The following is a 70,767-nucleotide window of genomic DNA, read 5'->3' on the forward strand; positions in this document are numbered from 1 at the left end:
TTGTGGATGTTTTCAATCATGTATGCGTGCATGTGCATTTGTGGCTGTTTTGCACACACGTATGTAAACATTTTTTCTCTGCAGAAGCCGTGACACTGGTAAATCCAGGGTTCATGGCAGAATACAGTATATTGTTGCTAGTGTTGTTGTCTGATAATGCTTTGTTCAGCGCCTTGTTTACTGTGCAGTGGCTGCTTTTTTTTTATCAGACAGGAAGCACAATACCTCAGCTCACACAGCCTCCATTGACTTTGGCCATGAAATGCTTATATTGCAGTCATGTCTGCCTGTAAGCTCTGTAGTATCACAAAAAGTCCTGTGTTTTATTTTTTGGGACAGGATAGAAACAATTGTACTGTGACTACAAAAAAATATGTTTCTGATTGCCTGGTAGGCGTCTTTTAAAATTGTATAATAGAACACCTCAGACATACTTCATCAGCCAAGACAGGTAACCATAGCAACAATATTTCTGCTTTGTACTACATCACCATTTAACTCTTATTGGTGAAACAGACCTAAATATGAGTTAATTGGACTATTAATTTTTTTTTTAAAAGGTCACAACGTGGCAAAGCACAAAAACACAATAATCTGTTTTTTATGTTGTATAGGAGACCTCATTGTTGCTGTATTATCGCTCACTGTACTGTACATAAACTGTCTCTATTTACTGCTCTTTATATTAGCCCCCAGCCAATCTCTTTATAAAAGCAGTCATGGCCAGGGTTATTCAATAGAAACTAATTTGACTCTAATTAAACTCACATCAATGGGATGAGTTTATCACAGTGCTTCACATTAGTGTGATGACTGTCTTAGAAATCTACAGGCTGGATGGTTGTGCTTTTCAACCGCTTTTCATCTGTGTGAATAAAACAAGGGAAATTGGCACGCAGTCAAGGGAAGCTGAGCAGGTGAATATAATAAGTGGAAGTGGTGAAGGGAAGAAGAATGGAGGCTGTCCCTAAAAGAAGAAAAAAAATCACGGCTGTTTATAATGAAGGATTTCACATGCAAATACAGAGACTATGTTGTATATTTTATCATATTATTTATGGTTGTTGAAATGTTTTGGTGCCATATGTTCGTTTGGCTTCGAAATAAAACGGTGTGATCATAAACTAGACGTTTCTGCTGCCTGTTGTCATTCAAACACACACTGCCATCTAGAAGCTGTTGCTAAAATCTATTTAAATGATAGAGACTGCTAAATATAAATGCAAGCAGCAGGCTTCATCTACAGTATAACCACACTGACAGGCAGACAACATCAGCAAGAGGCTGATAGTTTGATGACAAGTGCAGCTTGATACTCGTCTTTACACATACAGCATCTGGGTTGATCCACTATTAGACCTGAAAACTCAGATGCACATTCTCACAGGTGATATACATAGAATATGATGTAAGCATATGTCTTTTGCTCACATGTTAACAATCTTGTCATGTCTTGCTATATTAGGTGATTTATATGCTTGCCAAATCAACTCAACGTTATTTATATAGCAATTTACACACAATACAGCCAATTCAAGTAAAGTACTGTCAGCAGTCGAGTTGCATAATGTAGGCGCCAACTTTTGCCAAGAAGAATGTCTGCAATAAACAAGATAATGTCTTTAATTTTAACTGAATACATTTTTCTACTCTTTTCCATCGTGAGTCTGACTACATCTCACAGAAACTGCTATATCAGCAGTACAACCTGAAGCATCACACTGGGACACTGAGATGGGTGTGAACATCTGGTGTTCACACCCGATGAAAATCACAGGGATTCAACACTGCAAATCATTCACACGACTCAAAAATATGTTTTTCTTCTTGTTACCTTGTTGTTTCAATGTTTGAGCTTCACTGTGCAGAATGATGTATGTGCAGAGTTTGGCAAGGGCAGACTGTTTTTACATGAATCTGCTGAAAGGGGGAAAGTTTATCTGTGCTCAGATTAAAGTTTAAGTTTTGTATCCACAAGCATGAGTTGTGACATTACAGTTTGGAGCTAATCCTGGTCAAATATTAAATTTACACGAGTGTGATATGGAAACTTGAAGCCTACAGTACACAAACACTGTGAATGGACTTTACAAGCAAGACAACTTGTGTCCAGCAGTTAAACTTTTGAAATGAAATATATGCATATTTATAGATTCTGGATTGTTGTTGACAGATATTGAACATGATAACTTAAATCTTTTTGTGGAAAAACATGTCAGACACAATTTATTATTCCATGCATTGGGCTTTCATAAGTGTTATGAAATGATCTCTGCTGGTGCACCCTAAAACTAGAGGAAAACTGCAGTGGTGTATGGCATCACAGTTGTTGTGAACACAACATGCACCATTAGCATTCTGAACACCAGAGCAAGACTGATCACAGCATCGACTGAGAAGGGGTTTAAAGCATTGGACCAAGAGTCAGTGGATGGCCAAAGAAAGATCAATATCAGATGTCCGACCCCTTTCCACATGGCATGACCACTGGACATGGTTAAAAGAACTAGGAAAAACTAACAAGTGAGCCATCTCACTTGAGTTCTTGCTCAAGTTTTAGCACTGTGTTGACTGGTATGTTGTATCACCATCTTAACTTCATTAATTCATTATTTCTTTGGGTGAAGGAGAGGGCCGGCAGAAATCACATCAACGTATATGACCATGTCATTATCTGTGTGTGTGTGTGTGTGTGTATGTGTGTGTGTGTGTGTGTGTGTGTGTGTGTGTGTGTGTGTGCGTGTGTGTGCGTGTTTCCTCTTTCCCATACAGGTCTTTGGAGACAGCCCATCCTTATAATAACCGGAGACTGGATGTCAGGTTGACTCTCCTTCTTATGCAGCGTCTCACACACTAACACAGCCACATGTACCCACTCGTAATAGCATAATGTAATTCATTATTGATTAATACATGAAATAATTTATATTTAGTCCTCTGAGACTGACATCACAGATGTGTGTGTGTGTTTGCATGTGTGCACTTTCAGAGCAGAACATAGATTTTTTTTATCTGTGTACATTTCGTTATCTCAAACACACAGCTGTGACAAAAGAAGACGGAGGATTGCAACAATCCTATTCATAAACTTATATATTGTGCAACATTAAGCAGATGTGGAAAACAGCTTATTCAGTGTAAGCACCCCTGCTAAGAAGGTTGTTTCCATCTTGGTTAATTAGTTTGTCTGTCAGCAGTATTTCTCTGAATATCAGCCATAAATTTACATGAAATTTGGTGGACAGAGATGCACCTGGCCAAAGAATGAAGAAGACGGTCCAGCGGGAGAGTTGGACACAGTAAGAAATACTAGTAATTTAATAGTTTTGTTTCAAGGATTTCATTTCTTCTGTGTCAATGTACAGACAGTCTTTTGTTATTTTGTGTTTTATGTTTTGTGAGTTCACATGTGAGTCCAAAGTAACTGAACACTTCAAATAATTAATTAATCAAATATTTAACCTACCCTGCTTCTAACTCTGTTTTGGTCTCCACTGACTCCTGAGCAAAACATGTGGCTCTTTAGCTAAACACTCCGCCATGTTCAGTTAGTTCTTACTTTATCTGTAGGGCTTATCAGAACTTTTTCACCGCTAACAGCCACCTGCTGCAAAAAATGTAGCTGATAAGAACATTGAGACTGAAAATAATATGGTATCATCAGTCACAATGACCACATTTCATTTAGCCATTTGATCCATTGTTAGCAGCTGTGTGCAGCTGTTTTATTCAGCAGTATATTAGAGGTCACATGTGTTACAATGATCCTAAAGTGTATTCCTCTCAAAATGGATTATGCTGGCTCCTGACATTTTAATTTGAGAAGAAAATTTCAATTTGCATTCTAAACTGTCAAATTATCTGTGGTAACAACAAAATCATTAGGTCATTATCATTAAAAAACTATGAACTGGCTGATTTTCAATGAGTACAAAGCCTCTATGCTTGCACAGTCAGCAAACAAAAAAACAACAACAACAATAACAATAAAACAGGAAGTTTTAGTATTGTTTCTTGTTGGCTGAGGTCTGTGCCTTTTGTTTTTCTTCTATGCTGCAATACTGTGATAGTGAAGAAAAAATGTGTGCAACTATAACGCTCTGCTGCTGATTATCAACACAATTAACACTTCAGAAAATATTTTATTTATTCTTTTGTTTTAGAGACTGTTTTTATGTTACTACGCTGCACCCACACAAACCCTGAGAATTTTAATTATATTTTAATACATTAACATCTGAATAAGTAATCTACAAATACTAGCTAATTAACCATACTCATCACCTACATTGTAAATAGCTCAAATAAACTCAGGCTTCATGTCTTAATTGTAAACTGTAAATCAATTCAAACACATTGTTTCATTTTTACAGCTCATCAGTTCAATTAGCCCGTTTCTCCTCTGTAAGATAATAATTGACATAAAAGATGTGACAGTCATATGGCCATCAACGATTGTTACACACTCCCCTGTAGAAAGCTTTCTCTCTGGATGAAGACCTGACGTTAAACACCTGGGGTTTGACTGTCACTCAGCATATCAGTCTACAGACTCACAGGCTGACTGACTGTTCGCTCCACTGAGTGACTGAGATGATGAAAAGAGTCATGATGACAAGAGTTGAAGCCCTATTGATATTATTCACTAGAGGAGAAAGGAAGAAAGCTGAGGGAGAGAATTAATAGATAGAGGGTCAGGAGTGTATAATGTAGAAAATGAATTGCAAATGAAACCTTTTAAGCTTAAGGAGGATAGCATCTTTCAAATATTTGACACTATTCCCAGAGAGCACTAAAGTCAGAAATTTAAATTTATGGTAAATGTTGAGGGTTCAAAAGCTACAGAAATTAAAATTAAATTATTAAAAAAACACTTCTCCTAGCTGCATGCTAATGTCTGTCTTTGTTGAAATTGTACATTTAACTCACTTCACTGTGCACAATAACAGGAGCATAAACATATACTGACAATAAACAATATGTGACGTAATGCTTTATGTTGCCCATAAATGTTGAGATTGAATTCATTAATCTTTATCATTTAAAACTATTTACAAATTTAAAATTGGTTTGTGGTTAGTTCAATGACTATATTTTACACCATTCGAATACATGCTGACAGGTGATACCTAATCAGGGTAGGCAGTGCACTTTTTCCTGTTAGAACTGCCCCTCAAAATGTCTGTGTACATCCCTGCCTACCCTGCTGTTAGTGGACCACCAGCTCTACTATCTGAGCCCCAAAAGAACAGAAAGAAAAAGATCCATGTATAATAAAATAGAGGATTCACATGTGTTATTGTATCAAAAGATATCACAACATATTATTGGTATCTGTCTATTAATAACTTGTCCCAAGGGAACATATTACAAAGTATTACCAGAGTGACCCTTACTATCCACCAGCAGTGATGAAATTTAAGACAAAAAACTAGCAGTGACTACCAGTGGCGCTCTCTAATGCCTTCGGATTTGATGTAATGTTGTAGCTTAACAGTTTGTAAAGCTGCAGACTGCATGCACATACACACACACTGCTGTGTTTGCTCTGTGCAGTGAAGCTCACCAAGCCAATACCATCAAGAAGCTGTACTGTAAGTTCTTGATTCTGATAAAGTCAGAGCAAAAGGACTGCCCTGTTGATGTTTGATGAGTTGTTTTGTAGGCTCAGTCTGCTTGACCTTTAGCTCTGCTTTTTATTAACAAACAAGTTTAGACACCCACACATGCAAGTATAAGCACACTCACAAAGCTGAAAAGGCAGGCCACACACTGAATACCTCCTCAACACATACGCCTCTCCAATACATACATATACTGTATGTATGTTTTTGGTATATACTGTATCAGTGTCAGGCTTTATGAGAAGAGATGTGTGTGAGGATGAATGAGACGTGAACATGTGAAAAGTATAAAAGATGAAAAGACTGGATTTGAGCAGAAAAGTGTGTGTATGAAATATGAATGTATATGAAATATGTTATGTTATGACATCTCTATTTCCATTTCAACAATCTCTCCTAACAATATCCTAAACGTACCTTAACGTAGAAAAAGGACATTCTCATGGAAAATGTAACGCTCCTCCAAGTTTTAATTATTTCAACTTTGTTTCTTAGAAATCAAGTTTTGTCCGTCATTTTGGGGATACTGCAATACAGTCTGAATACTGCAATACCCAGGATCCTCGGCACTGTTGCCATGGAGAGGAGGCTGGTCAGTGGTGGAAATCAGAGAAGTAGTACATCTAAAATTCTTTTTTTGTTTCATATGTGAACAAAACACAGTGCCAGAGCTGCAGTATCCATCCAAATTGAATTAATGTAAGCGGCAGATTGCTTTATTTATTTATTTTTTCTCGTTTTAACACTGTATTCAGTTAGCACCAGTCACATTTCACATCATTTTAAGCTCAGTAATTGGATTACTCTTTCCGAAGTGAACCTCGGAGGTCACAGTTAACTGCAGGCAAAGGCCCTGCTCGAAGTTGTTAACTTTTTATGTTGGAAAGATATCTTGATCACATTTGCTCCTATTTCCCCTCCATATCATAGCTGCACAGCATACTAAGGCTACAGAAACATTTCATTAAAATACAGAGACATTAGCAAAGCAATCTAAATCAGATCGGCAGAACAGCTCTGCTTTTACGAAAATAGAACCTGCATCTCTGGCTCCCCCCCCCCCCCCCATATTTAGAATTGTATGCTGCATTTTTGTATAATGTATGCATAATGAGGAATGTCAGTGTGGATCTGCTGTGGCAGGAAGTTTTGGACAGGAGTATGACAGCCTCTCTTTATCTCCAGTGTGAACTAAATGCTGATGGTTTAGTGCTGTTTTTGTACCAACAACAGCACATGAGAGATTTTCTTCACCTGCAAAACGTCACTGAACAAGACACAATGAGACACAAAATGACTCTCTCTCTTTCAGTGTGATCTCTTACTTCTTTGTGGACAGGTGGTGGCCCTTGAGCATATATGTCCTATATTCACCCATGCTTGTACCTTTGACTTTCCAAAGAACCAGATGTTTTCAAATGATGATTGATTAGCAAACCCTTTATGCTTTTCTCTTTCACCCTTTTCTGTGCTGTTCAACTATTTGCTCAGCCAATGTGTTCCAACAGGGCAGTCTTCCTGCCATTGAAAGAATAATCATGAAAAATTGAAAACACATTGTGTATAGAGAGGGACACAAAGAGACTAAAAGAGAAAGAGAGAGAACAGTTGTCAGAGAGGAAACAAAGAGGTTCAGAATATGTTTGAGTCATCTCCTGTGGCCTCATTTTCTATTTTCATCAGGTTGACAGACAGTGTAAGACAGTACAACACTAAGCATATCATCCTAGATGATGGAGTCCACCTCAATGCCAGTCATTAGCAGGTCCGTCACTTTTTATCTGACCTGTAATGGTAGAGTCCTGGCTGTTGAGCCAATCAGTGTATATTTGAAACCGATTGACTACACTGATGAGCTCTATCATCTCCCCAAGCTTCATCAATGTCCAATCTGTGGTTCCAGAGATACTGATTGGTACTCATGGACAAAAGAAGAAAAACAACAATCAATTATCGACCCCCTAGATCAATCGGAAGTTAGATGCACCTTCATTTCTCAAAGGTTTCATCAAAATGCTCTCACAGATATGATATCACATGTGATGGACAGACAAACCGTGCAGTGCAGTCCTCATTCCCATATACATTTTTTATTAATATTTTGACAATTTGTGTTTTTAAAAAAAAGTACATTTCATGGCAAAGTAAATTCCTTTCAATGGAAATGCCATGACCATGAAATTTATTCAGAGGGATAAATTCAAATCTCTTATAGGAGTAGAAACTGTTCAACAAAACTGGTATGGATTGTAGCTGAGAGATGACTCAATGGTACAAATACGTCCTTTGAATTAACGGTATTACCTTACAGTCATTGTCATAATAGTAACTGTTCACTGCTTGCTTGTAACTCTGACAGTTATCAAACAACTGTCTATCATTTCTTAATTTGTGAGGGTGTGCAGATAATTTCTGCTGTGCCACTTTCTTTTAAAAGAGACAAACAATGTTTTGGATCCTGTACAGTAAGACATTAGAAGAGGATGTGCTGAGTAAAACCGTGAAAGAGGATGGTGACAGCAGGAGAAAGAATGCGGGTCATTTCAGACGAGCCAGCAGAGGGAAATATGCTGCAGCTGATTAAGAGCAGAAGAAAAGACTCCAAAGCGGAGGCAGAATAAGAGAGAGGTAACAGAAACAGAAAAAAAGATAGAAGCTTTGAGATTAAACAATCAGAATTAGTCACACCCAATACTTCAACACAGTGGCTTCTTGTCTGAACTGATTACAGTGATGTTCCTAGTCACCATAGCCATTGTGGCATTTGCACGCCTGTATGATTGGAACAGTCTTTGATGTCTGGAGCAGAAAGAGAGTTGACATGAAACCTCTACAAAAATCCTGTGTGTGTGTGTGTGTGTGTGTGTGTGTGTGTGTGTGTGTGTGTGTGTGTGTGTGTGTGTGTGTGTGTGTGTGTGTGTGTGTGTGTGTGTGTGTGTGTGTGTGTGTGTGTGTGTGTTACTTTATGTGCATGTGACAGTTTGTGGTGAACCGGAATCATGTCTTTGTTTAAAAGCTAGAGACCCCCTGGTGAGATTATGAGCCTTTTGGGCCAGACAATGAGGTCTACTGGGGAAAGAAATGAGGGGCAGGGGTGTTGAAATACGAAAGGCCACGCTGTCGGCGGTCTGCATTTATCACAGCTCCACAGCACCGGTGTCTCTCTCTCTCCCCTGTCTCGTCTTCACACTCCACTCTACTGGTCCTTTCTCATCTCTTTACCACCCTCTCTGCTGTACTCAGCATCAATCTGTTGCTCCTTTCCTACTCTTACCTGACCTCCTTTTTCTGCAAAACCAGGATACCATGTCACCTGACCTCAGTTCAGTTCAGCTGCCTTTATCAGCATGAAATTATACAGATTATTTCCAGTAATGATAATCTCAGTAATAAGAAGTCTATTGGAATATCCTGTAAAAAATATCTAAATTAGATATGAAGTAGCAGAATCTCATGGAGGACAGAAACGTTTTTTCTCTTTTTCCCACACGTTCACATGTTCTCAGGATAGGCTAACTCGGTTCATCTTATTTCAAGCTCATTCAAATGGGACAAGAGGATTTCCAGATAAATGTATGCACAACAGGAGGCTGAATACTAACAGAGGTTTGTGCTGCTGCTGCACTGTTTTAATTACCGTTCTGAGCTCCACATGCCATCTAAGATGTTCTTTTTATATGAAATGTTTTGCCTCCCGTTGTTACTTTGTCAATGTGAAGGCTGTTATGTTGTCGAGATACAAAGTATTTTCAAGATATTTAAAATGTATCTGGGCAAAAATTTTGTGGGATTTAAACAAAACAAACCAGAACCAGATCTTGTTTTTATGTGCTCTCTCTTGGTAATGTCATGCAAAACCAAAATGCCTTTCATTGTTATGTAGATGATACTAAGGTAAACCTAGAGATAGACCACAAATTTATTCAAGCTTTCAACAGATTTTTAGTGGGGATTCATTGTGAAGCTGTTATATCACTCTTCCTTTTGTAAGAAACAACAGTTTCAGCAATAACATTTTCGTCTTTCTTGTTTTTTTCTCATAATGTGATAATAATAATTATGATAACGTTTCTTATAATTACAAGATACAAATCCTTACTTAAGTATTAATGTATCAGAAACGTTCTTGTAGTTACACCTTGTGTGACCTTCCACCCTTCACCAGAATCAGATTTAAACAAGCATTGACTATTTTTTTTGGTCACTTGGAAACAAGCTGTAAACACAAAACATGTGTATGACAAATGTTAGGAAACAGTTGCTTATTCACATGCAACATTAGCATTCATTTGGAGTAATGTTTCAATCCATCTGATGAATGTACTGTAAGTCCAATGTCCAGTCTCCTTTTAGCTCTTTTGTCTTAATTAACTACTATATGGCTGTTTAGCTACTAAATGCTCCACCATGATCATCAGCTAGCTGCTAACTGTTAGCCATTTGGTGCTGGACAGGGGGGTTACAGTTGTTTTTTTAGAGCGTTTTCACTGAAAGCGGTGAGAGTGAACCAAACTGTAAAGTTGTGGACCGGAAAACCAAAACAATGAGCTCAAAGATGTTAAATGCCACTTTAGAGATGAAGAGAACTACTGTACAGAGTTGAGTGCTACAAAACTGATGGGGGTGATTGACCTCAAATTAAAGCTGAGAGTCATAGACATTGCTCCAGCTCACACATCTGTTGTATGTGTTCATTATGTGGCCTTAGGAATGTTTTTTTATTTATTGATATATTGTCTAGGTTTGACTTCAGTGCTCAAAATCTTTTAAGTTGCTTCCTTTTTTCCTCTAAAAGGTATTTTTTTCATTATACACATAAAGCATTCTGATGTTCATACTGTAAGTTCTTGGTCTACTGGTTCTGCAGCAGTGATTCACACATTAACCTTTCACACCTTATCAACACTGCTGTGAGCTATAAATGACCTGGATTAAAGTTCTTCTTCTTTCTCATGTCTGACACAAATAGATCCCTATAAAAGTGCCCCCTCAAACCAGCGACTCCAGACTATTGTGCTGCTTGTTTTCTATCCACGGCACCTCAGCTATATTCACTCGTTGAATACATGGCCACAGTAAAAACCTGGATGTTTCTGAGTCCTGAGAACCACGTTGGTTTCATGCCAGCTTGCTGTTGTTCCTTTTTGAGCCACCAATGATGCCAACCTACGTACAAGATGTTAGCCTTACAAGTGTTCAAGTTCAAATTGAATGTCCCTCACAACCTATATACACCGATCAGCCATAACATCAAATCCACGTGCCTAATATTGTGTGGATCCCCTTCGTGCCACTAAAACAGCTCCAACCCATCGATGAATAGATTGAAAAAGACCTCTAAAGGTGTCTTCTGTACCAAGATGTTAGCAACAGATCCTTTAACCCTTACATACTGTTAATATTCTACACCCTTGCAGTATGTTGATACCACATTTTAACCACAGATCTATTCAGAATGCATCAATAGTCGATCAGACTGATCAATAAATTTTCGTTGTGGGCTTTTGGAAAAACTATTTCAGAGAATTTCAGGGTAAAATAATGACATTTTGGGTGCTTTTACAGCTGTCAAATGTCAAAATGGGTCAAATTTGACCCGAACAGTATGTAAGGGTTTAGACCTGTAAGTTGTTAGGTGGGGTCTTCATGGACCACCTGGACATTGAATTGTTTTTCCAGCACATCCTACAGATGCTCAACTGGATTGAGATCAGGGGAATTTGGACCTTGAACTATGTCATGTTCCTCAAACCATTACTGGACATTTTTTTGCAGTGTGGCAGGGCACTTTATGCTGCTGAAAGAGGCCACTGCCATCAAGGAATACTGTTGCTACACTTGGTCTGCAACAATGCTTAGCTAGGTGGTACATGTCAGGGTAACATCCACATGAATGTCAGGACCCAAGGTTTCCCAGCAGAACACCATGCAGAGCATCACGCTGCTTCCGCCAGGTAGCCTTCTTCCCATAGTGCATCCTGGTGCCATCCCTTCCCCAGGTAAACGGTACACACACACCCAGCCGTCCACATGATGTAAAAGAAAACGTGACCAGGCCATCTTCTTCTATTGCTCTATGGTACACTTCTGACGCTCACATGCCCCATTGTAGATGCTTTCTGCTGTGGACAGTGGTCAGCACGGCACCAGTCTGAAACTACACACCACCATACGCAGCAAGCTGCAATGAACTGTGTGTTCTGACAGCTGTCAATCATAGCCAACATTAACATTATCAGTAATTTTGCTACATTAGCTTTTCTGTGGGATGACCGGCTGGACTAGCCTTTGATTCCCACTTGCATCAGTGAGCCTTTGGCGCCCATGACCCTATTGCTGGTTCATTGATTGTCCTTTTTTGGAACACTTTTGGTAGGCACTGACAACTGCATACCAGGAAGACTCCAAAAGACCTGCCGTTCCTGAGATGCTTTGAGTCAGTCGTCTAGCCATCACAATTTGGGTCCAACCGCCTGCCTGTTTTTCCTGCTTCCAACACATCAACTTCAAGAACTGACTGTTCACCTGCTGCCTAATTCATCCCAAACCCTTGGCATGTGACATTTTAACAAGATAATCAATGTTATTAACTTTGCATGTCAGTGGTTTTAATGTTTTGGCTGATCTGCCATAATGATCCTCCATCAGCTTGAGTGGATGAAAGCACGTACCCTGAAAAGATGACAGTGTAGAGTCAACAATGTCAAAAAAAGCATAGAAAAAATTAAGACATTAGCTTTGGATTTTGGAAGCAATTACATTTTGTCTGTCAAAATTTGCGACGAATATGTTTAGTAATATCATGATACAGAATATGATGTAACAATTCATAATCATGAAAGTCAAAGTGAGATAAAGTCTCCACTTTGGTGAATGCAGTATGTTTCCATTCTTCATACTATGAACATTTGGATAGGTAGACTGCTGATTATCGACAGACTTTAGACTAGTTTTCAAATGTCTCATCATTATTCTACAGATCTATTCTTCTTGCACCACTTTTTATTTCCAAGTAAATGACTCAGTTCTGTTATTCCTGAATTGCCAGTTTCTTAAATTTTTCTCTCATCTCACTCTTTCATTAAGTCTTCAAGGCTCCTGTTACGTGACACAAATTTCACAAATCTGCAGCTGCAGCAACACCCAGTGTGAATGTGAATATATGTGATGAATGTGTACATCCGCAAACGACATATGTGTAAAAATGCTACACCTGGAAAAAATATGTGTAAAAATGTTGAAACAAGATGTATGCTATATAAAGGCATATAACCTATATATACACAAAAGCTGTTGTTTTGATTTGTTGTCATGTAATGAAATGAAAAACAAGTAGAAAGTTGCCATTTCTGTTTAGTGACACTGAACAGATATTAACTACAACTATAAACTTGATTAACATCCTGCGCTGAGCTTTACAGTCTCTTTGATTTCGATAATAGCAGAAAGAACCAAGAGGAGCACACACGATAAAAAAAGATCCCTAAGGGTACAGCAGAGATCATGGCTTTGTTATATTCCTGTTTGGTTTTATATTAAAGAAAGAAACACAGGAACTGTAGGAGCTCTCATCTTTAAATGACCTTTGTATGCTGAAAGAGAGAGAGAGGGGTAGGAGGAGGAGAAAGAGGAGGGCATCACAGAAACACAAATCTCTCAAATCAAACAACACGAGATCATCATTACTGCTAGAGATGAAAGAAATGTTATTGTTTGTGATGTTTAATGCATACTGATATAATTACTTGAATGTAACATTTTTGTTGTCTTCATTCCTACACTTTTCCAGGCTTGGACCTCTGTAGGGAGTGTTTTGTCTCTTACAGTCTATACAGTAAGAGACAAAACACTTGAAGAGCTTATTCCCAGGGGAAGCAGTGATGGAGGACAACCTCCACTTGTCAACAGCTAAGTTGGTCAAAGGTCTGGGACAAAAATAACTGCAAAGACAGGTTTCCAATCACAGCAGCTACATTCAGTTCAATATAACTTTATTTATGATAGATATAGGATAGGAAGGAAGATCAAATAATATTAATTACAAAGATAAAAACAATACTGTAAACAAAGACTATATGAGATTTTTTTTTTTAAATGATAACTACAAATATAACAATCTAAAAGATGCACAAAGTAATGATGCTGTATAAGCAAAAGGCATTGAACAGAACCTCCATGTGAGGAACTGAGAGGTCAGAACAGCATCTTTGAACAGGTCGTCACAATACCGTCAGAATGTAAAATAAAAGGTTTAGAGATAATAAAAGCAATAAAAGATTAATAAAAAATGACTGGCAATAACTCTAATCTGTGCTAGCCACACTTAACAATACTTTCTGTATTTACATCCCACTTAAACTAGATGTCAAACACTATATCCAAATATTCCTAAGAGCTGACATGTTTCGCTCTCGTTATATACTATGCTCATTGTGATCTTTGCTGTGTCTAAAATCAATAATTACTTTGATGAACACTTCCATTACCTGTGAGAAGCGGAGAAAAAAGAGAGCATCTATCGGTTTTCAAATTTCAAATGCAACCTATTTAATTCCGCTGACCTCCGCAGACATCCCTGCTGGGTTAAAAGATGGACACAATCACATATTCTGCTGCAAATATTACAAATATCACAGGGTTATACCCTCTGGTGGGCAAGCCACTAATCCTCATGGAGGACTGGAGTCCAACCAATCTGTCAACCCTAACCTCTATGTCTTCGGTCTTAGCAGCATCAAAAAACCTCTTGCTGTGAGGCGACAGTATACGTATTACCAAGCCATCCTCTAGTGAATGTACTGAACCATATAAGTCACAGCAAATAGAAACTTATTTCACATACTAGATCGATTCTGAGCCTACACAACCTGGCTGTAGAAACAAGCTGATAAAGATTGATGCGGAGACTCACTCTGTCATGAGCAGGAGACCAAACCAAAACATAAGATTCAATTCAAGAAAAGCTGTAACTATGGTGGACATTTGTGGACAGACTGTATCTCTTATTCCGATCCTATCCCATTCTTGGTTAACTGCTTCGACCAAGTGGCCAGTAGACAGCATTACATGTGAAACTCATGCAATGCTGTTGACATTACAAGCTTTCAAAGACTTTCAGAAGACTTTCTTGCACAAAGAAAAGAAATAAACGGATTAAAAACAAATAAGACTGATACCATTAATATATTGTAAATGTACAAACACAAAAAGTGAGGATTAGGCCTCTAATATAGTAGCTTTGGATAAAGATGGTACTTCAAATGTCAGGTACAGTTTGACACTTAAACTGAATGTCTGTAGATGTGTCTTTGAAAATTAAACCTGTATTTAATGTGTGTAACCGAGCCCTCTGGTGCTGTGTTAGTATTTATTTGTAGAAATACGTTTGTATGATACTAAATGTAATTTTGGGCAGAACATGGTCATATTCTGTTCTATGTTATACACATGTTTGCACCAGCAGGCAATAAATACAGTTATTTAAAAAAAAAACACTACAGGGAAAATTGGAGGAACTTTTTTTTCACACTGGAGCCTATGATTCACATTCGTACAGTCTCAAACACCAGAGAACTCTACCCAAAGACACCATGCCAATCACCTGGATCATTAAAAAAACACTTGTACCTGTCACATATGTGTCAGTGTCATAACCCACCTGCAACTGAATACATGTAGGCTGTAAAAAACATATTCAGTCTATCCCACACAAATTCATTGTAGCTTCCTGTTGTAAATATGTAGGACTAGGTTACAGGAAAAACAACTTTTAATTTACTTTGTATCTTACAAATAGAATAACTTCCAATAGTTAGGGATTTTACACACTGAAAAGTTTTCATAGTTAGCTTCAAGTCTATTTCCCTTTGTTTTACAAGCATAATACAGTGATTGTATTTATTTATTTATTTTATTTATTTTTTTTAGCTCTGAGTGCTTCCAAAACACAGAAGACCTACACTGTGCCTGAATGCTCCATGTGTACACACACAAAAGCTGAAGCTCTGCGCTGCACCTACAGTGAAAACACAGGGTTGTTTGTATATTAAACAGGACACTCCTGGACACTCCTATAGTATAAATAAAGGCCAGCTGACATATTACATGTAAAAATCTAATAATATCACAGCATAATATAAATTATAGTAGATAATATGAATATTATCAAGATTTTTGTTGTTTCATTGTTTATTGTTATTATGGATTATAAACATAGTTGAGATGGGTGTGCTGGAGTGCCAGAGTCAGACATTTTCATAATTCATAAGTACTGCAGCTTATTGACTATGTTGCCCCACCCTCTTTGAGACAACAACATTTGTCTGTCTCAGTATCTCTGAAACATCAGAGGAGGAAGCACTGACAGGCTCTCCCACACACTCTTGGCCTCTTTATCAAGGTAAGCAGCATTTAATCTTCGGTCTTCAGATGAGTTAAAATAAAATTTAGAGCGACGGGGAAGACCTGGATAAAACTAACAACTATCCTGTATGTCAGCAGGAGCTGAAAGTTAACAATTCTGTTTTCATGCTTACTTTAAAATGAAGGAGCAGCAATGACTATGAGAAAACTGAGGAAAATGTTGTATCTGGTTGTTATTTGTTGTTTTTCATTTCTTCATTTAAAACAAGCAGTCTAAAATGCTGCTGAGGTTATAAGCAGCTATAACTTCAGCTATTTAGAAAACGTTTGTATGTAAAGGGATCACTCAGAAGTTGCTTAATTATTTGCTCTGTATAGACTTGCAATGTTTAGAACAGCCTTTTCTGGTTTATGCAAATAAAACGCAGTGTAAATGTATTGAATATTGTGGTGAAATGAAAACCAGCTCAAGCAAGTTTCACCTGCTCCTGGAAGTGTGTGTGTGTGTGTGTGTGTGTGTGTGTGTGTGTGTGTGTGTGTGTGTGTGTGTGTGTGTGTGTGTGTGTGTGTGTGTGTGTGTGTGTGTGTTTCTTTTTTTCTGATTCAATTTTTCAGTTTATTTATGGTAAATTGGTTATAGGAAAGATAGATAAAAAAAGATGCACAAAGTAATGACACTGTACAAGCAAAAATCACTTAACCAAACATCTCTATGAGGGACTGAGAGCAACTTTAACCAGATCGTCACAATACTGTTCAGGCTGTTTTAGTATCTCTCCGACAGAATGTAGATCCAGCTGATAAAAGAAAAGGTTTAGAGTCTCTATTACAATATTGATCAAAATGACTGAGAATAACTATGCTTTGTGCTGTCCACACTTAACAATCATTTCTGTACTTACATCCCACTTAAGCTGGTTGTCCACCGCGAGGACTATTGTGTTTCACTTGTTGCATTCAAACTAGTCACAGTGTCAATATAATGTCTTTAATGTAGTGGTGAGATGAAAACCAGCTCCAGCAGGTTTCACCTAATCCTGGAATTTGTTGTGTGTTGCTTTGCTTGTCACTTTAGGTTTAGGTTTGGGTTTGGACTGCGTAATGCTTTAACAGGTCATTTTATTACTTTATTTGACTCACTAAACAAGACAAATACTGTATGGTAGGTTTCCACAGAGGAAAAAATATTGAAACACAACAGGAGATCTGTCATATATCTCACTGCCACACCTTTTTTTTCTTTTTTATTTGATCTTCTTGTCTATGTCAAAGTACATAATCTGATTTGTACCATGGCCAAGAGATATGAAAGTACTGCAGCTTGAAGAACATTAAGATCAAGTGTCAAGGATCATTGAAACTTTATTGTCACAAGCAGAAGGTACACACAACACTTAGGCCATAAACAAGCTGCAAATAAATAAAACTCAGATTAAAAGACAATCCGACAACACAGATGCAGTGAACAAACAAACCCACCGACAATGTGGAAACACAGAAATGGGAAATGGCACATCTCTCTCACTGGGGAATATTTACACTTAGCAAGACAGTACTTACAGTGCTTGACAAACATCCACCTGAATCCAATCAACCAGTCACCTACAATTGACAAATGTGATGACAGGCTCTTACCAGGAAATATTTGCTTACATTGTCAAAAGCAATGTCACCAAACCTGCTTACCTGAAAGTGTTGCAACAATGAACCATTCTTTGCATTAAAAATGGTCAATAACCTGTCCAATGAGTTTTTACACTGAGATTCCAGGTTTCAGTCTGGACTCAAGTCCTCTCTGCATTTTAAAACCTATCCTCTGATAAAGTCTCTGCTTTCTTTTGTTCAGAAAGATCAGGAGAACAGCTGTATCTTGTTTTTTTCGTCTTTTTCTTTTCTTTTGGATTACAGGGCCTCACACCAGTTCTCAGCTCTCTCTCTTCATATTTTTTCTGCTTTACAACCTTTCAGACAGATATCATGGAGAAGGGTCCAGAGCCTCCCCAGTCAATGGCAGCGCCGCCATACCCTGGCCCACCTATAGACCAAAGCTACCAAGTTCAGCCTGTCATTCAACCTGGTAAGAGATCAGGGACATTTAGCTGTTATTTTACCTGCTCATTTACTGCAATAAAGAGTTGTTCCTGTCATTAGTTACATTTTTTTATCAGCTTGTTTAGTTAATTGTCTACTTCTCTTACCCAGTTCAACAGCCTGTTTACCACTACAGCCCACAACAACCTCAAATCTTACAACCTGGTAAGTTCCCCATGTCTCTCACGAGTTAAAATAAGCTCTAATTTGCAAAAATATACAGCTAACACAGCAAAAACTGTTTGCAAGTCAGCTTTGAGTTCAGTGACAGATTGGTGAGCAGGTGCAGATTGTAGTTGTCAGAGAGTGTTGCAGTGTGTTTTTGCCCCTCACAGTGACCCAGGTGGTGATGGTGCAGCAGATGCCAACCGAAACTCCTGCACAGATGAATTGTCCCCACTGCCAAAACACTGTTGTCACTAAAATCGAGTACAGAAATGGCACGCTGACCTGGGTGATCTTTGGTGTACTAGGAATCATAGGGTGAGTAACACACCCAATACACACAACTCAGGTATACACACATTTACACAAATGTCGAGGTATCATTTTAACTTCTGATGCTCCACACCAGATGCTGGCCTTGCTGTTTAATCCCATTCTGCGTGGATTCTTGCAAAGATGTGGAGCATTCCTGCCCCTCCTGCAACAATGTCCTCCACGTCCATAAACGCAGGTGAAGCAGCAACGCATGGTTAACTCTACTGCAGTGACAACAAAAGGTAGAGAAGCATAGCTGAAACCAACATCTGCACAGGAGCCAAACCTCATATGTACACATCGGATGTAATTTGAACCCTGTGTTCACTTGTGTAAGAACCGTGTGTCACTCTGTCACACTCTGTACGCTACAAGACTACATTGCTGTCAGTTTTCCTTTTTCTTTTTTTATCTGATGATTTAAAATGTGCAGTCATTCTGTAGTAATGTAATGTGAATATCTATTTTTTAATATTATGATAGTTATTTTTTCCCTCAATGTGATCCAAGTGATGCTGCGTCCTCGGCAGATTCTTTTCTATAATGTTTTGGTTTTTTTGGGGAGGGTTTTAAATATAAGATGTCTGCAAGTACAGTTAAATTATTAACATTTATTGACATATTGACAAAAATCAATTGTTTTGGATAGAAACGCCCCCTCTCAATCCAATATTCCTGTCATGTAAAAACATGATCAGATACATGTTATCATAAAATGTAAATTATTGTCATAATCAATCAAGTAACTATTGCATAATAATCATCTTTAATTAAGTTGTGTAACAAATAATTATGAATAATAATCAACCTTACATGATAAACACTACAGAAAGATTAAAATAAATACATCTGCATTTATTCATCATTGGGAACTCATTAATTTGCTGATCCATTCATTCATTACTTCTTTCTTGACCTTTTTTATGATTCATTTTGAAGATAAACAAGGCAAGGCAAGGCAAGGCAAGGCAAGGCAAGGCAAGGCAAGGCAAGGCAAGGCAAGGCAAGGCAAGGCAAGGCAAGGCAAGGCAAGGCAGCTTTATTTATACAGCGCATTTCATACACAATGGCTTTACATAAAACAAACATTTAACAGGAAGAATTGGAAATAAAAAAACATAAAAACAGGCAATTTGAGAAATAAAAATAAATAAATAGTAAAAACATGGAAACATTAAAACATACAATTTACCCCAGCTATACTAGAATATAAGGTTGCAGCATAAAATAAAGAGGACATACAGTGCAAATGAAAGATTACAATTTAAAGTGCTTTAAAAGAGTTGAATCATAAGCACAGGAGAAGAGAAGTGTTTTTAACCTGGATTTAAACATATTCACAGTTGGGGCTGATTTCAGTTCTGCTGGTAGTTTGTTCCAGTTGTGTGCAGCATAACAGCTAAAAGCTGCTTAACCATGTTCAACTCTGAACTCTGGGCTCCACTATCTGACCTGAGTCAGTAGATCTCAGAGCCCTACTGGGTTTATATTCTACTAACATGTCATTCAACATGCACAAACAACTGAATTTAAGTAGATGAAAGTGTAACTCTTAACAAGTATGAGAAAGCCAAAGATGGAAAAAGATTATATTATTTCTTTAACTACACGGTCGCCCATAAAGTTGGAATAATTTAGTTTTCAGACACATTCCTCTCTTTATTTTCTATTCATACACATCAGTAATAACCTTTGACCAGGTGCAATGAGATTGATCAATACAATTTTGAGAATATATACACTTTATCTATCAAGAATAAATCACACTGTCACAATCATTTCATGAGAAGAAGTAAAAAATATTTTATTCCAACTTTATGGGCGACAGTGTATTAGAATATGGTTTAAGGTTGTTCTTGTGAATAAATGTGCTATTCATTGTATCACATTATCATCATTAATGAGGGACACAATGTTTGAAATAACATCATAAAATCTGTACAACGGCATATTAGGGCCATATATGTTTTATTAAAAAAAAACTGACGTGGAGGAGGGGTGTGTGTGTGTGTGTGTGTGTGTGTGTGTGTGTGTGTGTGTGTGTGTGTGTGTGTGTGTGTGTGTGTGTGTGTGTGTGTGTGTGTGTGTGTGTGTGTGTGTGTGTGTGTAAAACCAAAGTTTTTTTTAAACATATATTGCCCTTATACGCCGTCATTAATCTGTCATATGTTTTATGGCAGCTGCTAAAGAAACACTTGGCTGTCAGGCTTATTTACAGAGTGTCTGAGAAAACTGGACTAAATGCTGCAGTGTCACCTAGAGGCTGTGAGGAGATTACCTTTTTCAGAAACATTCATCATACAGTTTATATTTTAGTTTAAGTGTATTATTTAGAAAAGCACTATGGGTTGGTTCTGTATGTATATCCTAATATTATTTTAACATATAGTCTCACAGACCGTCAATATTTATGTAGAAATAATTGAAATAGTTTTTGTCGTTCAGTGGAGACAGAAAGTATTTATTAGTAAATCATATATCCTTTCATGCATCATAAATGTAAACATTTAAAGGGCAACAGACTAATTTTTTTTTTGGACACTGTACACATAATCATTTTGGCTTATTTCGGTGTATGATGTTAAAAGTGATTATCTTTTTGTGTCTCCGTGGATTTCAAAATTCCATTCAGCTGAATTCTCTTACAATCTCTAGTTGTGATGTAATGGGTAAGACTCGGAGGTCTATTAGAAGTTCATTTAGGACAGAGGTCAAATCATAAACAGTGTGATGAGCGCCAGACAGAAGGACTGCATGTAATAAAGGAAGACATTAATGCAGAATTAAACTTTTTCACAAATTTGGCATAGTAGGAAACATACAGGTGTGTTTGATATTAATAAGTATGGCTGCATTCTATTTAAATGTGTATGACTTGGCTAGCTGGAATACATAAGTGGAACAGAGTCATCATTAACAATATTAGCTACATTTGGGTGTGTATGTGTGTTTGTGTGTGGCTGTTAAAGGGTCTGAGCTGCTGCTGCTTTTAATTCTTTGCTGCGCTAAATGGGAAAGAGACCTCTGTGTGTTTGTCAGTGTTGTCATTTAGTGGAAAATACAGAACATGTTGTTATGTACTATAATAAATGTAATTTCGAGAGGGAGATACATTTAGAGCGGCAGAGCAGGAATAGAGCCACTGAGTTCTCACAGTACAAAGACAACAGTTTTGTTATTTACATAATCAGAATAATCAGTATTCCGATTATTTTTTGTCATGACTATAAACACACAGTTTCAGTAAGAGGAAGAAGGAGAGATGGTAGGAGTCACTTTACTGGATTGTGTCCAAGGCCAGAATTTCTTTCTGGCTGCTGGTGGTGGGTTTATTCAACAATCTTTTATTATAACTACTACAGAAATGCAAGTAGCCAAGAAAAAAATGTACTTGTATGGTGGATGTCAATAATGCCAATACTGTTGCAAATACCTTATACCAACTATAACTGTATTAAACTCAGGACTCGTGAATCTAATGAAAACTCCAACATATCCTGGTCACATAATAATTAATCAATAATTAATATCACAGCATATTCAATATGTTCATCCCAACGAGCCCTCCCTTCTAAATTTGCATGTGGAGGGTTGTCAGGAGAGACCTGTGGTGGGATGAAGATGGGATTATGGGATGGACGATACTTAACAAGGTCCTATTGGACCGTGGCTGTAGTGACGACTGGATTACCCAGATTAGGATTTATGGCCCATTAGTCAGCACTTCTCTGCCTTGTTGTCTCGCACCTCTGTCTGCTTTTGTCTCTGACAGGACTCAAACACACAATGGATCAAAATACATGTTGCACACCAATACACCCATTCTCCCCTTTTAGGCAATAAATTCCTGCTGAACTGGAGAAAGTTTCCTAGAATTATGTCTACGGCAAACTGTGAGAGGCTTTCACAAGGCAGTTCAGAAGGGTGAAGCTTGTTAGCCAGAGAGGCTCATTTTCATCTGTGGTCCCTGGACAGGCAAATAGTTGAAAGCACAAATGTTACAATTTAAAAGTAGTGAAAATGTGCACATACAAACAGAGACTGCAATACACAGAGATAAGAAAGATAACTCGTAGACACCAAAAATCAAAAACAGCAACAACAATCAACAAATCAACAAACAGCCTGTTGAAATGTGGATATTATGTAGAGAGCCTGTGATAAACAGCAGCAGCTCTTACACTAAGCATAATAATGACAAATAAGACAAAAAACAACACAAAAACAGCATTTAGGTTAAAGCCCCTCTGTGAAGCCAAAGCATAGCTTTACAGAGCTGTTAACATGGCTCCAAACTGTCTTGTGTTGTCAATCGTGGATTATTGGGATTGGTGCATGATGGCACGTATAGGCCATCGACCTGTGATCAGAATTGTCCTTCCTATGCCTTTTTGCGAAAGACTCTCTTGACTCTTCTGTTGCCATCACACAGAGTAGGGACTCCTGCTACTTGCATGTTAGCAAGGACTTACTATCTGGATTAGACTGTCTTGACTGACACAGCAGGTTGCAGGTGTGCACTCCTTTACTTACATCTGTCTATGTATCTCTGAGTTTATTTGCGTACCACAAAACCAGCTTTGCCATTTCCTGTGTTTGACCTCTATCTGTCACTGAGCTCTCTAGTATCTGTCAGCATCAATCCCTCACACGCTGATCCAAACTGACTCGATTAGCTAACACAATCGCTACTCCTTGTCATGGTGTTGTGTCCCTCTCTAACCCCTCATGAAGCCATCTCCAGGGGAGGAGATTACTCCACTCTAAAGGGAGATTTGGCTAAATCATGCCTTCGTGGGTATTATGTAACATTCCCTACTAGGCTCGCCATGTGGCCACTGGGCTCACCTGTGTTTAGATTGACCATATGCCCCTCCCAATCCAAATCCCATCCTCACTCTGAAACACATGCTGCGCGTCTACTGACATCTCATTGCTGAAGAGACTTCCAATTCTTCTGGTCCAATCTGGTTTCCACCACAGGAGTCATAGATGAATCCACATCTCCCACAGCTCTGGGTGTGAGGGAGCATTGCATAACTGGTGAGGAAGAAATGGGAGCCTGAAGACAGGAAATAACACAGAGATGAGCAAACAAGTGACTAATACCAGATCAGCCGTGAATTGCTATGCTCATATACTGTACTTATTTCCTATTTTCTTCCTGGTTAGACAGGTGCATGAGCAATTAATACTCCCTGTGTGTGGGTGCACAGAAGTGAAGCTGGGATTGCATCTCTGTTGACACCTCCGCAGATTCAGTGTGAAGCAGGGAGAGAAAAATACAGACATGCAGACGGAATGAATAGAAAGAGGAGGACAGAGAGAGAGAGAGAGAGAGAGAGAGGCAGAGACAGTGAGAGAGGAGAGAGAGAGAGAGAGAGAGAGAGAGAGAGAGAGAGAGAGAGAGAGAGAGAGAGAGAGAGAGAGAGAGAGAGAGAGAGAGAGAGAGAGAGAGAGAGAGAGAGTGTGTAAAAGAGACAGAAGATATATTTGACCATGTGGGTGTGTGAAGTATCAAGGCATGCATCATAATTGTGGATTTTTCTTGGAGCAGCCGGACGTGTCACTGCAGCAGCAAGACATTATCGGTCTGTCAAAGTGTTATTTTGCACTTTAAAACCCTGGGAGCACAGAGACATTTTCAAAGACAAAATGGAAACCATTTTGCTTCTGCTGCCTAAAGGATTTTATTAACTGGGATTTATTAAACACTTGAAGTGAAGTGATGCCGAAAATAATGAATGGAAAATTATGATGCCCCTTCTTTATCAATAATCAAGAATTCCAGTGAAGACTTTATCTGAGGTGAGTTTGAAATTATTGTGATTGAAGGTTTATTTTAATGCTGTGGTATTTTTTACATGTGTGTGTGTATTTCTGTGTATGTGTTATTTGAGTTTCAGACCTTGAGAGTGAGAACATTGTTTAGAGGTAAGGACATTTCAACCTGGTTGAAGGTTGAGACTTAGTTAAGACTATCAACTTTAAGTTAAACAATGTGTTCTGTTAATGAGGGTAATCACAAGTAAGTACAAACATTGTGTGTGAGTGTGTGTGTGTGTGTGTGTGTGTGTGTGTGTGTGTGTGTGTGTGTGTGTGTGTGTGTGTGTGTGTGTGTGTGTGTGTGTGTGTGTGTGTGTGTGTGTGTGTGTGCTCGTGTGTGCATGTGTCTATGCTTTTGGGTACTGAAACTCGACTTCTCAAAGCCCAGTATGAAATGTAGTCAGCCCACGCTGCTTGCCGTTACCATGGAAACCATTGCCCAGTGCTAAAAGCAGTTCTATTCTGTGCTGTGAGCGTATGAGTGTATGTGTTTGTGTGTCTCTGAAAGACAGAGAAACATATAAATCTCTAATATATAACAGGTTTTTTGAATATTGATGTACTAACTGCTGTTTCTTCTATTACCGTGAGTCATGAAGATCCTGCATTTTACTGTATAAACTGTATAAAATGTATCTCTACATATTTATCATTCTTTCCTTCCTCTTCTTGTTTGTCTGTGTATCTTTCTCCCTCTCTTTCTCTGCTTTAACCCTTTCTGTGTTTCTGCTCATAATCACATCCCTTCTGTTTCTGTGTCTCTAAGATGGCTGTCAGCCCTTTTATCATCATCTGCCTCCTGTCACTGACTTGCTATGGCTCATCCCACCCCTCTCCTCCACCTCGGGGATGCAGTGAGGATGTGGACCCTTCATACAGAGTGCTGTGTGACCTGGAATCAGTCTGGGGTGTTGTTCTGGAGGCAGTAGCCTGCAGCGGTGGCATCAGCTCTCTGTTCCTCTCTGTGCTTCTGCTGGTCAAACTTCACTCCATTTCTGACCCCGCCAGACGCTCCGGCCTGGGGCCTCTGCTCCTGCTCCTAGGCACACTCCTCGGGCTTTTTACCATCTCTCTGGCTTTCCTGGTGGGGAAGAATCAGGCACTCTGTGTGGTCCGCAGGGCCTTCTGGGGACCCCTTTTTGCCCTCTGCTTCTCCAGCTTGCTTGTCCAGGGTGTGAGGCTCAGGAGACTGGTGGCCGGCAAGACGAGCCCATCGGGCAGCTCCCTGGCAGCACTGGGCCTGGCCTTGGCCTTGGTTCAGGGGATCATTTCTGCTGAATGGGTCCTGCTGACAGTAGTTAGGGAGGGTCACCCAGCCTGCGAATATCCACCTTTAGACTTTGCTCTGACATGCAGCTACACCCTGGGGCTGCTCCTCATAGCCATGGGCCTTTCTCTGGGGGTGGTGCTCTGTGGAGGAGAGTTCGGGGCAGAGGGAGCAGGTGAAGAAGATGGAGAAGGAGAGAGTGAAAAACGGAGATGGAAGTGTAACGCTGTCTGGCTGTTCTTGTCCTGTCTGGCATCAGCATTGCTATGGGTGGCCTGGCTGGGGTTTTATCTTTATGGCAGCCAGGCGTTGAGGGTGAAAGGAAAAGGGGAAAGGTTAGGAGGAGGTGGAAAGAAGGACATAAAGGGGTTGGATGAACCTGCGCTAGCAGTGGCCCTGGTCATTCAGGGCTGGATTCTGCTGTTGTTCCACGCTATTCCAGAGACACACCTCTGCCTACGCAAACCTCTACAATCCAACACACAAGATTTCTTTGACACCAGTCAAACGTCCCCTCCTCCACATTTCGGAGATGAGCTTCCTGCACACTCTCACCGACCATTCCCAGAAAACCAGGCCTTCTCCCTGGAGGAGCATAATGAAAGTAAGCTTATATAACTTGTTTGTGTGTGTCACTGTGCATGTTTCTGTTTGTATAACAAAGAATCTGTTTTTAATTTTTTTTTTTAAATCAACCTGGGTCAAGTGATGGCTTCAAATGGAACCATGGGGTCGTACTTTCTGACATGGGAGGTCAAGAAAACAAGCTTGGTATTTTAGTGTTTTTCTGTAAGTCAGTAGGGTATTGTTGCTAGGTAACTGACAACAAAAATGGACGTTGTCTTGATTTTCAAAAATGGTGGATGACTTTGTGTTTTCTATATTCAATGTCATGCTTATGGCTGAAAAAACAAGGGGACAACAAAAGTAACATCATAACATCATGTGTCTTGGATCAGCTTAAATCCATATAATTTACAATGTTTTCTTAATGGATATTTATAAGTATTTATAATATATCCACACAATCCCAAATCTCAATGCATCCCTACCCTCTGAATGTTACAGCCAAAAGAGTCATTCAAAACTCTTCCTGTGAGCAGATTAAACACTACCCACTTGAAGGCAACACTACATCAATTCATTCCAATTTTTGAGGTCTGTGAAGGAGACTCAACTACGATGTCATCCACAAGCCAAAGTGCCATAAAGTGAGAAAAAATTGAGACACTGAACAGGAACTACAATGGAATAACGTCACAAAGTAGGAAGGTTAAAAAAAAGAAAATCAATTGAAACCTTTCAAGGGACCCATTCAAAATTGCTGAGGCTCTCAACCATTATTTTATTGATTCAGTGGCCACTATTGAAGAGAGTTTCTCTGTGAGTGAAACAAATACTAATCTATCAGAGGCTGCAGCTTTGCAGCCACTATCCCCTTTTTCTGGATGTTGCAGAACCACCCTTTCACATAAGGGATATTGTTGAAGCAGATGTGCTAAAAATAATCAATGCTTTTAAAATATCAAAAGCAAAAGATGTTTATGAGACGGATACTGCCATGGTTGAGGATCTAAGCACATCTTGAGGCCACTAGAATCATTATATAAACAAACCATGAAAACCCTTGAAAAGAAACTTGCAGTTTTCACCACTGCAACATAGTGGAAAAATATAACCTACTGAATTGGGAAAACCGGATCAAACATGCAAATATATGTCTCATCTTTAAAATTGTTCATGGCATGGCTCCTCCTCCAATTTCCCACTTACAGGTCCTTTTTTGTAGACAGTTAACATGCCTTACAGGCCACCAAATCTGGCAGCACTTGTTTGAATGCCTTCATCATCTGGCAAGAGTCTGTCAATATAAAACTGGTATACTGCTAAACTGGTTGATTTTGTGCTACTGTGGTCCTGTTGCTCATATCAGTCCCTGTTTTAATCTGTCAGTGCTCATATCTGTCCTCGCTTATGTCTGTTTTTGCGAAGCTGTTCTGTAATTTAAGCTGCTCTGTAATTGTTTTTCTTTTTTAGTTGAACTACAATTTGATCTGCTTTCATTGCTGCCCATGTCTGTGTTCTGTTTTTACTGTAACATGCCTGAAAATGCCTCATGATTACTGTTTTAAACTTGATTCTTGATGTGAGGTTGACTTTAGGCTGCCAACGTAGCACCTGACCAGGGGCTGATTCTGGCATATTTACAGTAATATTTATTAATACGTACTGTCCCTGAGAAATTGAAATTGAACTGAATAGATCAAATTTAATATGGAAACCCATCCATTGTACTCCAGATCGATATCTGGTATACATGCAAGATGACTACCATACAGGAGTGCCATGTAGGTTTGTTTAAAGCAGAATGTGGCTCACTTTTAGCTACACTACACAATCCAAATTCCAATCAAACTATACTCTTCCTTTTAAAATAATTGTTCTCCATCGTTGAAGCCAAATACACTGACGAAGAGCTGAACCATGAGGAAGCAGGATAAACAGAGGGGAGGCAGTGGCAGAAAGGCAACATAAAGAGTGTTTTGCAAGATGCAGACTTCAGGTGAAGATCATACAATATCAGAATGGAAAGGAAATTGTGTAACATAGTGAAAGAAGTCACCAGAGGATTTACTTTGTGGTCGAGAGGATGGAGTTAAGACTTTTGTTAAATGCCCTAATGGACAGTATGGTGTATACAGTATTTTAGATTGCAGTCTCTGCACTAGCCCTTGTTAATTATGTCTTATTTTAAAATGGCCAGAAATAAGACCCAGGTTGACAAAAACTTTGAAGGCCCAATGCATATTATGACCTATTATGTTAGCAGTTTAGTTAATTTCACATGAGATTTTTGTGTTTGTGCTTTTATTTTTGTTTTACTTACTGATTTAATGTTAGCAGGGCTGAGTTGGAAAGAGCTGATGTCACACATTCCTGTGCACCAATAAGGATTTGGCAGGATTAGAGGTGCTTATGTTGCTTGTTAGCAACTGATTCTTTGAGAGTTAAATTTATTAATACCTAGAAGATGTTGTTTTAATAACTCTTACTCTGGCCTTTTTGGTTATGAATTTTATATATAATGTCATGCAGACAAGTTCTCAGGGGCTTAAAGGGAGAATATGTAACTTTTTAAAGAGAAAAAACACAGTTGTCCTCTTAAGTCAAGTCAAAGATCAATTAATAAGAAATGAAAAACGCTGATTTGTGTGACCACATATAGCTTATAGTGGCTAGTGGTCTCACTGGAATAAAGAAATAAATAATACAGAAGACCTAACACCTGGTGGTGTAACTGACGCCTGTAACTTTTTGTGTGTGATTTACTTTGCTTGGTCTGTCAGCTCTCCGAAGTGGAACATACCACAGCGGCCATGGGAGTATGCGTCCTGGCATTGCCTTCAGAGGTCACGTCTACCAACCAACTGAAATGGCTCTGGTCATGAACGGTGGCACGGTTAGTACGGCACAAACACACATACTCTATGTATTTCACTGTCTCTCAATCACTAAATAACTAGACTGTTATACTTGTTTACTACATGTTTGTCTCTTGCTTGTAGATGCCCACAGCCCCTGTTAACTACACTGGACGACGGTTATGGTAAAGTGAGACAAAACTTGAGGAGGATGATGTACACTGGTGCCACGTGTGTGATGGAAGAATTTCCTGTTGCCTAAGAGGGAGAAAGAAATGTCTAAGACACAACATATCATACTGAATGGATTGATGGGAGCAAAATAAGTTTAATGTGTTTGTGTTTCTGCACACATATAGAATTTTAAAACCAACCGCAATAGTATTTTTGCTGAGATTTTCTTATTTGCCTCTTTATGACCAGATGAACATGAAACCACAAGAGAGGGAGGTGAGAGTGAGGCAGCCTCCACAGTTTAGGACATTTACGGCGCATTACTTTGATCAATTCAGATCGGCATATAGTGTTGTGTGTAATATGTAAATAAGATGAGATTAAATATTCAAGGAGTGCTAATGTTGTTAGCTATGAGGTGTATATATGAAGATCAAAAACTACTGTCCATTGTGATATTGAACGAAAGTAAGTGAAATAGCTGCTGTCGGACCATGAGAAAATAATGATTAAAGGAGTATTTGGATGTAGGGAAGAAAACCCTTTGCCTGCCCGAGCAGCTCTAAACCAGTGCTGTTACCTTCTGATGTCTGTTTGCTTCATGAAACCATACTTTCCTTCTCTTTCTGGTTGATTTCAAGCAAGTTCATGCAAATTACCCACTCTCCTGGGAAGACGAAAAACACCCCTCATAGTGTTTTTCTCTCCACGTCTATCCATAAACAGTGCTACTGGATATTATCCATATTACATTTAACAGACCTTGTACAAGGTTCCTGATGGATTACCGTATCAGATTATATAAAGGGTGAACGAGGAGTCTACAACTCATGGATGACTAGTTTTTAAGCATATCATAAAAAGCCATTTAATACTGCAATACAGTGCAGTATAGGGGTTGTTGCGGAGGTGATTTTGCACTTTATCAGCACTGATCATGTTTTGGCATTGTGATATTTGAGATCTATGATCATTTCAGATGCATGTAAAAGTTAAAAGGTCATGTATTTTGTCAAGTTTTCTAGAATTTTGATAAACACGTTGAAGAAACTGATCAGTTTTATTGCTGAGTGGAAATATCAGTTGACTGAACAATTTCACCACTTTAAAGCCACATGGATGAGAAGTCATTAAAGTGCTCAGAAAATGTGTTATTTTGAACATGTGCACTTTGGGCATTCGCTGTGTGCTGAGGAAGAATGTGATACAACTTAAATCTCCAATACAGCTACGAAATAGACCAGTGTTAGCCTGTTTTTAACTTTAACTAACTAACTAACTAACGTGTTTACAGAATGTGGATTCAATAAGGCTATGATCATTATTGTACAGTTTGTTCAAGATTTACGGCAACAGCGCATTGTATTCTGGCATTCAGGATACCTTTAAGTTTTCATTTCCATCAAATATAGAGAAAGCATTCAGCCATCCATCACTGTGAATCAAACCAACGCATACTGTTTACATTGATGACATTACAAAGCTTGGCTCCAAGTCTAGATTGATGTTTAGTTTGCCAGCAGCTGTTCAAACGCTTCAGTGTTTGAACTCTGAGACAAAAGTAAAAATTTGACTGTAGGGTTGCAGTTTTTGTCTCCGAGGCAACACTGAAGCACAATTTATCCAAGTGAAATACAATTCAAAGAGCTGTGAACATGTTCATGCTGTGACCATTTCTTCTTGCTACTGTATCTAACTAATTAAGTATGTTTTTAATGACTTCGCTTTTGTGTACGGGTGAGTGCTCTAATATTGTATAATAAAAATGTTATCATTGCAGGATTTTTATGTAATAAACTTATATAACAGAGTTTTACTCAAGTAAACAATCCAAATGTAACTAATGACTAATACATCAGTGCACATTTTCTGTTAAATGTTGTCTGGTTGTGAACTGATTTGTCTTCAGCCTCCTGTGCTTTGTGGTACACCACTGGAGTTACTGAACTGTAGGGATGTGTCACTTTATACACACTCTACACTTTCAGTAGGGGAATATGTACGAGGACCCAGAGAGCTCAGTGCAATGCCACATAAAAAACACAAGCAGATAGAAGAGAACAAATGAACAAAGAAAACATTTTCACCAATTTGGCAACACAAACGTAGCAAATAAATAATACACAAGTAAATAAAGAAATTCATAATTCACAAATTTGAAACACCATGTAAATACAGAAAGTACAAGCAAATACAGAAAATACTGCAAATTATACACAATGAAGAGGCTACTGTATGAAACAACACAAAAGAGCTTTCCAGAGGACACTAAAAATAATAAATATGTGTTTTCTGTAAAGATTATACTTAAAAGGGTCCAAATGTGAGACAAATGCTCCAATCACTCACAGTCTCTCTCCTTAAAGGGTAATTTCAATAAAAAGTACTCACTACATCCATCATTTGAAAACTCTGAAGACCTGAGTTAATACATTATGTTCTAAGATGTATTTATAAGTGTAGAAAATATTTCACAAAATTTGTTTGATTACTATGTGATGTCAAATTTATTGTCATTTTCATTATTGCCAGTAATTGTAGAATAGCAATATAATTAAATAATTCATGGATATGGAAGAGCTGAGTGAAGACATGCATGATGTCTACTGTCAGTGTGATGTGTTGAATCGTGAGCCAGTTTATGATCTCACCCATGCATTCAGCTCTATTTATGACAAATAGACAGGGAGCAGCTATTCTAAAATAGCTCACTTCATGTCGGAGTGCTTTAAAAGTAGCCCTTGCTTTATATAAGCTATGTATCCTTAAATTCATGAGCTTGCTTGAGGCAGATGGAGACTGGGACTGAAGCTTTAGTTTGAGGCTGGGATCAATGGCTGAGACTGATTTCCTTTTATACTGAGACAAAGACTGAGGGTGTGTGCAAGCTTGAAACAAACTAGTTTGTTCGATTTGTTGGTGAAAGGTGAAGGTATTGTTCAGAATGTCACATAAGGGCCCGAGTGCAAAGCCTTCTGTGCATACTTTCTGTTTCGTCTTGAAGGCATTCATGCTGTTGCAATAATTTGTAGTCTACATACCAAAAGTGACAGAAGTAGGTGTGTAAAAAAAAAAGTCACCTAAGTGACGTGGACATGCTTGCGGGATTGTTGGTTTTAGAAACTTACAGAACTTGTTGGACGCGACCTAAAGTTGTAAAACTGTTGCTGCTCAGATGCTTTGACAATGTGAGAAACACTTAAGTTGAGGCAAACTAACTGATACTGAAGAAGCTCCAGGTAGGAAGTTAACCATGGTCTAAGATAAACTTAGTGGTTTGAACACTTGGTTCGATTTTTTTCATTTGTTTATCCTTGTTTTTCTGTGGATTTTCAGTCATTTTGCATCACCTTGTAGTCAAAAATGTGCTTCTCTTCTTTTTCCTACAGTTGGATGTTTGAGCTTCACTCTGCAGAATGACACCTGTGCAGAGTTTGGTTTCACTTTCATCTGCTGAAAGTTTGTCTGATTGAAAATCAGATTTTAATTTGTGTACATACCAGCATTATTTGTGACATCACAACTACTTAAAAAGCCAATCTTGGTCCAATATTAAACTTGCACAGATGTGATGTGGAAACTTCAAGCCTCTAGTAAACAGACACTGAGAATGAACTTTACAGTGAGGAGGGAGACATCTTGTGTCCAGCTATTAAACTTTTGAAATTAAATATATTTACATGTTCAGAGTTTCTGGAGTTCAGAGTTTTTAATGAGGAAAAAAGTAGATTTTTAAATTGTCACAAGATAATTGACATGTTTTTGGGAAAAACCACATCAGACCAGGGTTATTACAGTTAACTAAAACTAAAACTAGCAGTGAAAAAATTATTTAATTAACTGGGAAAAAAACAATAGTTCTGTAAAAAACAAAAACTAAATAAAAACTACAATGAACAATGCACAACTAACTAAAACTAAACTGAATTGCAGATAAAATCAGCTTAGTTTTAGTTTTCTTTTCATTTTCTCCCACCATTTTTACTGTACTTCTTGATATAACGGGCTAGTACCAGTAGGGAGACCAAAAACACAGCAAATTTACGTCAGTGTCAGCATTATTTCATCCTTTTCAGCTTCTACTAATCAAGGCTTTGTCTCCTAATACCTGAAAAACTAAACTAAAACTAGTCAATACCTCAAAATAAAAACTAAACTAAAACTACTTAATCACTTGTTAAACTTACTAAAACTAAACTGAAATAAAAAAGCGAACTGAAAAACTAAATAAAAATTAAAACTGATGAAATTTTATTATATAACTATAATAACCCTGCATCAGACAAAACGTATTATTCAAAGAAGAGTATTTTACATTCATATTGAAACATGGCTGGAGGGGATCTTTAATATATTTATTTATTTATTTGTCTATTTGTATATGTTTACTTAGTTGTATTATTTTCACTAAGCTCAATCCTGTTGCTATCTCACTGTGGCGTCATTAGTCCAATAAAGATGAAAAATACAGCGTTATATAACCCACAACTTTAGCTTATACACTTATTTACCGATACACACAGCTGATTAACTTTTGCTCATGTCATTTATGATATGGTATTAACTTGTAACTGTTAATTGCTGTCCACGTAGAGAGACCAAGGTTAATTAGAAAAGCTGATCCCTTCCCCTTCCTCTTCATTGTCACACAACAACTGGAAACAGCTATCAACGTGCTGTATAAATGTTCTGAGCAATAAAATACAACAGATCGTCTTTGTAGTGTCCATGTTGTCTCCACATCACGTTTTACGGACAATCCGAAGAGCACGTGAATGCACCAGTTAGTTGCTAGGGACGCCTGGCTCGTCGCTAACAGGAAATAACGAGACGAACTGTTTCCAGGTCAAGAAAGTAAACACGTGAATTATTAGTGAGTACAAAGTAAGTAAGCCACGCATAGAATGAATCGTTTGTAAATTATGGTGTAACTATAATGTAATAGTCTCACTGTCTGCCCGACTGATTAGTTTGTTTCTGCATCTGTTTAACCATTTAGCTGCTATTTAGCTGCTGTAAACTAAGTTAGCTGTAGCATTTTTCATACATAGAGTGCTTTGAATAATCTCTGCTCAGTCTGTGTGCAAGGGTTTTTTTTCTTGCTGTACCATTCTGAATTTATTACGTATACCGCTAAATATGTAGTTTAAGCATCTTAACAAAACCCCTGATGTTGCTGGAGTCTGTTCTTTAACATCAGTCTGTTCTGAGTGCACATTAGCTCACTAACAAATAGTGGCACAGAAAGCAGTAGAGCTGCAACTCGTGGTTATTTCCCCTATAGATTATTGAGCTGGTTATGCTCTCGATAATTGACTATAATTCACTAACTCTGATCATTATTTTTGAGAAAACGGTGAAGATTGGCAATCACAATTGATCAAAGCCTGAGGTGAGGTGAAGTCACCTACAGTATTTACTTGTTTTTTTATTTTTATTTTTTATCTCAAAACAAAGTCTTAATGTAATGACGTGCATCATCCAATCAGACAAAGACAAGCAACACCTCAGCAAGTTTGAGAAGTTGGGATGAGGGGAATGGTTGACATTTTTGCTTGGAAAGTTATTTTAAGTGTTTAATTGATAATCAAAATAGTTGTTCAACATGTATTGTTCAACAATATCATTGATCAGGTAATGATATACAACGTCAGATATCCCACATTTAGTCTCTGAATAATTTGTGTTAACCCATCTATGTTGCAAAACATATTGATTATCCAGGATTGAAGTTAGATTTTGACAAACTTAACATCCCTGTGCATACAGGTTGCACTGTGTAATAATAGAGCGAAATAGATATTTTATTCATTCCCATAGGGGAAATTCAGGTATCCAGTAGCTCATTCAGACACATACATAAAAAAATAAGAACATATACAAAGACCTTGAGGTTAAAAATCAAGGTAAAATCAGATTAAAAAGCAACTAAACTTTAAACATAATACAAGTACATGTACAAAAAATGATGTAGATGTTAAAAGACTTGTTAGATAAAAGAGTAATTGATATTCCTGCGCCAAGTGTGTTTGCATCATTTTCATATATTTTGATTAAATTCTGCTCTCTTCATGCAGGCAAAGCGATTGGCTCTGCAGAGAGACATTGATCTGGGATCCAAACCCCAGCAGTCAGCCAATACTCTGGTTAGTATTTACTGTTCTGTTAGTCACAGTCATGCACATATATTGTACATTCCTGGTTCTGTAATTTAATATCAGAGAAAACTATTAACTTCCAGTAATTGTATTTCTCTCACCAGACAAGCCAAAGGTCTGTTGCTGTGGAGAGGCCAAAAGGAAAGGTAAAAATGAAGGTGGAGGATGAGAAGGATGAAAATCCCGTGAAGAAAGAGAAGAAACAAAAGATGGGACAAAACTGCACTGTTGATGACGGGAGCTCAGCAGGAATGAAAAAAGAAAAGAAGAAGGTCAAAGGTGTTGAGGCAGCGGTTAAAGAAGACCAGCCTTGGGATGGAAGTGATAAAAAGGAAGAGAAGAAGAAAAAGAAGAAAAAGAAGAAGAAGGGGAAAGTTGACACTGACTCTTTGAATGATGTCAATGGTTCTGGTGTCACGGATGAAAATGATGAAACAGTCAGCAAAAATAAGACAATAAAGAAACAGCTGGCTGAGAATGAGAGTGGACAGGTCTCAATAAAAGATGGAGAGGAAAAAAGGAGAAAGGAGAAAAAAGTAAAGAAAAAGGCTTCACAAATTCAACCAGAAAATGTGAAGATGGAAGAAATAGAGAACGAGGGGGAGAAAGTGTCAAAGAAGGTTAAGAAAGAAAAAAATGAGATTGTAGTTGCGAGCACAGAGGAGGAAGAAGTTGAAATAAATGTAACAAAAAAGAAAAAGAAAGCTAAACTAACTGAGAATGGAGTGAAGCTAGAAACACCAGAGGGAGACAGTGATGAGGTTGAGGCGATGGTGAAAAAGAAGAAAAAGAAAAAAGCCAAAACTGAACATGAAGATGAAACCACAATAGATGAACATGAAGTAGAAACACAGGTAATCAAAGGCAAAAAGAAGAAGAAGAAGAAGGAGAAAGCAGCATCAAGTAGAGATGAACCTGAAGCTGAGATTCAGGAGGAAATGGAAGAGAAAGACATTGTGGTCAAAAAGAAAAAAGACAAATCCACAAAGAGTGAGATTATTATGGAAGAAGGGAAGACAAAGTCAAAGACAAAAGGAGAAAAAAAGAAGAGAAGAAAGGCAGAGGAAGTCAGTGGTGCAGAGGAGACAGAAACAAAGAAGAAGAAGAGGAAAAAGGCCAATTTAGAGGGAGAAGAACCATTAATACTCAAATGTGAAATGGAGGAGGAGGGACAGAGTATGGAAGCTGATACAAGCAAGAAAAGCAAAAAAAGGAAGAGCTCTAAGGAGGAAACACAGGTGGACAATGTGTGTATTGAAACTGAAAAAACAAAAAACAAAAAGAAGAAGATCAAACAAGAGGTGGAAGACCAACATGTGAGTGTGTATTATCAGAGGTTACTGACACTGAACTCGGATGTTGTTTTATTAAATTTTAAAAAAGAAAAAAATTTCAAGCATGGTTTGTAAAACTTTTGTTGGGTTTTTTGTGTTTCAGGAGTCGCCCCAAGAAGATGTGGTGTTCCTGTCGCAGAAGACTGGAAACACTGATGAGGTGACCATCAACCAGGTAAACATGTCTCTCAGTATCAACCCATCACTGGCATTTCCTCTCATGAGTCATTATAAAAGCATTTAAAAAAAAAAAAAAAAACTGGTTTCCATAAAATCAAGTAAAAGAGCAAAATTGATACTTCTGATAAAAGTACATGCAGTCAACATCATAAACTACTAGTAAGTCCTTAATAAAGTTAGGAGCCTGACCCTGTTTAAGCTTAAACTAAACATCTCCTGGCTGTCGGTTTCATATTAATGAACTGACATGAGAGTGGTATTGATTGAATAAGTTTTATGCAGTAATGCTTGATAAAAATGTATTGTGTTTTGTCACAGGAGAGAAGACAGTCTTTACAAATGGAGATTGACAAGGTCTCTCAACCTGCAAAACCAACTAAACCTTCGGTCAGTATCAACCCCTGTCTTGGACAGAAAATATCACAATGGAATCTGCATGTGTTTTTTTTGTAATTTTGTTATTTTATACTGTTATGATGTTGGATGTCTGTGTTAAAACATGGTCAAGGTTCCAAAACTTGCGGTGAACATATGTAAAATGTTCCCTGAAAGTCAAAAGCCAGGGCTCCAGTCTGCTCTGAATGCTTCATTTGATCGGGTTTGTGCTCGAACTGATGTATGTGAAAAGTTTCCATTTCAAGAGAAGAATGAAAAAAAAGGGAAGTTAAATCCTATTACTACTGTTTGTTCATGTAGCCTCCTGAGCCATCAGAAGTCTGTTAAGTGGCATCTTCCTGAAGTTAACCAATCAGATCATAGTGGGTTCATCGGGACGGAGTGGCTTAAAGAGACAGGAGCTATAATGGCCAGTTTCAGACAGAAGCAGACCTGATGGACTGTATAAAGGTTCAGTGAAGTGAGTGAGAGTTCGCACAACAGCTCTCAAACCCTGGTCTCCCAGACCATAGATGAATGCGATAACCACACAGCCATAGTGACAACCCCATAGCCAGGGGTCAGCATGTCTAGTCATCTGTAGTCATTACTGAATTTGTGGGGAATGGGAAAGTCAGATTAAAAAAACCGAATGGTCAGAATTTGTGCAGTGGAGGCAGATATCCTGACATTTAATCCCTATTGTGAGTTAAGCTCCAAAGACTGGATCCTGCATTTTCTGTAATGCAACTTAATAGCAGCTTCCACCAAACACCTACCTGATAGATGTCTTTGTCTTTTAAACTCTGCACTGCCACTTTGTATTGTAGGCTTTCAGCTATAAATGTACGGTGGACAAACTTGAAACAAGATAACAACGATGTCATCACCTTTATGTTTGAGTGCCCTTTAACGCTCTTCATCACTGACATTTGTCACCCAAATCTCTGTTCCTCAGGGTTTGGGCCAGTGGAGCACCGCCCAGTTTGGCAGCTCTGATCAGCAGCAGAAGTTCCTCAGGTTGATGGGTGGCTTTAAAAAAGGTTTCCAGCCGGCAGCGGCGAGCACCGGAGGAGCAAATATGGCACTGGGGACAGATGGACAGCAGCAGTTACAGCAAAATCTGTTGGGAGAGTTTGAGCGCGCCCAGTCACGCAGAATGGACTTCAATAACAGGGGGTCAGGACTTGGTTTCACTGCCCCATCTAATAAGAAGTTCTCCATTGACATCAGTGCATCCCGATCAATCCGCTTTGATGATTGATTAAGGTGTGTGTGGTATGGTTGTGCAAAAAGTGTTTTTTGTATGTGTAACATGTTTTAACTATAGTCATACTATGAAAACCTGTATATAAATACAGTAAACACAACAAAAAATGCCCTTTGTATACATACTGTAAATTAAACTTCCTCCTGCTTGAGGAACCAGACTGTTTTTATGAGTTTATCACTGGAATACATGTGATTTCATATGGAACTTTTTATTTTAATTTAATCTTTATCTTTTTTTTCTATTTAAAGACCAAAACATTTTGAGGCCAGTCAGGTTTTTTTTCATTCTCATGATAACGAGACTACCATCATCATGTACCATCATATCTTGATAGCACATTAGAGTATTTTTCATATGAGGAATTATATTAAGGCTTTAAGGTGAGGAGAGAGTGAAGTGAATAAACTTGTTCAGTCACAGCACAGCCATTGAACCACACTGTGCTGTTTACTTTTGATTAAAATCTGTAGTTACAAATTACCATTTCTCAAGTCTCAGTCTGGATAAAAAGAGGAAATGTTGGTTTTGATATTCCTTTTATTTCATTCTTGCACATGACATCTGCTGTAAAGGAGGAAAGAATAAGGAAAGTCCAATTACGCTTTACTTCAAAGAAAACAATGAAAACATTTCTGCTATGCTGGTTCACAAACATTTCACCTTGATAATGTGCTGGACAACTAAGAAATATATGACTATCACATTATACATTCTGTCCTCAGTAGTTGTGTTGTAATTCTAATTGAACATAAAGCTTAATTAATTACATTCACTTTCCTTTAAACCTAGTCTGTGGACAACATTCGTCCATCCAGTTTTCTTGAAACTGGAAAAGTTGGAAAGGTAGATTAAAATGTCTGTCACTTTTATGAACAAGGAATAAAAAAAATGGTCGGCCACCTACATGACATCATGCAATTCAAAGTGCAATGCACACTATGCATCATTTTTGGTCAAATCCTCCTTATTTTGAAACAAAGTCACTGCCATTTGCAATGATTTCTCTGGTTACAAAATACAGAGCGTTCATTTGCTCCTTACACAAGATACAACTCTTGACCAAATGCTAAAATCATCTGAGCGACCTGATGATAATTCCATAATTCTTATTAGCAAATTAGCATCTGGGAAAGACCTTTCTTTACTAGGTGCAAAATCCAGATGCTTTTAGCTTCTCAACACAGGGATCACTTAGAAAGCTGGAGCCTATCAGCGTAATGTAACGTCCTGAGTAAACTGAGTCATTTCTTTTGTCTACAGTTCTAATCAGGTAGTCATAAGGCAGTTTAAAGGAAACTTAAAAAGCCCTGCATTGCTGGCAAATGCTTTCAAATGTCCACTAATGCTACATTGTTTATAACGTCCTGACAATTTTGCAGTTTGGTCTGATGCTGCATTAGTGTTTTCAAGGTGGCACAATCAAATGGTGACAAATGTGCAGATGGAAAGTTACTTAAACACTGAAGAAAGACATGAAACCAGGAAGCAGCCGACGATACGCGTGTCGTCCAGTCTCCAATAAAACATCTGAAACAGAGTCGGGAGGCTCTGTGACGATAGTAAGTGAAGGAGGGAGGGGAAGCTGTGTGTTCCTTGTGAGAGAAAGACTTTTCAGGCCTCTCATGCCTGTAGATACTCCGGCTGCACTCGTGCCACTTTGCGGAACTCTTTGGAATGTGTTCGAGGACACTGCATCTCACACCAGCTGATGGGGATCATCTGGGCACCTGTGAGATGTGATAGAGATGTGATGAAATGTAGAAAAACAGGTACTGTAATAAGCTTAAGACATATTGGGAGTACAAAAGTATGTAACATTGCATGCAAAAATATGTGGTATTATGCTCAAAATCAAACTCTTAGTTGGACTTTTTAATTTGGTCCTTTCTTCCTTACTGAAGCCTTTTGATCAAATTCACAGAAACCACTAGTAGCACTATATAGCAATGTTTTTACAGGTGGCACAGAAACACAGCAATGGAATTCACCAGTAAAGACAGAAAAGAAAGCATTGACGTAAACACTGCAGGTTTTAAATATTTAAGAAAATTGTCTTTTCAAAGGAAGGAAAACATATGTTAGTTAGGCCTCAAGGATACAGGCAATGTGAGAAACACAGGGTGAGAAACACTATATCTAAACAGAAATGTTGTTTCATCAGAAAACTCAACAGGTCATCTTTAAGATTAGATGAATCTAGATGCTCACATCAGAATAGGAACAAATGTGAGCGCTTGTAACACAGATTATTAGATCTGATATTACTAGAAATAAATAGTACTATATAATGCTGCAGCTTCATGAATATTGCTCTTAGTCTGAATATATGTGTTGTCTAAACAGCTACACATGCACCACTTTGTGCTGAAACAGGTGCTCATTTACGCAGGAATCCTATTTGATAGATTTAGATAAAAGTTTTGATCTAACAGATGCAAAAGTCTTGTTTGACTGAGCTCTGTGTTACCTGCTTCACTGTGTGCCACCACCACCCCCAGTTCATTCTCTGCTGTAGTCAACAGGTAGTTCGACTGCACGTCACCGAGAGAGATCTGACATCTTAGGTCAAGGGTTAGCGAGACGAAAGTAAACAACATCCATGTCAATGAAAACCAGACATTATCAATATATTAATTTTAGAAGTTGCATTGCTTTGCTTTTTAAATCCATTTACGTAAATATACAAAGGGCAGGCGCAAAGAAAAATGTACAAAATGTGTCATTATAATCCTCACACCTAAAGTAAGGATAGCAACACATAATAACGACAAACACCTTCTTTGGAGGTGATTTTACTCAAGTTTAAGAATGAAAGAGGTGTGAATAATGCAGTATGGTATGTGGTTCTAAAAAAGGTATTTGTTGAGCCCTGGGGCAGGTAAAGGATACCACTTTCGCTAGGACGATGTCACCTGGTCTGAAACTTTTGTAGGTCTCCACCTGCAATAAGAAAAACAAGTTTTACACTAAGCATGTCATCTCACTTTCAGCCATTAAGAGCTGCAGAGAGAAAGAATAATAATGTAAGTGAATACGAGAATGGGAGCACACCTTGTCTTTCTCTGTCGCTCGCACATCTTCTTTTCTGCAGAGCCAGAGAGAGTGAGCTCAGTTTCAGCAAAGACACTGAATAACAACGCTGATAATATAACTGTGGAGGTAGTTTTTGGTGTTACCTGATGGTGCCTCTGAAGCGGTCCTTGAGCGGTGTGGAGCCTACATAAAGGATGTGGACCTTGGCGAACCTTGGGTTGATGCTGGTCACCTGTCCAATCCAATAACAAGGCAGAGCACCTCTTTGTTAAACAGATTCATATCTAAACTGTGTAGTGTGACATCAGTTAAACAGGTCACCCAACTGTAGAAAAATTGTGTCTGATTTCATACCTTACAGGTGACTATTGCTCCTACATCTGGTAGTAGTTGTGCTTCTGTTTCCCTCACCACTGATATTACTGGTAACTAAAAAAGACAAAAATCACACAAATTATTTGCACACAAAGCTCAAACGAAACCTGTTCAGCCTGAAGCCTGTCACACAAAATATGGTGCATATCTCAGACGCACTGAACAGACCTATTCCAGTCCATATTCACAAATGTTGCGCAAATACCATTTGGCCCAACACATTCCTCACCTCCTCTCCCTCGTTTTTCCTCAGCACGTAGCCTGCTAGTGAGGAGTATATGTAGCCGTGCCGCAGGTACACTCCTGTGCCGGGTATACAGTCTTCTACACTGCATAGTTTGTCACCTGAGCAAGAATAGAAAAACAGAGGAAATGTCAGTGAAAGTAACATTTGAGGAGGAGGAGAGTGAAAAGTTATATGTACTGTATGTCAGAAAGGGCAAAGCTGCTCACATTATAATAAATCAATTCACTACTGTCTGATGAAACATTAACCACTGGAGAAAAACAAAACAAAACAAGGCAATTGTCATATATTTAACGAGCTTGGCTTATCATTCAGACTGTTATCTGCTAATTTGATTGATTGTGACACAGGATAAGTTAAGATCTGGGTAGATTACCATCTTGGCAAAATAATTTTCAGGTATAAAGTCTGTAAAGTGTTCCTGGGTTTTTAATCAAGAACTGTAGACAGCTATAGAAGCTGTAGAAGACCATTGCAGGGCCCCATTAGAAATGAAAATGAAACTCATCAAGATATGGAAAATGATTTAGCTAATATTACACCTGTGCTTTCTTGCCCTCCACGTATGGATAATTATTGCTCTAGAATAAAAGGAGGGTGCAACCAGTTTCAGGGGAGGTTGAGTGAAAGGAAGTGAAAAAATATTACATTTATTATAAAAATGAGATCACATAGAATAACCTTTTCTAAGTTTTGTCTGAGGGGAGAACCACAATCTCGGACTTTGGAGACCTCTGCTCTAGAGTAACGTATTAAAAGACGCTTTGAGCCCTTAAAACTTGGGCACACGACATGAAATGCAGTCCTGCATGATATCTAGAGAGCTGACATTAACCCAGCTTCCTACTACCATGTAATTAAATCATTACAATCACACATCTAACAAGTTTTCAGTGTTAAACATTTTGACATTTGCCTAATGCCACCTGCACAATAATAGCAACGGGTGAGTCACAACAAGTGCGAGAAGGAATGCTGCAGTCCTGCCTGAGGCGATGGGCAGGGCTGCTGAGGAATACCTACCGTGGAAAGTGAATGTCAACAACTCTCAGCCCTGCACACCTACACACTCGTTTTCACGTAAAAGTTGGGGGGGACACACGACCCCAAAAACATACTCCCACCTCACATTCACCCGACACGAGTAACTTTTGGCAGCCATCATTTTAAAAAGCAACGTTAGCTCAGGAGCTAGAGATAACTAACAGGATTTCACACTGTCTGACCGTAGTTTGACGACTTTTTCTCTCGAAACAGCAACGTCGACAAAGTGTAACATCCGCAAGAAACTTCTGAACGATGTGAAGTTTACAGAAGCTACATTATGAGTGAAATTATAAAGATTTACGGGACTCACCTGGAACACACAGCTTCATGGGCGACATGTTTTCGAGAAGAGTAGAACGCTCGTCGATTGGCTGTGACGAAGGGCTCGCGTTGATTCTCATTGGTCGGTTTCACGTCGAGGGGGAAGGAAAAGGAAGGAGGACAGCTCCGTCCGCCATATTTGTTGAGGCACATGGGACCACATGTTGCTCCTTCATAGCAACACATAACACGTTTTGACACATGTGGCAGGTTATATTTGAACAATTAGTAATTTCTTATTATTGATATTTATATTAAATTGACAGCACACGAGTCTCTTGTCTTTTATTTATTTTCAATGTTCTCCTTTTATGTTAGATTAAAATGTTTTTTAATGTAATGATTTTATGATTTGTTTTATTTTGCTGCCTCTGTAACATGGATTTTAAGAAGTGCTCTGTAAATAAAGATTATTATTATAAATAATTTAAGAAGACACTGATGATGCAGGTTTTAGACAATTCTGCTGACCAAACATTGATTATTTGCCAGGCAATCCTCTTTCATTTTTATCATCTACTGAAATTCTATGTGTGACATTTGATCACCATAAATAAAAACTGATCATATAGAAATGTAATGGTGTGATAATATATATATTTTTAAATCCATAATTTCACATTTGCAGATTTGATCTGAAACATCCACTCAGAGATGCTTAAGTTTACCGGCAGAACAATCATGGGTAATAATGGACAAGCAGATTTAGTCTCATGTAACACCTTGCAGATTTCTGCTTCATTAGTTAACTGTGAATGTAATTCAGACATTTCATTTTTGTTTGTTTTATTTGTATGTGTGAGTGCACAAAGTTCCAAGCAGGAAAAATTGTAACAGTACATGAGCAGTAACAAAAAATATCAGACACTGATCAGAGATGTCCTCATATAAGGGCTCACAACATTTATTCTTTTTCTCACAATGCCACAGCAAACAAAAATCAGTAGTGCAGTGCATATCAACTTGCCCAGTGTTACTTCTTAGGTTATACTATTCCCATTCAACTTCAACTACACAGATTGTAAACTGGAATACTTGGGGCGACACTGCAAGGTTAGTGTAGGTTTGCTCCTATTCACTGGTCCCTAATTTGCATTTTGGTAAGTGCATAAATCATATTACAGTTGATAATCTATGTTTCAATACCTTGGAATATCAAAGTATAGAGCAATCAAATCAAACACTAGATTGTATGTTTGTGTTACAGCTGCATCATATTAAAATAAAGTGCACATTGTGTGTGTGAATGTGTGCAAGTCTGTGAAGAGACTGAAAATGAATGACCTTGATAACTGAACAGCATGATTGATCTCTACTCTAGAGGAGGTTATTACTTGGCCTTGCCCTGAGCAGCCACAGCTGCCATAGCCTTATTTACGGTCTCCTCGTCTCCCAGAAACTGCATGGGTCCTAAAGGCTTCAGGTTTTTGTCCAGCTCGTACACAATGGGGATGCCTGTGGGCAGGTTCAGCTCCATGATGGCCTCCTCTGACATACCTGGGAAACAATGACAGACATTCAGGGCTTATAGTTATTTGCATGGGTGCCTTAAATGTATCTCATCAACTGATGCAGACTAAGGCAAGCTTCACTTCAAGAAGTCACTCAACGACAGTTGCTGCTAGCTGGATATGGTGGCAAAGATTTAATGGTGACCCAGTTTAGATTTCTCAGAGGGCTTCATGCTCAGCAGTGGGATCTTTGCACTGAGTTAGTCAATAAAAAAGATGAGCATTTTACCTTGGTTAGTATGGATTTGGTTTTAAGTTGGTATGGATAATACTTTCAATTTATAAGATAAGATAAGATATTCCTTTATTATTCCCACAATGGGATGAAATCAGACCACCTGGCCCATTTTTAAACGTATTCGTTGTGCATTACTTTGGAATCACTTAAATTTAAAAACTTCACTCTGCCCCAGTTGAAGCTTCGATTGAATTTAATATTTTTTAAAAACTGATGAGATTACTCATTCATTCACTGTTGAGTAGCAGACAAATTATAAATAAATAAATACAAACTTTCCTATAGGGATTTCAATGAAAAAAATACTTCTGGCACCAGTCACTGTGTCTCTTACCCTCAAGATGCTTGACGATGCCACGGAGACTGTTGCCATGGGCAGCAATCAGCACCCTCTTTCCGTCTTTGATCTGTGGAACAATCTCGTCGTTCCAGAAGGGCAGCGCTCTAGCAATGGTGTCCTTCAGGCTCTCACAGGTTGGAAGCTGATCATCTGTCAGGTCAGCATAACGCCGATCCTAACACAAATGAGAAAGTTAATGTTGCAAATGACTTTACTGTCAATTGAGATTACACTGATGTAATCAAGATGTCTCAGTATGTCACTGGTAAACAGACTGAGGTGTCACCTTGCTTATGCTCTGATAGAAGTCATGCTCCTCATCCATGGGTGGGGGTGGGGTGTCAAAAGAGCGTCTCCAGATCTTGACCTGGGCCTCTCCGTGTTTAGCTGCTGTTTCAGCCTTGTTCAGCCCGGTCAGGCCGCCGTAGTGGCGCTCATTGAGGCGCCAGGTCCGGTGGACGGGCAGCCACATCTGGTCGATGCCATCCAGAACAAACCACAGGGTGCGGATGGCCCTCTTTAGCACAGAGGTGTAGCAAATATCAAATTCATAGCCAGCATCTGAGGTGAATCACAGACAGGAAAATGAAATAGATGTCACTCAGTAATATGTGCATACAAGTTTATCTTTTGGAAGAGACCCAAAGAAAATGATCTGCATTGTTTGTTGCTCCTCTGCTAACATTTACACATGCGGTTTTGCTTAGTCAGTGGCAGTGCTAGCCACAGGACAGTGGCAGACTGTCGGCTCTGCAGAATGCCTGCAGATGATTTTTTTGGGCCAACAGGAGAGTGTGTGTGCCAGTAAAATCAAATAATCCAACACAAATAGGAAAAAAAAAAATCCAAACACCAGTAATCCATGCAGATAACTTGGGCATCTTTTTCAGTCATATTTTGCTTTCTTAAATAGAAAAATAAACTAAAAATTATGAGAAATGCTAATGAAAAATAGAGAGAATAATGGAAAGGGAACATGTGAAATAAAATGATGTATAGATATTGTGATCCTCCTTTTGATTATATGTGTTTTCTGTTGTATTAAGGTACATATATACATTTACATTCATTTGTCATAGCAATCACATTCAAAAGGCATGCTTCTATTTCAGTTTTTCTTTCAGTAAAACTGCACATAATCTTGTGTCAAAAGTAAAATTATTATTATTATATATTTTCACTGTGTAATTTAAAATATTTTACTTTAAATTAGACAGGAACAAAGTCAAACAAAATCTGCCTGTTTATCTGGTAATCATAGCATTGATACTTATGGTTCAGACATTACATCCTTATTAGAAAATAGGAGCTGTACATATGAAAATGTTTCAACATCCCAGAAACATTATCATGGAAATTTATCAATAGACATCATCGTGACGAATTCTCTTCACAATACATATAATATTATTTATCAAAAAGGTAAGAAAACATTAAATAGGGATGGTGCAACAGCACCAAATTGTCTGGCTGCAATGGTGTGTGGAACCATCCAGCAGTGAGTCTATGATCTGAGTCAGACTGAAAAACATATCTGAAACCATGTGCAACATTTAAGCCACATTCTTCTAGTATTGACTGATTAATACATATCAACCTAGTCTGATAAACACTGTTTCTGTCACTTCCATCCCTTCTTTCCCTCCTCTCCTGCTGGCCCTCATTGTGTCGCAGTGGGCCGACTACCTGTTTCCTCATCCGGCCGAGTTGCATAACCACTGCCTTAATCCAACGACCGAGAGAAAGCCCGATTAGGCCCTGTGACATTATCTGATACCTTTCAAAGCCTGTCCTCCTCTCTTCGCCTCCTGCTCCCCGGTCTCACTCAGATCCGCGTCGAACCATCCGCAGAAGCGGTTCTCCTGGTTCCAGCGGCTCTCTCCATGGCGGATCAGGACCAGTTTGTACGCAGCCATCCTCACACCGATGCCCTCTGCGCTGTATTTCCGGAAACTTTGGGGTATGTGACTCTTCTTCAAACGAGTCAGACTCGCTCGCAAATTTGTCCTGACTCGGCCACAGCCCCACAGACAGCTACACAGCAGCGGGCGCAGTATGGTTGGTGGATTGGAGGGATGGTGCGTTGCAGCTGCACGTTTACTGACTTGACTTGTCTGAACTTGACAGATCTCACGAGACAAGCGCTTTTCCTCTCTTCCTGCTGGTTTCCAACCAATCAGAGGACGAGCTGTGTGCGCCGGAGGAGGAGGGAGGCAGGAGGATGCGCACAGCAGCACGTCCACACACCCACAAAGTCATCCTGCAGGCTGGCGTTTGTGCATCATATGGGGAAAAAATGATTAAACAGACTAACATCATGAGTGATAACCATAGTCAGTGGAAAAAATACTCCCATAGATATCTTCACATACTAGGTTAAAGATGACTAGTTACCATACTTAAAATGTAATAAGTAATATAACAATGTTAATTACTTAATCAAAGTAATGCAACTTATTACATTTGATTACTTTTTGATTACTTTTCTAATTTTCTAACAAATATTTTCAGCTGTTGGGGTAAGTATACCCACCTAAATCTAAGTTCAGCTGTTTTTCATGGATACTGACATGATGTAAGGGAGATCATATCTTATAAAGCAAGATTTAGCTCTTATTTGAATATATATTCATTAGTTCATGTAGATTTTGGAATATAAAATAACAATATTTTATGAAAAACCTCAAAAGTCTGGCATGGGCTTACTGTGACACCATTTAAGCCCATGTGTGTTTCAAATAAGGTGCACCTCATAATTTATTTATATAATATAAAATGTATTACAGCACTATATTCAGTAACTTCGACAGGTTGTTTAGCTTTGAGTGGCAATGTGGATAGATTACATTGGCAGACTTGGGGCACTGCAAATTCAAACAAGAGAACCAATCAAACCATCAGAATAGCATCAAACGGCTTTACTAAATGGCCTTGATTGGAAATGGCAAAAGAAGGTATGGTGCCTACCAAAAAACATGCAAAGCAAAATAATGAATTGTATTCAACATATAGCCTGAGCTTTTTAAAGATAATATTAAGATTTAACCTCCTTTGTAATCATCAACATTTTCATAAGTAGCTAACTGTAATTAAACTACACATTTTTTTCGCAGTAACTGTAACGGATTACAGTTACATTTATTTTGTAATTAAATTACATAACACCATTGCATGTAACTAATTACTCCCCAATACTGCCTGCAGTCCATTCTGCTCATTTTCATCATCATCACCCAAAGATGGACAGAATCATGAGGTGGTTATGTATAGTAGAAAACCTGTAGGATAGCTGTGCTGCGTTCATGCACAGACACCAGAGACTAATTCACAAACATTTGACTTGAGACTTGTGTGAGTTGAATGTTTGACTTGCACTTTAATCCCTGGAGACTTGACTTACTTGATGTAAAACTAAAAAGCAATAAAAGTCTTGACCTGATTAAACAACACCAGAGAGGCATTATATGGCTGCACATCTTCAATGTTTAATTGTTCAAACTAAGCATTTACAACACTGTGCAAAATATGCAAAATACACTGTTAGCACATCTTTAAAATACTCAAATGCAGTGTCATGTCAATGATCAGCAACCAAAGATTTGCACTTGCAGTTTGGTTATGAAGTTGTGACTTGACCTGCCCTCAATGAGTTGAGACCCTTCTAAGATATGGCCCCAAAAGCTTTGAAAGAGGCAATGACTGATATGATCATTGAGATTTCAAAATGCAACATTGTGTGTGAATAAAACATTCTGAAGTGACTCAGAATTGAACACCAGATGACAGCTGGTGTCACCCCTGACCCTTGACCTTCATGTTGAAGGGGGGAAGGTAGACAATGTCGCCATTTTGTGGGCAACACAAGTGGAAGGAGTCAGGGGTGCGCAGTCCATTATGGGACACATAGGCTCACAAGACTAATACAGCTGCCTTTGTTAATTAAATTTGTGTAGCATTCATAATTCTATGTGCAGGTCTACTGCTGATATCTCCATTAATTGTCATTGAACAGTGACAAAAGCACATGAGCAGGCTGAATAACATACACAACGTTTTACCCTACAATTTCATTATAAATACATTGTAAGGTCATTTCTCTGCAAGATTGATGAATCAATGACACAATGCTCTGCCCTCATGGCTTAAAAGAAGACAAACTTTTGTCTGAGGTCTCTGGCAACTCATACTGAACAAACTAGATTAAAAACACTTTGGGATTACAGACAAAATGCATTTGTTATCCACTTAAAAAGGCTAAAATTGAATGTGTGTGTGTTATTTTTTACAGACTCAGTGTCATTGCTCATTGGCAGGACTATGTTGAGGAAATCACAAACTGAAGATGAATCATTACTTATTAAACTGTCATGGGACATATGACTAAAGTGAACATTGAATTAATAAAATGATGGCAAACAACTTTCAATTTAAAATAGGAATTTAACAAAGGAAATACCCTTTCAAAAATGTTTTTTAAATCAAAGAAACTACGCTTATTGCTTCTTTGAATCTAAATGATGTTAGAGAAAAATGATTATCCACGATTAACTAATCTGACACTGGCAAGTAATGCGATTTTTCCTCAGTCCCATAATAACACCCATGTTAATCAAAGGGGTTTTTTCAAATTTGAAGTTAATTGATTGCACTCTCACATGTCTTCCGTGGGCGGAACAATTCTCTCCAATCAACGTTAGAGATTGGGTTGTTGACAGGATTATTTGAACGCTGATTGGTTAAAAATAAAAATACACAACAAGCCCCGCCTCTTCCCGGAAGCTGACAGTCATCTGATTTTTCTTTTTTTTCTCTGTTTGTTTCCTTGTTAGCCAGCGTCAGAACTAGCCAGCAAAACAACCGTCCCACTTTCTTACCCTCCTCTGTGTCTTCTCCTTCTCCAGGACTTTAAAATAACTTCTTGACCACTTCCACGACACAATAATGGACGAGACGAGTCCGCTTGTCTCTCCGCTCCGGGACTCGGGTGATTTCGGCTACTGTCCCACAGAGCCCACCAGCCCGCGGGGCGCGTTTGGAAGCACGCCGGGCTCTGTGGTGCGCATCCCGGCTGGCAGCCCGGGGCGCAGCCGGGAGAGACAGCCGCTGCTGGACCGTGACCGTGGAAATTCACCGCGGGAGCCGCACAGGAACGAGTTCCCGGAGGATCCCGAGTTCAGAGAGATCATCCGAAAGGCCGAGCGAGCCATCGAGGAGGGGATCTACCCGGAGAGGATCTACCAGGGATCCAGTGGGAGCTATTTTGTCAAAGACTCACAGGGGGTAAGAACAGCTGCTAATAGCTTTCCTATCGGGCCCTTTGGGTGATCCATGAAATGTGAGTGTGTGAGATGTGAGATGTAGTGAAGACTGTTTATGATAAAAGTGCCACTCGCTTCGAGGAGAGGCCTCTTTCTAACTAGCCCGTGATGACTTTGCAAATAGGCTTTAAGACACACCAACACAACATGATCCCGTGTTTACCCAGTTTAAACTAATAAAGATAATAAACTAATAAACAGAATACAACTCCATAGTTTTTTCATTGTCTGACAGTTTATTAAAACATGCATATGCAGCTTACAACAACAACAACAACAACAACAACAACAACAACATAATATAAATAGATAATAAGTAAAGACAAACAAAATATACCTAAACTGTAGTTTTTAGCCAGTTGGAAAATTTAGCTTTTATTTGCATTATTTGATCACCTACTACTGGCTTTGGCAAGGGCGGCAGGTTTTTCATCATTTATATCCTCCTGCTGCAGCAGGTTTGATATTAATCTGTGAACTTCAATCTCTGACACATAGTCACAATGATGTCAACAACATCACACTCACAGACCTGTATACTTTCTCCCAGTAATTTTAGGTAGTGCTCCCTATATGCCTTCTTCTTTGTCTGTATTGCATTTCCGGGCAAAGAACAAAGTCCTGTGTATCTAATCAAATTGAAGACGCTGAGCACACATTGCTGATTCGTCACAGCAGTCTTTTGCATAGAGCTGCAAATCAAAGGATCAACATGAGATATTATATTCCCCTATCTTACATTTGTTGCACTGACTTTTCTATTCATGCCTGATTCGCAACAGTAAAATTTAATCAGCACTACTGGAGCCAACCAGTTAAAGTATTGAGAAACTCACTGTCTTCTCATTATACCCCTAATTTTCAAGACATGTTGAACAAGGAAGCCTGTCTGTGGACTTTGTGGCTGGATCCTCTAGATCTTTTGTGTACCTCTTTCTTCACTGTTACAGCACAGAAATAAGTATTCTAGGCTGAGTGTGTGAGGTTTTTATCCAATGACCCTGCCCTCCCCACCCCACCCCCACCTCTTCAGTGTCTTTACTTGGTCACCAGTGTGCTTAGCAGTCATGTGCTAGCTCTCTGTGAGGATATAATTCTTTTCTATGACCAAGTTTCATGTTGTAATCGGTGTAAGTGTGTCAGTGTGTGTGTCATTCCAGCGTAATGCAACATGTGATTTCTATAAACGACTTAAAAGTGACACCACACCTAAAAAAAATTATCTCTTGCCTATCAAACGCCCATTCCCTATGTGCTTTAAAGGTTTCTATAGAAAGCTTGCAGGTTCAGATTACACAGAGCACATTGGCCTCAGCTCATGTCAGTTATAGTGGAGTTTGAAAGTGTCAGGTTTGCACTGACATGAAAAAAGTGTATTTTCAAAAAATCCTCTTCTTCACTCTCCATCCATGTGCTCAGTCTATTCCAGTCATATTTTGAACAGTTGGCAAAGAAGATTGAAAGATATTATTTAATTAAAAAGTTTATTTACCTCAAAAACAGCCGAATCTTGTTTTGCTTTGACTTTCTGTCTCTGCCTTTCATCCTCATTTTCCTTTCTCTATCTCCCCCTACAGAAGATCATCGGAGTGTTCAAACCTAAGAATGAAGAGCCCTACGGCCAGCTGAACCCAAAGTGGACTAAGTGGCTCCAGAAACTGTGTTGTCCGTGCTGTTTTGGTCGTGACTGTTTGGTCCTGAATCAGGGTTACCTCTCTGAGGCCGGGGCCAGCCTGGTTGATCAGAAGCTGGAGCTCAACATTGTTCCCAGGACCAAGGTACACATGCACACACATGCACAATACACAAAGCAACAAACCATTTGAGAAATAATGATAAAAATAACTTTATTTATATAGCACATTTTAGAAACAGAGTTTACAGAGTGCTTTGACAGACAAAGATAAGGCAATACAATACAAAAGCACATGACACAGAATGCAATAACAAGGCACACATTAAGAAGACAAAAGCGATAGAGTAAAAAAGATTAAAAGACGACATCACATAAAGCAAGTCTGTAGAAATTAGTTTTAAGAAGTGACATAAAAGAAGTCACTGATTCTTGTGAGCAGAGGAGCACTGATGGTGAAAGTACAGTCACTTTTAGATTCAAGCCTCAGCTTTGGAGCAGCCAGAAGGGCCCCACTGGATCTAAGCTGCAGGCTGGCTCATACAGGGTCAGTATGTTTCATCTCTTAATCAATCTTCTCCGCTCCACAGGTGGTGTACCTGGCTAGTGAAACTTTCAACTACAGTGCCATAGACAGGGTCAAGTCTAGAGGAAAAAGACTAGCCCTAGAGAAGGTGCCTAAAGTTGGCCAGCGCTTCCACAGGATCGGACTGCCGCCCAAAGTAAGATGACTAATTCTTATTACTCCATTGATTTAAGTCAGTGATTGATTCGTGTGTAATACTGACAAAACAGTCAAAGAAAGTTTTCACCGTTAGAAGTGTATGATGTTATCAATGGATTGCTTGGTGAGCTGTCCACTTTAACCCCATTTAGTATTACTTTCTTTACCCAGAATAACATTAAGCCACCCAAAGAAAGGTGTATAAATTTGTTTCCATTCGTATGAGTTGTACTCACACAACACAAAATGTGAATTTTACAGTTAAAGATTCTTTTCAGACATCTTTTTAGACATGGAAATCCTTCTGTTATTGATTGTAGAGTGACATAAATTTCAATTTCAACTTGAAAAATGAATTTTATCTGCCATGTTTTTTCAGTGTTGAGCTACTTTGTTATGAAACCTTAAAATGGCATCTCCTTCAGCTCTCTCAAACTATGAATATGCAAATATTATTCATTTCCAAGTTTAAACTGTTGGACACAGGATGTCACCTACTTCACTGTAAAATTCATTCTCAGTGTTTGTGCACTGCAGGCTTCAAGTTTCCACATCACACTTGTGTAAGTTATTTACTGGACAATGATTGGCTCCAAACTAGTTGTGATGTCACAAATCATGCTCAGAGGTCAGATTCTCCGTGAGCACTTTCTACTTTCAGCAGATGAATGTGAAAACAGCCTTCATGTGTCAAACTCTACACATACATCACTGAAGCTAAAACATCCAACAGAAGAAACAAGAAGAGAAACATATTTTTCACTGGAGGAGGACTTGACATATGGAGACGTAATGGATTCACTTGAGAGAAAAAAAATTGCTCTGAATTTCGAATTAATGAGATATTTGTCTCAGAATTCTAAGTTTTCATGGAAAGATAGCTCTGCTTTGTTTTCTGCATTAATGGGATACCTCAAAATCCTGACTGTGATAACACTGCTGTCGGTACTTCGTTGCGTCTACAGTAGTGTAATTACAGTAAGGAAGGCCTCTGAGCAAGATGAAGGTCTTGAAAGATACATATACAGGGTTTCTTTCATTCATAGTGCAATGTACTTTTTTCTCGTGTTTGACCTGTTGAAAGTTTTATTTTGTCAAAAGGTTATAAGATAAATACTAAAGATTGCTGGTCCAGATGTTGTCTCTGACAATATTAAAGCTGAGTCATCCCTGTACCTGTTTGTGGAAATTGTAAACTAGAATAACTAGGGTGCTGATAACAATACCATCTATATCACTTAAAAACACGAGTTACCTCCCAATGTTTCAAACCAAAACTGGATCAAACCAAACAGGGGGGACATGTTTGCCTCCATGAAATTGAGCACTTAAGTAGGAATGGGAGCTTCTCTTTTGATTTTGAAGCATCTCATTAATAATAAAAAAACAGCAGTTTTTTTCAAGTGAATTCTTTACACGTTCACACTTGACATATAATGTTTGTCTCTGGAATTAAATCTCTTTTTAGATTTCACAGTGTCTGTTTGTCAACTCATCCACAGGAATACAAGAAATTACACAATTTTGCCACAAAATGACTTGGCTGTTTTGTATCAAGGAGAACAAAGAGTTCCTCAAAATCATGTCATCATGTTACAATGTTAAAAAATGAACCAGTTGAGAAAATCTGTTGCTGCTCCACCAGGTCGGTTCCTTCCAGCTCTTTGTTGATGGGTACAAAGATGCAGATTTCTGGCTGCGGAGGTTTGAAGCAGAGCCTCTGCCTGAAAACACCAACCGTCAGCTCCAGCTGCAGTTCGAGCGGCTTGTAGTCCTCGATTACATCATCAGGAACACAGGCATGTATACAGCAGGGCTGGGTCATCATTGATTCATTATCATTAGGTAAAGTTCTCAAGTACGTGAATTTGAATGGTTTTTTAAATATTCTAGACAGAGGAAATGACAACTGGCTGCTGAAATATGATTGCCCCATGGACACTGTTGGGAATAGGGTGAGAAAGCAACACACACACACAAGCACACACACACAGCCTGAACCTTTTTAAGTGCTGATCCCAATGGCTGAATATGTGTTTATGTTTAATTCCTGCTGGTCTCCTCACTCCCTCTCTGCAGGACACAGACTGGGTGGTAGTAAAGGATCCTATCATCAAGCTGGCAGCCATAGACAATGGCCTGGCCTTCCCTCTCAAACACCCAGACTCCTGGAGAGCCTGTGAGCAACTATATTGACTTCATTTTAACCATTTACAGCACTGAACCTTGCTTTTTAGAGAATCTGCTTCTCTCATGTGTGCAGAGAAAGCTGTTTACAGTATTTTTGTCACAGCTGTGTTTTCAGATACTTTATCTATTTCTATTTACCTGTGTCTACATATCCATCATCAAAGTTTTACACTCGCACCAAAATGCATATTTTCGTTATTGATTAATCTATTAGTTGTTTGGTCTATAAAAGTCTGTCAGAAAATGGTGAAAAATGTTGATAAAAAAATGTCTTATTTTGTCCTGACCAACAGTCAATAACCCTAAGATATTTAGTTTACTCATACTTTAGTCATAGAAGATTAAAGAAACCAGAAAACATTCACATTTAAGAAACTGAACCAGAGAATTTGGGCATTTCTTTCTTTATAAAACATTAAAAAATGATTAATTGATTATCAAAATATTGATGAATCAAGTAATTGTCCCAGCTCTAATTCTAATCCTTCTTGTTCTGAGGAACTCTTTCAACTTTTCACTATCGAGCATTTATTCCATCACTCATTAATTTTCCAGCTCTGTACAACCAGTGTACATATTCAATAAGACAATGTTTTGTTGTCCAATCCCTAGACCCGTTCTACTGGGCGTGGCTCTCCCAGGCCAAAGTTCCTTTCTCCCAGGAAATCAGAGAGCTGGTCCTGCCCAAACTCTCTGACCCTAATTTCATTAAAGACCTTGAAGAGGACCTCTACGAATTATTCAAGGTATTGTTTGACTCTGATTGATTGATGATAACTCAGTTTTGTGGCTGTAAACATTATGTATAATATACATGTATTGTGTTTTGTGTCCCACAGAAAGACCCCGGTTTCGACAGAGGACAGTTTCACAAACAAGTCGCTGTAATGAGGGGGCAGGTGAGTTGTCTCCTGAGTTACTACGGTGACAGAGATACTAATCCACCAAAACCAAATAGGGGAAGTCATACTCCTGAAAGAATAGGTGTCTACCAGTAAAACGGTTACTACCCAGATGAAAGTCTCTGTGTGGAAGCATGAATTTAATGTATTTCACTGTTTTTAAGATCCTGAACTTGTGCCAAGCCCTGAAGGATGGCAAAACACCCCTCCAGTTGGTCCAGATGCCTCCAGTAATTGTGGAAACAGCCAGAGCGCCTCAGAGAGCTAACAGTGAGTCCTACACACAGAGTTTCCAGAGCAGAAGACCCTTCTTCACCTGGTGGTAGGAAAGGAGCAGCCAAGAGGAGGACGAACAGCAGGAAAGCCGGCATGTCCATGTGTGGATGGAAGAGAGGACGGAATGGAAACAGAAATAATCATTCTCCCCTCCTCTCCTCTCCTTATGGATACTTTGGTTGCAAAGACTGAGTGAGTGGGTGGAGAGATGAGGCCAAAAGAGGAAGAATTTCACAACACATCTTCCCTGTTTGCCTCCGTGCCTTGTGTGGACGTCAAGAATTTACACCTAAATGATGAAGATTCTGTACCTTCCTGCAAGTGAGAGAGATTTCAGTGAGATGTCAGACATTTCAGTTGGACTCCTGGGTGCAAATATACTCACCCACACATGCACGCCAGTCAGAAGCCTCTCATGCTTGATTTTTGGATGGGAGGTGTTGCATTCCATGTTGTTTTTCGTTGGTTTGTTTTGTTTCTTTTTCATTTTTTTCACTACCTTTCTGCCTTTTAATATTCACCTGCAGATTCCCTCCCATGCTGTTAAAAGCCTGGGGCTGGTGAAAGCAGTGGTGCCACTAGTGATGATCCGCTTTTTATTTTTTTAACAAAAAAGGAGAAGTGTTCATTGTGGTTAAGTTAGAAACTGGACACTAAGTGGTGTGTATGTCTCACCACACTTGAACACAAGCCCCGTGAACTGGTTTCACAGTCACTCGTTGCTCCTCCTAACTGTTTAGAATAGGATCAACAAGTCATCAGAGTGATGTCAGAGAGCAGAGACAAATTGTTTGTTTAACTAAGTGCAACTGGCTCGTCCAATTTTTCTTCTCACTCATGAGTTAAATCAATGGTGAAGAAGACAAAATTATCCCATCTGCAAGCAGGCAGAAGGGGGGGCTGGTGGGTTTCTTAGCCCACAAGCTCCTGCTTGTCTCGGCCATGTTGATAGATACAATTTATGTTAATTATTTCTGACTCGTGGGGTGGACGCAAGTAAACAACAAAGTAACTTCCTGCTGTACTGAACTGAAATGTATTGTGACAATGCACTGTATAATTTGTATGTAATATTTAATGATAGATTATAATTAAAACATATTCCATTAATACAGATGATTTGTGTGTTTGTGAATGAGAAATGTACAGTCACGTGACACAAATATAAAAAAACTGTCCACTGTTTTACTGCATTCTCTTCGTGTACACTGGGTTTAATACAACAGCAAGTCATGTCTTCAAAGTTGCTATAATCAATCAACAGATCAATATACTTAATGTTATACAAAAGCAGTAGCTTTTAGTGACAAACCCTCATATTATTATCACCAGACTGCAATTTTATTCAGCTCTATGGATCGTTTCAGTGTCTTTGTTTTGGTTTTATGGGCCACATCATCAGCAGTGTTTCCAGTGAAAGAAGCTCAAATGCCCCCACTGTACACTACCTGCCCAGCACCAAGCAGACAAAATTAGTGACAAGTTGGTAAACAAAGTGGAGCATATAGTAACTAAAGAGTCAGATATTTCCCTCAGGAGATGGTGGAGACCAAAACAAGGGACAAAAAGAGGTTGGATAGCAGACTTGGGGGGGGGGGGCACTTTTAAGTGCAAATAGGCAACTGTTTGCTCACAATTTTAGTACATCAATTTAACAGTTGGTACTATGACTGTTTTTATGCCTCCAAGCCAGTAAGATCGGTGACTGGAGGCATTATGTTTGTCCAGTTCTCAAGAACGTGAAATCTCAGGGACACCTTGAGGGAACTCAAGAATTTGGATGGATGTAGACTGCAACTTGATTCGTTGGCGGAGGCACACAACTGCGAGGCGGTATTCCTAGTTTTGTTTACTGATAACCTCTGCTGCACCCAAGTGGCCACAAAATCAGTTAATGCAGGTTTTAAAGGAACATGATTCATGGCATCTTTATTTGGACATTTGAATATTAAGTAAAAAAAACTTCTAAGACTTAAAACATTAACATTTAATGCAGAGTTACAATATTCTGCCCTAATATACCATGAATTCTGTGGCACATCCAACTGTGCAATCAAAAATTAACTCACTTCGTGCACCAGAAATTTCATTTCAGGGTTACACAACAGTTCGTTTAAACACAAATACATTGATTCCGTTGATGAATCTACAGCCTCTCCAACACGCCTGCACTGGAACAGATACACATTACAACTATAACAGTTGGACTTCACCCCAAACAGGTTCACTAAAGTTCTGTTTTGTTGTTTGTGCATGTGGAGTACATGTTAGCTGTAAGATTCAGAGCAACTACAATATGTCCTCTCACATAGAAGCAATCATGTGTTTCATGACTTCAGTTTCATTGCATTTTCCACAGCTGTATGTTGCCCCAAGCTCCCGTCAGTTTTTAGTGGAGGATGCGGTGAAGGTAGCGCTCAGAGTCTCTGGCACCCTCCTGCCTTGCCACACCAAACCTCCAAGAGGAGGGTTTGAAGGGATTTTGGTTCTCTGGGATGTCTTCCTCAGTTGCCAACAGAAATTCTCCTTGACTGGGAGATTGGTTGACGATTTCATCCTCAACAGTGTAGCCAGATAACGGCTCCTCCATCCTGGAAGACAGAGAAGGAACTCTGGTTTAGCTGAGCTATTACACACCTACATAGACGTACAAATGCTGTTGGAATAACAGGCTCTTACAGTGACTTGCTAATGTTATGCTTACTTCTGTACAACCCTAACTTCTCCTAGGTAGGGATGGTGGTTGAAGAGCTAAAGGCGTCTGTCAGTTAAAGTTGGTTGTAGGGGTTTCACATTGGGCATTGAGAAAGGGAAGAAAATAGCCAACTGGGACATTACTGAAGGAGTAAAGAGAGTGTCAAGCAAGAGCCATGGTGGAAAAGGAGCTAGCTTGCCACCTGGACTCAAGATAAGGTCTGCTCAATCTCTGCGAAGTTGCCTGGAGATGGGGGAAGGATTTTAAAAGACCTAAACCACTTGATGTTTCCAAAAATATCACTTATGATGTGTTGAGGAGCATGAATTGATATAATTGCACAGCCTTGGATAATGTTTTTTTTTTTTTTTTTTTAAATCTCCTTTTTACTAAGTGGAAAAGAGCCGTTCAGCAACTGAAATAATGACACTTTGGTGTCGTGTGGCATCATTGTCCAAATCAAGCTGCACACCAGACAGAAACCTACTTCGTTTTAACAGCACAATGCTGAAGGAATTTTGTGTAAAAAAGAAAAGAAAAAGAAGTAATTAGTATCAACCTTTTTTTATTTTAATACAGCTCACCATTTTGTTTTTACTGTGCCGCCTTTTAGAAACACACTACCATTTTCCCATTCTGTGGCACTTCATTACTCCTTCAACAAATCTAATTTCATCTCAATGAGGAATGTCGAAAGCAAAGCATGGCACTCGACAGGAATAAGGAATAGTGTGTGTGTGTGTGTGTGTGTGTGTGTGTGTTTGGTATGCAGGGACAGGAGGGCACAGTCTTGTGAGGTCATGCTGAGTTGATTAGGCACATGACAATCTACACACTGCATTTCAAGGCAGCTTTGCAGTTGGACTAAGTCTGACCAATTGTTTAAAAGTATAAAATGAAGTATTTTTGATTATTAATAAACAGGGAGAGAATTGAGAACTATTCTACTACTATTCTGATGGATTAAGAGAATCTTTTCTCTTCTTTTCCTTTTAATCTCCTCATCTACATTTCACTTTTCACATCCTTCTTATATATCTCGCTGGCTCCATGCCCTTTGACACTCTCACTTACCGGAGGTATCCTGATCCTCTCAACAAAGAGTGGTCTCTGTGTCCTTCTGCCCTGATGCCTGCTTTATTCCGTGCTCGGACTCGGAGCCCCACCAAGGCCTGGGCCAGCCCTGCCTCATCCCCTCTCTCCTCCCCTTCCTTTTCTTTCTCTTCTTCTGTTCCTTCCATGTCTGCATCCGCCCCTTGCCACACAAGCTTTGCCCGATGTTCAGCGTCTCTGTCTCCTGCTGTCCTGAACAGCCTGTGCAACTGGTGCAGGTTTACCCCTGTAAAGATGTTGGAGTATCCAGTCTTTCTGCAGCGTCGACTGGAGGGTTTCCACTGCACCGGCAGACCACCCTCAGTGGAGATGGATGCTGGGGCCTCTGTCATGTCTGTAGGTTGGAGAAGGTTGGTCTAGGTGAGATTAGAACAGGACAGGAGGATAATATAAAGGAGGAAGGCAAGAGGGCTGACAGGAAGGAAAGGTAAGCTGAGAAGGGCGGAGAAAGGAAAGAGACCAAATTAAACTAAAATTAAGCAATTAGTTAATTAGTTAAACTAAGGATAAAGAGGTCAGTTAACCCAAGCCTTCAGCCAGCAGACACATTTCCATGGCTGAAGCCAAAGAGCCTTAATTGCCCCTGCCCTCTCATTATTCACAGGTACAAGTATTTTGGGATGGGTAACACTCCAGCACAAGCACAGTGATGCTAGTATCATCAAAACCTGGCACATTCAAACCAGATGATGATCGTTCTTTAAATTCAGTTTCTGCATTCCAGCTTCTTGTATCAACAGCCACATTCTAGCACCCTTATTCTTTTAAGAAATGCCCAAACTGTTTGCTAGTTCCTGAGAAGTTCACATTTTGGAGATTCTCGTTTGTATGGGGAAAAGCACGACAGAAAAAACAGAGGGAAGCCGATGTGCGCTGTGATGTTTCCATCTCTATTCTTCTTTCACAAAATAGTAGCCCAACCCGGGGGTTGAGACCCCTCTGAGAGGCCACTAGGTAAATCTCAGGGGAGATGATGAAATCAGAGCACAGCAGTTCTGTCACAAGAAAATGAATCATTTTAAAAACGTGCATTGCTTGTCTCTCAAATGACTCAAAGAAATAAAACTTTGTGGTTAAATTTATAATATTGTAAAATCACTAGTGGAATTACATCATCTGATAAAGGTTGGTAACCACTATAGAAGCCTAAACCTAATACATCGAATGAAAATCTAGACAATAAACAACCGTTAAATTGGTCTTAAATAGTTAGACACATGTAATTTCTCATTTGCATCTCTGTTAATTAGCCAACATACATTTCATAAAACTGTATCCTGGCTGATATTGTTGAGCAGCTGTCTACAACAACATGAACAGAAAATGTAACACTGACAAAAAACAAATTAGTTTGCGTAGACAAGAATGAGGAGACCTCTTACCCTTTGCAGTTTGATTGTAACTTTAAGGAATGCACCACACAGGCAGTCAGGCAACGTGATTATTGAACCAGCAACAACAAGACTACAACCTTCACACCGACTAATGCTGAGCCGACCCACTTACAGCCGGCGCGTCAGTGGCATGCCAAGGCTGTGGGAATTAATTAATCCAGACATGACGTCAGCGCTTCCTCAAATCAAGAGCCAGTCTGCAAAAACAAACAAACAAATCAATGAAAGTCAATAATGTACTTTCTACCATTAGTAATTAATGTCGCAATTGCATCATTTGTGATTTATTAGTGTGAAGATGAAGTAAATGGATCTATTGGTGGACACAGGGCCGGTAGCATTTAAAAGCCTTGCTATATTAAGGTCTTCTTTGGTCTGTACATTTGGGTATATGTAGTGTCTACGTTTGAAGAGCTGCTAAACATTATATTCAGCCCCAGAAGCATTTTGCGGTACAACAGTGATGTCAGTAATAGTTCAGGTCTGCTGTGCTCAGCTGCTCCCTCCTGCCTCCTCTAGAGGATCTCCATCCTTTTGGTGTCATTGCGTGCTCGCTCATGGGCCCTGATCTCTGCCAAATCCTCTAAGAACCTGTGTCTGCATGGAGGGAGGAGTATCACACTGATCAGTGAGGAAGAATTCAGAATTAGACAGCACTGACTTCTTTTAAAATAAGAAATTTAGAAAAAGGAAATCTAAAAGGAGCTTTAATAGTTATAAAACAAATGCGTTATTATCCTCACAGAAAAACAAAATCCTTTCTTGTATTACTGGTTTCCAAAATTAAAAGCTTCAAGTACTGAAACAGGCTGGTCTGTTTATCTATGAGTCCACTATTTCAATCAGGAGAGACCAGAGAAGTAAAATAATATTTATTATGCAGATGATATTATAATTTAGGTATTGTCTTTGGCGCTTAGACTCTGCAGGGAGAATTTTTGAATCGAAGATCACATCAAAAGTCATCTTGAAACCTCAGGCAGAACCGGGCTCTAGGTGGGCGGCCATCTGCCTTGACCGGTTGGGGTTGAGAGGAGAGAGAGCACATAGACAAACGATGTCAATCTGACTCTGCTGAGACTGATCAGCTGATGATGATGGTTGAAGTGTTGCATTGAGGAAATTGAAGACTAGGTGGTGATGGGTTTTGCGACTTTTTCAAGTGCGTTTATTATGCAGTTGAGTGCATTATAATCTATGAGTGTAATTGAGTCATAGTTGTTTGAAATTAGATCCACATAACCAAGGCTGTTAGGCCATCTGTGAATAAGATTGTGTATGTAAATTATCATCGTTAATGTTGTTACTGTGTGATAATTCTGCTGGGGTAATCAGAAAGTATGATTACCTGTAACCTGAGGTGGCTCCAATGTCTTCTTCAGTCTCTTTCGGTGACGATCGTTCTCATGGTGCTCAGCTGAAAAGTCAATATTTCAAATTTGATTATTATGCTGTTGAGTAAATTACAATCCATGAGTGTAGTTGCGTTAGATAGTTGTTTGAAATTAGATCCACATAACCAAGGACATGTGTGAATGAGATGGTGTATGTAAATGAGAATTGTTATTGAGTTGCTGTGGGATAAATTAGTTAGATAGGGAGGACATGGCTGTAAAACAGAGGCTCCAACATTAGCAACAGGCTCAAACTCAAAATTGCTGACGACATCTGAATCAACACAGTCTCTATGTGCTCGAGATCAGTGCTGGTTGTAACCAGAGTATGTGCAAAAAAACAAATGAACATCCAGGCTCTCCAAAGTCCAAACGCAAAGACCGTCCTGGGTACAAACCATGCTGAAACTTCAAATGTCTGAATAACACTAAACAACTTGTGTGGTGTACCTTGCAAATGTAACGTGAACATTATTTCCAGTCAAAGATGTGTTCCTCTTGAAACAGCACTGTGAATAATTCTTGCTCTGATTTCTTTGACCCGAGGACTCTCCCTCACATTGCTAACATTGATGCCACACGTCACATGGAATAAAATTTGGAATTTGCTGTTGAATGCCAGCACTGCACCATAAATCACGTTGGGCCCCCTTGCCATTTTAAAAATCAGTATCGGCCCTTGAAAATCAATATTGGTTCATGACTAAAGTGAAATATTAGTGCAATTCTAAGAACAAACCCAAGCATTTGATGTGCTAACTTTTGAGGACTTCCTGCCCTTGGATGTCAGAGGAAACAGGTGAAGAAGCAAAAGGATGGCAGCCACCTCACAGTCCCATACTAAGAATGAGATTAAACACCATAGAAATTACTCTAACTTAAAAAAGGACCACACCAGTATTTCATATTTATTTATTTCAAATTCATTTCAGTATGGTGCGAAAATTAAATTCCAGAGACATGACAATTTCTTGAGATAGGCAACCCTTCAAAGTGAACCCAGGGACGATCCACCAAAAACCACGCCGGCCAGGCCCATCCAACAGTCCAGTCCACCGCCAATGTACACACCACCACTGCCCACCCACCACTGAAATACCTAGCATTAGATTGCAGAAGCAAGCATAATACTTTCACTCAAGCTTCATTATCAGAACAGCTTTGCGGTCATTACAATGACAATACAGATGAACTGTACACAGTTACTTCTTTCAACTGTTTTTGCTATCTACTTGTTGCTGTGTGCTACATGGGCTGTGTGTTGCTTACACACAGCCCATGTAGCATGTAGCCCAATACTTTGCTTTCCTTAGTTACTCCATAAACATATACTTGTAAACCATTACTTTTGGACAGTTACTGCACACACCCAACATTGCATTGAGAACAAATGTCAGAAATGAATATCAGAAATGAAAGTAAACTTAAGACACTCTTTGTAAATAATTAAATCAAAACATTAAATACATGTGCAAAAATAGAGGCATAGTCAATGGAAACTCAGAAATAAAAGTAAACTGAAGACATTATTTGTAAATAAATAAATAAAAACTTCAAAATAAATGTGCAAAAAGCTGTTATCAATATCAAAATCAATTTCCTATGTACAACCAACAAAAGAACGTTCAAATTTACCATGCATAGCCTAATGTTTAGACAGTTGCATTTTTTAACTTGTTAAAGGATGCAGATTTGGCCTTTTTAAGTAGTGTGTCACTGAAAGTCTCTGTGTAATAAATGCTGCCATTGGAGGCAATCATGACTTTTCTAGTGACAAGAGAAGTAAGCATCTCTGTGCTTAGGCTAGCACGATATTGCATTTTGTTTTTAGTAACCAAGCTGAAGATCCTTTCACAGTCTACGTTACTGTGGAAAATCACACAGACCCCGAGCATAACTGTGGAGAGGGGTTTGCAAAAAGTTTCTTCCCTCCTGCTTCCATCAGCCCCAATTCTCTCCAAACTTCATCAGCCTGTTTGGCAAGAACACCATCATCCAAGGCAGTGGACTGAAATAGCCGAAACTCGTCCTCCACTTCATCCACTGTAATGCCATTTCCCAACAAGCAAGGGAACCTGTCTATAAATGATGTCAGTGAGGAGAATTTGGCTTTTTGCCGTCTGCTTATATCAGCTGAAGCATGACGCAGCAATTCGTCCCCATAGGGGAATTAAGAGAGCATGTAATCAACGGCTGCTGTGAAATATTTCCTTACATCCCTAAAGAAAGCTCCAAGAGGTAAGCTAGCCTGATTCTTGATAAATGTCTGTGTGTGATATCCAATAGACAGACATCTGGCAGCTGGTGTTCACTGGATTTGTACAGTGGGTTGGCACCCTCTCCCTACTTCCTCCATCATTTCCACAACACACTTAGGTTTGCAGAAGGCCAACAACAATTTTTGTAACTGCAGCTCCAATGTCTGCAGCAAGGTGGGCACACATGGTTCTTCTTTATGCAGGTTCTGATTGGCTGTTTCAAACAAAGGTATAGCTCTTTTTAAAAAAAGAGCATACAACTAAGGGCGCACTCACACTAGGGCCAGTTGCAGTGTTGCCAACTTGGCGACTTTCTCGCTAAATCTGGCGACTTTCCAAACCCTCTTAGCGACTTTTTTCCTCAAAAGCGACTAGCGACAAATCTAGCGACTTTTTCTGGTGTTATTGGAGACTTTTCTGGTGTTTTTTAGACTGAAGTGGAAGGACTTATCGCTCTGCAGTTACTGTCCTCAACGAGACCGTGAGCCCCTCCCTCGTCCCAAAGCACTCACAGGCAGTCAGGTTCACAGTAGTCTCGCGCAGCAGACCCAGCTGCAGTCAGAGCAGAGAGGAGACCCACACCACTCCGCATCTAGACTGCAAATAAATTGCGCAATTCCACCCCGCATAACAGTCTTTTGATTAAATGTAATATTCTGACATTTAACAATACAGAACAAAATTGATTTAAATAAAAAAAACAAAAACAATAATCAACATCAGAATATTAATTTGTAGTTCTAAACAGATTTAGGATTTTTTGATGTTATTCCTCTCTCCTACAGCGTCCATTATAATTACACGCAAATCGAAAATTATGCAAATTAGGTGATGACGTCATTTAGCGACTTTTAGGACAGCCAATAGCTACTTTCCTTACTGAGGAGTTGGCAACACTGGCCAGTTGTTCTGTACCGTGCTGAAGCATGGATGTCCCCCCTCCCCCGCACTCATATTACCTCAAACCCAAGTGTACTCAAGCACGGTTGCCTCTGACACATTGCGCAAAAACATAGACAGTTTACTCTCATAAAACATGCACAGGTGTTAGTGGAGCAGATAACAGAAAAAATGTGCAAATTATGATACAAGCATGAAATTTGGTTTGGTTGTTCTCTAGGCCCTATTGATCAAATCTGTCCAATTGGACATTTGAAAATCCAAGATGGCGGCCATTTTTCAAGATGGCTGCCAAATTAGCCTCCTGTCAACCGGATCTCACAGAAATACGTGACACGGGCACGACCCCTGTTAACACTGAATTCCGTGGTGGGTACATGCAATGTACAAAAATTTACGTGTCCCCATCACTGAAACAATACCAATGTAAAATCAATGGGAATCCTCTTTCGTGGTGGACACACGGATTCCCCGGTTCATTCTAATAACAGCCTATAAAACTATTGATTATATTATTATTCATGTGGTAAAATGCTAAAAGAGGACAGTATTTCCCTTTTTAATAACGTAAAGGTAAAGTCCAGCTGTAATAAATATAATAACTACCTCATTACACCAAAATGACAGTTACATCATACACAACCTGTTTTTAAACAACAAAAAATCGTATTTAATGCACTATAATAAATTCAGTTTAATGACTATTAAAAATAACGATTAAATAAAAGATTTATAGATTAGAAAATAGACGTACATGACGTTGTTGAACCGGTGAATCCGTGTGTCCACCACGAAAGAGGATGCCGTGATGGGGACACGTAAATTTGACTGAAGCTGGAGGACATAGTCTTTGAGACAGCAAGCTTACCCGAGGTAGGTGTGAGAGTTGAGGGCTTAGGGGCAGTTGTGCTTTTCAGAGAGGGATGAGCTGAGGATGTGAGAGATTTAGCTCCATTCTTCACTGCTACCTCTTCTGCAAAAACAGAGTCAGAGGTTCCCACTGCTGGAGGAGTCGATTGACACATTGGCCAAGAGACAGCCATCTGGTTGAGGATAATTTCAAAACCTTCCTCACATCAGTGTCACGCAGCATTTGAAGGTCACGCAGTAAAGCTTTCCTCTTACTACTCTTGTCTAGGTAGAAGTAAATCATGATGAGCATGTCTTCAATGTCAAAACGTAGACATCTTGCAGCCTTTTCCACAGCTATGTGCATCAGATCAAATTGTAAGCATGACAACAACCATACCATACTCTTAACCAAAATAATATATCAAAAAGAGGCCACTATGTTCTGTGCAATTCATTTAATTTCACGGAGAATGGGTGTTTGTAAATTTGTAAGACACACACATACTTTTAATATCTTGTTGATGTTTTTCCGAAATTGGTGTGGGATTGGTTCAAAATGCCAAACAGTTTCAGCCTCTGAATATATCGCTCCACGTGTATCCTGGCCCTGGATATCTGTTTTTTTCTGCTTATTTCCTCCTGTGTGAACTGTCCATCAACAAGGAAAGATGGGATGTTCAGTGAAACTCCCTCTGGCAAAATGTCTCTGATTGTGAAGTCCTTGTCTGCCATTACTGTATCACCTGGTTGAAGATGTGGGAGAATTCCACAGTCAGCTTTTTTGTCAGTTGCTTTGTCTGAAGCACTCCCACCATACAGGTAACTGGCAAATGTAATCACCATGTTGGGAGCCACACCGATCAGAGCCTTCAGTGTGGTATGTCCTTTGTACTGGCTGTACAAATGGCTTTGTGTCTCGAGGCTCTCTGTATTAGAGACAGCTACCTCAGTGCAGTCAAGAACTATTCTGGCAGTGATGTCTGATTTTTGGCTGTGGAGGGGATGTTGTTCTCCATCATACCAACATACAACATTTCATACAGTGCACTGACAATGGTGATAAAGATGTTTGTAACTGTAGCTACAATTAAACCTGGTTGCTAAGTCCATATGTCCACAATTAAGCTTGAGCTTCATGAGGGTAAGGAGCAACTGATCAATCAGGGGCATTATCTGTACAGTCCAACCCGAATGATACTGTAGTTTGAATCTGGAGAGAAGTGCTTCCAAAAATAGGACAGTGGCAGCATCAGGCAATCCGGTGTAATACTGCACTCGGTCAGGATTGCAGGAAATTTGGCTGAAGGAAAACATTTGTTTCTCTGATTGTTTTTTCAGTCGGTCATTCTCTTTTTCAGCATGTCATTCTCTATCTGAATCTCAACGGGGGTCTGCACAGTTGCATTGTCAGCATCTTGTAGCTGATCTGCTCTCTCCTCCTCATCACCAGTAGCAGTGGGGGTGCTTTCTGCTGTGCATTTTCGGGTATGGCTGAGATGGTCAGGGAACTGGAAAGTCTTCCCCTTGTTCCATTTGAAGCGCGATGGCCCGGCAGCTTTGCCATTTGGAAAATGCCAGCTGCACACCCTGGAGTTGCAGTTTGGGGTGAAGTTTTCACGCCTGTAAAACAACAATTACATCTTAATTATTTACATGCTTCGGTAAAGGATGAAACAGTGTTCATAAAGGCCTGGTGTGACTAGAGTACACCACTCATTTTTATAACATTTCAGTTAGCTTGTTTCACGTTGTATAATAATATTCTAATAATAATAATAATAATATGTACTGTGCAACATAGCATGGCAGCCCTATCTGTGTGGTGCAGCTGCAAGCATGGTGACCTGATGGGAGGAGACATCAATTGCAGCTCTAGGTAAATACAGATTTTGTATGGAGCCCCTTTTCATCTAAGTTTATAACAGATACACAGTTTATTTCAATCACACCAGGGATCCTGTTAACTCAATTTGAATGTGATAATAACATTGTGATTTATAGTAGATTTTACACATGAAGATTAGTTTACTTGTATAAAAGCAGCTGTATGTTTTCTACAACTGTTTTCTATCAAATAACCTTGATGTCACTGTGAGGTCATTAGGGTTAACCCAAGGTTGTATTGAGCTCAGCTTCCCAGTCAAGATGTGCTTTTCCCTAGACTTTTGAATATTGTAGACTTTTATAGAATATACATGCATTCACGTAACTATATCTCAACATACTCTGTCCACTGTGGTTCAGCTATATGCAGTAAACTACACCTGATGGTTTTCTGTCTCAATGAGTACAGACTATCGATTTTATTTTACTCAGATGATTTCAGAATAAGTTGTACATTAAGATAATAATCCATAGATTTCAAGATGTCCTTGTCTGACAGCTGAGTACCCAGAGGAAAAGAAAGTCAGAGAAGAGATCTCAGTAGTGTCTCATTCCTAGACAACTACGAGATCTATGTGAGACCAAAGTGAGACTATGGCTAATTTCTCCCATTTCTCAATTGTTTCTTCTGAGCAATCAGGTGCACAAAATCTCAACTTGGACTACCGGTAAGTTTCAAAGGAGATCTCATTGAGCTCTCAATTAAGTCTCAGATTTTCTCAATTTTCTGTCTCTTTTTTATCTCAGGCAGAGACATCAGAGAGGTCTCTTTATGAATTCAATCTACTCTCATCCCAGTCTCCTTAATTCATGTATCTCAAGTTGAGCAATCAGGTGCACACAATCTCAATTTGGACTCCCTGTAAGTTTCAAAGGAGATCTCATTTTTGAGCCTTCTTTAACAGTCACCGTTTTAAATTCAGTCAACAACACAGACACAAAAAGAACCATGATGTCTGAATTCCCCTTAGCTCCACGACAATTTTGATCATGCTATTTAGAATAGGTATTAGAGTAGGCAATACCCAAATATATCAAGCTTCAAGTTATGACATTTTACATTTGATGAACTAAGGAAAGTGAAAAAAACTCAACCAGCTTGTAGGTCCTGGACCGTGGTAAGGGACCTCTGGTATATTGAAGAAAAACAGCAAAAAAACCTCAAGTCTGAATTGGAGAACAGCACTTTATTTTCAGCACTGCAGGATGTCATGTACCGTTTCTCACATGGAGGGAAAATAACCCAAAACCATCTCATGACATGGCAAAGTACGGAGCCTCTCTTCACTGTGGCTGCGGCTCACACAAACATAACACACACTACCCAGAGAACTACTGTCGCACCACTCTTACGTTACACATACCCACAGCGCACTAACATTGCATACCTACTACCTCACAAATACACACACAGCACCACAACAAGTCATACACAACAGGCCGGTAACACAAGATTGTAATCAAGCAGAAGCCATGGGGTGTGATTTCTTAGAAATAAGTATTATCAGTAGTCATCTTTGTTAATCACATATTAAACCTGTCAAACCTGGGCCATG

At 39.1% G+C, this 70,767-nt stretch overlaps 6 protein-coding genes across 7 annotated transcripts; 4 read left to right on the plus strand and 2 right to left on the minus strand.

Annotated features, from left to right (window-relative positions):
* Positions 1-17,963: 17,963 nt before the first annotated feature.
* LOC133998377 (LITAF domain-containing protein-like) lies at positions 17,964-18,757 on the plus strand. Its single transcript, XM_062437866.1, has 4 exons — positions 17,964-18,063; positions 18,189-18,242; positions 18,413-18,560; positions 18,652-18,757. Exons 1-4 carry the CDS (start codon positions 17,964-17,966, stop codon positions 18,755-18,757), a joined length of 408 nt encoding a protein of 135 aa, XP_062293850.1.
* A 6,392-nt stretch (positions 18,758-25,149) lies between these two features.
* On the plus strand, positions 25,150-29,261 carry gprc5bb (G protein-coupled receptor, class C, group 5, member Bb). The gene is made up of 3 exons (XM_062439874.1): positions 25,150-26,254; positions 28,998-29,110; positions 29,217-29,261. The coding sequence occupies exons 1-3, from the start codon at positions 25,150-25,152 to the stop codon at positions 29,259-29,261; spliced, it is 1,263 nt and encodes a 420-aa protein (XP_062295858.1).
* A 4,832-nt stretch (positions 29,262-34,093) lies between these two features.
* Positions 34,094-38,981, plus strand: knop1 (lysine-rich nucleolar protein 1). Of its 2 annotated transcripts, XM_062437097.1 has the most exons (7): positions 34,094-34,130; positions 35,324-35,392; positions 35,509-36,720; positions 36,842-36,913; positions 37,237-37,305; positions 38,252-38,601; positions 38,737-38,797. In XM_062437097.1, the coding sequence occupies exons 3-6, from the start codon at positions 35,557-35,559 to the stop codon at positions 38,555-38,557; spliced, it is 1,611 nt and encodes a 536-aa protein (XP_062293081.1). In that variant the 5' UTR covers positions 34,094-34,130; positions 35,324-35,392; positions 35,509-35,556; the 3' UTR covers positions 38,558-38,601; positions 38,737-38,797. The 2 variants fall into 2 exon arrangements, with proteins under 2 accessions (XP_062293081.1, XP_062293072.1); XM_062437088.1 differs by having other exon boundaries at positions 38,252-38,981.
* A 104-nt stretch (positions 38,982-39,085) lies between these two features.
* On the minus strand, positions 39,086-43,606 carry exosc1 (exosome component 1). The gene is made up of 8 exons (XM_062437109.1): positions 43,579-43,606; positions 42,204-42,319; positions 41,954-42,028; positions 41,743-41,831; positions 41,618-41,651; positions 41,456-41,506; positions 41,034-41,118; positions 39,086-40,293 (listed from the first exon to the last, which is right to left on the minus strand). Exons 1-8 carry the CDS (start codon positions 43,604-43,606, stop codon positions 40,187-40,189), a joined length of 585 nt encoding a protein of 194 aa, XP_062293093.1. The 3' UTR covers positions 39,086-40,186.
* Positions 43,607-44,477: 871 nt separating this feature from the next.
* On the minus strand, positions 44,478-47,852 carry pgam1b (phosphoglycerate mutase 1b). The gene is made up of 4 exons (XM_062429177.1): positions 47,456-47,852; positions 45,965-46,239; positions 45,673-45,853; positions 44,478-45,086 (listed from the first exon to the last, which is right to left on the minus strand). The coding sequence occupies exons 1-4, from the start codon at positions 47,592-47,594 to the stop codon at positions 44,920-44,922; spliced, it is 762 nt and encodes a 253-aa protein (XP_062285161.1). The 5' UTR covers positions 47,595-47,852; the 3' UTR covers positions 44,478-44,919.
* Positions 47,853-50,519: 2,667 nt separating this feature from the next.
* pi4k2a (phosphatidylinositol 4-kinase type 2 alpha) lies at positions 50,520-57,831 on the plus strand. Its single transcript, XM_062439817.1, has 9 exons — positions 50,520-50,958; positions 52,574-52,774; positions 53,220-53,351; positions 54,999-55,156; positions 55,251-55,308; positions 55,433-55,532; positions 56,156-56,289; positions 56,383-56,442; positions 56,610-57,831. The coding sequence occupies exons 1-9, from the start codon at positions 50,620-50,622 to the stop codon at positions 56,769-56,771; spliced, it is 1,344 nt and encodes a 447-aa protein (XP_062295801.1). The 5' UTR covers positions 50,520-50,619; the 3' UTR covers positions 56,772-57,831.
* Positions 57,832-70,767: the final 12,936 nt, after the last annotated feature.

The sequence above is a fragment of the Scomber scombrus genome, chromosome 2, assembly GCF_963691925.1.
Source record: "Scomber scombrus chromosome 2, fScoSco1.1, whole genome shotgun sequence".
Classification (NCBI taxonomy): domain Eukaryota; kingdom Metazoa; phylum Chordata; class Actinopteri; order Scombriformes; family Scombridae; genus Scomber; species Scomber scombrus.

Bases quoted from the DNA above. Each gene is read 5' to 3' on its own strand.
- LOC133998377 (XM_062437866.1), top strand. From the start codon at position 17,964: ATGGAGAAGGGTCCAGAGCCTCCCCAGTCAATGGCAGCGCCGCCATAC. The intron at 18,064-18,188 runs GTAAGAGATCAG...TCTCTTACCCAG, and splicing joins TCAGCCTGTCATTCAACCTG to TTCAACAGCCTGTTTACCAC. The intron at 18,243-18,412 runs GTAAGTTCCCCA...TGCCCCTCACAG, and splicing joins ACCTCAAATCTTACAACCTG to TGACCCAGGTGGTGATGGTG.
- gprc5bb (XM_062439874.1), top strand. From the start codon at position 25,150: ATGGCTGTCAGCCCTTTTATCATCATCTGCCTCCTGTCACTGACTTGC. The intron at 26,255-28,997 runs GTAAGCTTATAT...TTGGTCTGTCAG, and splicing joins CCTGGAGGAGCATAATGAAA to CTCTCCGAAGTGGAACATAC. The intron at 29,111-29,216 runs GTTAGTACGGCA...TCTTGCTTGTAG, and splicing joins TGGTCATGAACGGTGGCACG to ATGCCCACAGCCCCTGTTAA.
- knop1 (XM_062437088.1), top strand. From the start codon at position 35,557: ATGAAGGTGGAGGATGAGAAGGATGAAAATCCCGTGAAGAAAGAGAAG. The intron at 36,914-37,236 runs GTAAACATGTCT...GTTTTGTCACAG, and splicing joins ATGAGGTGACCATCAACCAG to GAGAGAAGACAGTCTTTACA. The intron at 37,306-38,251 runs GTCAGTATCAAC...TCTGTTCCTCAG, and splicing joins CAAAACCAACTAAACCTTCG to GGTTTGGGCCAGTGGAGCAC.
- exosc1 (XM_062437109.1), bottom strand. From the start codon at position 43,606: ATGTCGCCCATGAAGCTGTGTGTTCCAG. The intron at 41,507-41,617 runs GTGTGCTCCCAT...TTCTTATTGCAG, and splicing joins GAGCGACAGAGAAAGACAAG to GTGGAGACCTACAAAAGTTT. The intron at 41,119-41,455 runs GTATCCTTTACC...CTAAGATGTCAG, and splicing joins ACATCGTCCTAGCGAAAGTG to ATCTCTCTCGGTGACGTGCA.
- pgam1b (XM_062429177.1), bottom strand. From the start codon at position 47,594: ATGGCTGCGTACAAACTGGTCCTGATCCGCCATGGAGAGAGCCGCTGG. The intron at 45,854-45,964 runs GTGACACCTCAG...CATTTGTGTTAG, and splicing joins TCTATCAGAGCATAAGCAAG to GATCGGCGTTATGCTGACCT. The intron at 45,087-45,672 runs GTAAGAGACACA...ATTGTTTCCCAG, and splicing joins CATCGTCAAGCATCTTGAGG to GTATGTCAGAGGAGGCCATC.
- pi4k2a (XM_062439817.1), top strand. From the start codon at position 50,620: ATGGACGAGACGAGTCCGCTTGTCTCTCCGCTCCGGGACTCGGGTGAT. The intron at 55,309-55,432 runs GTGAGAAAGCAA...CCCTCTCTGCAG, and splicing joins TGGACACTGTTGGGAATAGG to GACACAGACTGGGTGGTAGT. The intron at 55,533-56,155 runs GTGAGCAACTAT...TCCAATCCCTAG, and splicing joins CCCAGACTCCTGGAGAGCCT to ACCCGTTCTACTGGGCGTGG.